Genomic DNA, 72,089 nt, shown 5'->3' on the forward strand with positions numbered 1-72,089 from the left:
TTTAAAGCTACATTATAGTCTTTGAATTTTTAAAGAAAGACGTTTCATTTAGAAGGTTTATGAAGCAGAACATTTTCAGAGTCTAGCATTTTAAACACCATTCTCAGTTACTCACATTCTTTGACTTGTTATATTGTTAGCATTTGCAGACAGGTTTACCTAGGACTGCTCTGCTGATAGGTGGCTGCATATACCTACCAATTTACATTGGCTCACCCATGTGTTTAATTAAAATATAGTAGTGTATTGATGCTCATTCAACACATTATACCAAGAGACTTAAAGGGACACTGAACAAAGATTTTTTTATTTAGTGATTCAGATAGAAAATGCAATTTTAAAACAATTTATAACTTACTCCTATTAATTTTTCTTCGTTCTCTTGCTTTCTTTATTTAAAAAAGAAGGCATGTAAGCTATTTTTTGTGTACAGAACCATGGAAAGCACTTGTTTATTGGTAGTTGAATTTAACCACCAATCAGCAAGAACAACACAGTGTGTTAAACAAAAATGGGCCGGCATCTAAACTTACATTTTTGCATTTCAAATAAAGATACCAATAGAATGAAAAGAGTTTGATAATAGGAGTAAATTAGAAATGTAATTAAAATTGCATGCTCTATCTGAATCACAATAGATTTTTTGGGTGGTCAGTGTCCCTTTAAGCACATTGGAGAATAGAAGAAATGGAAAACCAGGTTTAAAAATGTATGTGAAAATAAAACATTTTATATAAAAAAAGGGTTTCATGTCCTTTTAAGAGTTACAATAGAAATATATGTTCCCAATACTAGATTTGGAGATCAACAATGTGGAAGCTATACGTGACACAATACTGAGCATTTACATTATTAAAAATATCAGGACATAACATCTAGAATAAGTAGATATCTCATATATATTTATCATATGATAAAGGTCAATGCATATTGAATATATTATTCAAACACAAAAGTGCATCTTTAGCAAATATATGTTGAAAATTAAACACAACACATTAATTATTTTGAAAAATGAAAATATTGTTTACAAACATATTAAACAAGATGGAGTATATTCATGGATTTGCACTTGCCTCAAAATGTATTCGGCATGAAAAACATATCGCCTTCATTTGTTTCTTCAACGAGACCGCCATCAAAAGATATTTTTGTTTTCTTTATCAGCTATGGTTCAACAATGTACATGACTGACACAATCCATAATCCATGAAAGTCATGGTTTTAAACATGTGTTCTCTTTTACAAATGTGAGTTATGTGGAAATTCAAATATTGCGGGAGAACGTAATCCAATCAGACGGATTTAACACCTTGCCATGTGATGTCTTAAGCAACATGTTGCATCCGACATCGCGTAAAAATGTCATCCTATCAAAAACGCATTCGAGATCGCATAAAAACGTCATCCTATCAAAGGAGCATCCGAGATCGCGTAAAAACGTCATCCTATCAAAGGCCCATCCGAGATAGCGTAAAAACGTCATCCTATCAAAGGCGCATCCGAGATCGCGTAAAAACGTCATCCTATCAAAGGCACATCCGAGATCACGTAAAAACGCCATCCTATCAAAGAAGTCCGCATTTTACAGCTTTGCATGTCAATAAGAAATGTATTTATATTTTAAAACCTAGTATGTGCTATATTGTTATCTATGAAGCGTGTTTATTTCATGTAATGCACAGCTTCACATAATGTCATTTCTGACCGTATATATATACCGATTGTCTTGGTTCACCTATGTGTTCAGTTAGAAATCAGTAGTGCACTGATACTCATTTTAAAAATTAGACCAAGAGATTGAATTAAATTTGATAATTGAAGTACATTTTTTAAAAAAAATATATATAATGTTAGACATAAAGAATCAAATACATTTATTGGTTCAATGTCCCTTTAAGGCTTAACAACATAACATATTTTATAAAAAATGACAGGAAGAAATAAATATGAAAAATAACATATTAAAAAATTAGATTTTATTATGATGTCTGAAAAGTTAAATAAATAATATGTGACAAAAAAGTAAGAATGATAAATCAAGCCCATTGGAGCCATCTGACAAGGTGACAGTGCATCACAGTCCTTGGAGGGAGTTGACAGGGCCAACACAGCCCCATTGGAACCATCTGACAAGGTGACATAGTGCATCATAGTCCTTGGAGGGAGTTGACAAGGCAAACACAGCCCCATTGGAGCCATCTGACAAGGTGATATAGTGCATCACAGTCCTTGGAGGGAGTTGACAAGGTCAACACAGCCCCATTGGAGCCATCTAACAAGGTGACATAGGGCATCACAGTCCTTGGAGGGAGTTGACAAGGTAAACACAGCCCCACTGAAGCCATCTGACAAGGTGACATAGTGTATCACAGTCCTTGGAGGGAGTTGACCAGGCAAACAAAGGCCAACACAGCCCCATTGGAGCCATCTGACAAGGTAACATAGTGCATCACAGGCCTTGGAGGGAGTTGACAAGGCAAACACAGCCGCATTGGAGCCATCTGACAAGTTGATATAGTGCATCACAGTCCTTGGAGGGAGTTGACAAGGTCAACACAGCCCCATTGGAGCCATCTAACAAGGTGACATAGGGCATCACAGTCCTTGGAGGGAGTTGACAAGGTAAACACAGCCCCACTGAAGCCATCTGACAAGGTGACATAGTGTATCACAGTCCTTGGAGGGAGTTGACCAGGCAAACAAAGGCCAACACAGCCCCATTGGAGCCATCTGACAAGGTAACATAGTGCATCACAGGCCTTGGAGGGAGTTGACAAGGCAAACAAAGGCCAACACAGACCCATTGGAGCCATCTGACAAGGTGACATAGTGCATCACAGTCCTTGGAGTGAGTTGAAAAAGGCAAACACAGCCCCATTGGAGCCATCTGGCAAGGTGACAAAGTGCATCACAGTCCTTGGAGGGAGTTGACAGGGCAAACAAGCTGTTTGCTTTCTATTCTTCAGACTCGGACTCAAAAAAAGATTTCTCTGCCCTAGTCCTACAGGTTAAGCAATGTATCAAAGAGGAAATAAGTGAGCTAAGAAAGAAATATCAGACATAGGGCACAGAGTGGAGGCAACAGAAAATACTCTGGACACCCACTCTGCAGCAATCTCAGATCTACATTCAACCATCCACAAGCAAAACAACACTATACTAGGCTTGGAAGATAAAATAGACGCCGCCGAAAATAGGAGCAGAAGGCACAATATCAGAATTAGAGGCATCCCCGAAACCATCCCACCTTCAGGCTTAGAGCAATACTTACAAGATCTGTTCAACTCCCTGAAACAAATAGAGTCACCTATAAAAATTGAATTAGACAGGGCCCACAGGGCTCTGCGACCAAAGCCTTTAGACACGCAACCACCCAGAGATATAATTGTGCGGGTTACAAATTTCCAAGTAAAAGAAGAACTCATGAAGCTGGCTCGTGACCAACAACCTGTCAAGTATGAAAATGCTGATCTTCAATTCTATACAGATCTATCGCAGAGAACTCTCCTCAAGCGAAAGGAACTTAAGCCCTTCACCATGCTTCTCAGGAAGTCTAACATTCCATATCATTGGGGGTTCCCTTTTCAACTAATTATCCCATGGCAAGGAAAGAGATTCATATGCACCACCCCAGGAGATGTCAACCAGATATGCAAGGCCCTTGATATCACCCCACCGGTGATGGAGGAGTTAAAGGAAACACAGGATCAACACAACTTGGGGCCCAGCAGTAACTCACTTCCTCAGAAGCGAGAATGGCAACAGGTGCAACAAAGAAGGACACGCAGACTAAATGCAGGCAACCAAAACCTCCTACCGGAGAGAGTAGGATCCTGAGCCAAATAGGCTGTATCCTTTTTCTGCTTTTTTTGTATTACCGTACTGTGTACAGGTCACGGTTACCACTCCCTTCCTAAGGGAAAAACATTGAAGAACTATTCTGAGATAGCGGACGATACAGGTTAACTAAGTTAATATTGTAATGCCCACAATAGGATGTTTAAAGTTTAGAGGTTTTCATTCTCTAGTTAGTCCTCAAGAAAGTTGTTATGTTTTTGAATTTTACTGTCATCTTTTCATTTGCAGGGGCCCACCGGCCAGTTCAGTGCTCAGAGTTCAGTGCTCAATACTCAACATGCAGTCTAGTATTTAAATCAATGCAGTATTACTGCCCTACTGTTGAAAGGTCAATGTTGTGATATCTAAGTTCTCAGTCAGTTGGGAGATAAATTCTCCTTTAGTTAAAATGATGTATTCCACCCTTTCACCTAGGAAAGGAGTAAAATGTTATAATGTTTGTTTAATAGTAATTTTTTTCTTTTTTTTCTTTATTATTGAGATTGCAATGGTTCATCTACGTATACAAGTGCACTCGGAGTGTTATGGAGAGCAGAATGCGGAGGTAATATCTAGTCATAGCGCCATAAAGTATAAAAATGGTTATAATGAGTAGAGTACCCTGCCAGGCTCTTACTATCATAACTCAAAATGCGAAAGGGCTGAACTGTCCAAACAAACGTAGGATGGCACTACTAGACCTATCTAAGAAAGGGGGTCAGATCCTCATGCTACAAGAGACACACTTTAAAACCAAACATTTACCTAAGTTTTTCTCATCTAATTACCCGCAACATTTTCACAGTACCCATCCCACTAAGAAAATTAATGAGGTAAGCATATTAATTCATAAGTCAATTGCTTTTAGCAAAATCCATGTAGAACATGATAAAGAGGGTAGGTACTTATGTGTAATGGGCCTCCTCTATGGTAAGCCTATTACCTTGGTAAACTTATACGCCCCTAATAGATTTCAAAGCAAATTTATCCATACAATCACCAATTCCATCCTAACGCAGACCAAAGGGTCACTGTTCATATCAGGAGACCTAAATGTTCCCCTAGACCCTCAGATTGATTGCTCCAACCCTTGTACTAGACACAAAATCCCGCGCATGCAAAACATATGGAAACATTTTAAATTGCTAGGGGTACACGACACCTGGAGATACTTAAACCCCAAGAAAACAGACTTTACTTTTTTCTCGTCTCCGAATAAATGCTATTCTAGGCTGGATTACATTTTCATTGACCATCTCACTCTTTCATACTTGAAAACAGCTGAGATTAGGCACACTTCCTGGTCAGACCACTCACTGGTTTCTTGTATTATAGCCTGGCCCTCAACCCCACTTAGATCTTATCAATGGAGGTTAGACGAGTCACTTATCAAAGGGAAACAGCAGGTAAAATGCTTAGCCAAACACATCAAATCCTACTTCACTATAAATAACACTCCGTATATAAGCTATCCCACGTTATGGGAAGCTCACAAAAGCACAATAAGAGGAGAACTCATCAAATCTAAAGCATATTTAACAAAAAAGAGGAGAGAAGAATTCTCCTCCTTAGCTACAGAAATTGCAGACTTAGACTACCTTCACAAACAATCCCCTGACAATACTGACATTTTGGATAACCTAGCCATTAAGCGCGACCAATTAAATAAACTTCTGCACATTGACTCCCAGAGACAATTATTGTCCTTCCAGCAGACATTCTATAGAGAGGGTAACAAGGCAGGGAAATGGCTTGCAAGAGCCTTAAGACACAGACAACAACGGACCTATATACATTCAATAAAAAGGAAATCAGGGAAACACATTGAAGACACCCATAAAATTGCTGAAGCATTCCAATCTTTCTATCATAAGCTATACAACTGATTCAACCAGCCAATCAGATTTTTCCTACCTTAATTCCGATTGGCTGATAGAATCCTATCAGCCAATCGGAATTCGAGGGACGCCATCTTGGATGACGTCCCGTAATGGAACCTTCATTCATTGTCTAGTCGTCGGGAGAAGAGGATGTTCCGCGCCGGAGGTCTTGAAGATGGAGCCGCTCCTCGTCGGATGGATGAAGATAGAAGATGCCGCTTGGATGAAGATGTTTGCCGGTCCGGATCGCCTCTTCTTGCCGGATAAGATGAAGACTTCGGAGCCTCTTCTGGACCTCTTCTTGCCGGATAGGATGAAGACTTCGGAGCCTCTTCTGGACGGATCGGTGATACCCGGCGTGGTGAAGATAAGGTAGGGAGATCTTCAGGGGCTTAGTGTTAGGTTTTTTAAGGGGGGTTTGGGTTAGATTAGGGGTATGTGGGTGGTGGGTTGTAATGTTGGGGGGGTATTGTATGTTTTTTTACAGGCAAAAGAGCTGAATTCTTTGGGGCATGCCCCACAAAAGGCCCTTTTAAGGGCTGGTAAGGTAAAAGAGCTGTAAACTTTTTATTTTAGATTAGGGTAGGGCATTTTTTTATTTTGGGGGGCTTTTTTTTTAGGGGGCTTAGAGTAGGTGTAATTAGCTTAAAATTCTTGTAATCTTTTTTTATTTTTTGTAATTTAATGTTTGTTTGTTTTTGTAATTTAGTGTTTGTTTTTTTTGTAATTTAGTGGGGTTTTTTTTTTGCAATTTAGTTTAGTTGATTTAATTGTAGATAATTGTAGGTAATTGTAGGTAGTTTAATTAATTTATTGATAGTGTAGTGTTAGGTTTAATTGTAGCTTAGGTTAGGATTTATTTTACAGGTAATTTTGTAATTATTTTAACTAGGTAGCTATTAAATAGTTATTAACTATTTAATAGCTATTGTACCTAGTTAAAATATATACAAAGTTGCCTGTAAAATAAATATAAATCCTAAAATAGCTACAATATAATTATTCGTTATATTGTAGCTATATTAGGGTTTATTTTACAGGTATTTAGCTTTAAATAGGAATAATTTATTTATTAAGATTTATTTCGTTAGATTTAAATTATATTTAACTTAGGGGGGTGTTAGGGTTAGACTTAGCTTTAGGGGTTAATACATTTATTATAGTAGCGGCGAGGTCCGGTCAGCAGATTAGGGGTTAATAAGTGTAGGTAAGGTAGCGGCGACGTTGGGGGGGGGACAGATTAGGGGTTAATAAATATAATATAGGTGTCGGTGGGGGTTAGGGGCAGCAGATTAGGGGTTCATAGGGATAATGTAGGTTGCGGCGGTGTCCGGAGCAGCAGATTAGGGGTTAATTGTATAATGCAGGGGTCAGCGATAGCGGGGGCGGCAGATTAGGGGTTAATAAGTGTAAGGTTAGGGGTGGGTGTTTAGACTCGGGGTACATGTTAGGGTGTTAGGTGCAGACTTAGAAACTGTTTCCCCATAGGAAATAATGGGGCTGCGTTAGGAGCTGAACGCTGCTTTTTTGCAGGTGTTTTCAACTCAAACTGCCCCATTGTTTCCTATGGGGGAATCGTGCTCAAGCACGTTTTTGAAGCTGGCCGCGTCCGTAAGCAACGCTGGTATTGAGAGTTGCAGTGGCGGTAAATTATGCTCTACGCTCCCTTTTTGGAGCCTAACGCAGCCCTTCAGAGAACTCTAAATACCAGCGTTGTTTAAAAGGTGCGGGGGGAAAAAACCATGCTCAGCTAACGCACCCCTTCTAACGCAAAACTCTAAATGTAGGCGAGTGTGTGTTTACAATAGGGATAGGTGTAACATGACAGTTTCATGCAGCATACAAACTATATATCTCTTATTTGTTAAACATTGTTTTGGTGCATATTAAAACTAAAAATACATTAGTATTGAAATTGACTAAACTAATAGAGACCATGGCCTCTATTTAATAAAGTCCGGCGGACCTGATCCGAAAGTGCGGATCAGGTCTGCCAGACCTCGCTGAATGCGGAGAGCAATACGCTCTCCATATTCAGCATTGCACCAGCAGCTCACAAGAGCTGCTGGTGCAACGCCGCCCCCTGCAGACTCGCGGCCAATGGGCCACCAGCAGGGAGGTGTCAACCCAATCGTACTCGATCGGGTGGAATTCCGGCAATGTCTGTCCGCCTGCTCAGAACAGAGACAGGGTTATGGAGCAGCGGTCTTTAGACCGCTGCTTCATCACTGCTGTTTCTGGCGAGTCTGAAGACTCGTCAGAAACACGTGCCCATAAGCTCACTACGGAGCTTGTTAAATGGGCGCCCATATTGTCTTGTCTAAAAATTATTTATATATATATATATACAAACTATTGCACATGTCTAACACACATCTGCAGGAACAAACTAAATTATATATATATATACAAACTATTGCACATGTCTAACACACATCTGCAGGAACAAACTAAATGATATATATATACAAACTATTGCACATGTCTAACACACATCTGCAGGAACAAACTAAATTATTTATATATACAAACTATTGCACATGTCTAACACACATCTGCAGGAACAAACTAAATTATATATATATATACAAACTATTGCACATGTCTAACACACATCTGCAGGAACAAACTAAATTATATATATATATATATATACAAACTATTGCACATGTCTAACACACGTCTGCAGGAACAAACTAAATTATATATATATACAAACTATTGCACATGTCTAACACACATCTGCAGGAACAAACTAAATGATATATATATATACAAACTATTGCACATGTCTAAATTATATATATATACAAACTATTGCACATGTCTAACACACATCTGCAGGAACAAACTAAATTATATATATATACAAACTATTGCACATGTCTAACACACATATGCAGGAACAAACTAAATTATATATATATACAAACTATTGCACATGTCTAACACACATCTGCAGGAACAAACTAAATTATATATATATATATACAAACTATTGCACATGTCTAACACACATCTGCAGGAACAAACTAAATTATATATATATACAAACTATTGCACATGTGTAACGGGGTTTGGCCTAGGCCCACAATTACCCCTGTGGGTCTTTACCCCAGCTACCTCCATGTGCTCTGCAGGCTGATCCTGAGTCTCCGCTACCTGGGAGTTGGGGTACATGACTGTGGCAGAGCCTCCACCTGACTGGGCATCCAGGGCAAGAATGGGTTTCCCAGACAGGAACATAATAAATAACTACAACACACACAGTAATAACAGTAAAACAGTATGAACATGTATTAAAGGATTATGGTAAATAAAAATAAGGCAAGAAATACAGTGGCTAACTAACACACCGACTCTCTCTAACCAGGCCCAGCACCCTCCCAAATCACCTGCGAACCCACCCTCAGGCTTCACCCTAATGGCTGATGGGTACCAGTTGGTGCACATAAATGTTGGGGCCCTTTAAGGTAATCCACATGCATTTAAACAGTTGCAGCTCATAGGAAACTGCAATCCACAGGAAGAGCTGTTTATAAGTTTATGTGATGGACAGAATGCCCTGTCAGTATGACAAGGAGAGAGGATACTTCTTACCACTAAACAGGTTCTGGACAGGCTGAAAGAAAACTCCAAGGTCTGCCAGTCATTTACTTTGTCTGCATTCTTCTCCACAGCTCTCTAACAGGGACAGACTGCAGCTGGCAGCAAACACTAAATCAGCAGAGGAATGCTGTTACTTTACAAGATGAAGTCTGCAGCTCTCTCACAGCCAGGCCTCACACACACCTTCACTGCTCTGACATGTCTGCTTCCTCCTGTGTCTTACACTCTTCTTTCAGTTTCACTTGATCACATGACCAACCAGTCTAATAGTTGCCTAGGCAACATCTCCTGCAGATTGTATACAGGTGCAAAAGTTCACAGGAAAATGTTCAACAGGAAGGGCTACATTCTCCCCCTCGTAAAATCCTTGCCTTCCACTGGCAAGGTTCCACCAAGAGGTAATTGAAAAAAACAAAACATATAAATAATAATAAATGCACTAACAGTCCTATAAACAAATGTTAACTATCTTACAGTTTATTCTAGTACAGAGGGGTTCCAACATTCATAATGTCCGCAACCGCATACAGAAAATCAACCATTTTAGACTGTACCTGGGGCATATGTACATAACTGGGTTCTCCGACTTGATCGTAAGTAAGAACCCTGGGAGGCTGTCGTATTCTAGTACCCAGTCTCTGTTCTCTCTGAGGAAGTCCAGAATGTGCCTGGGAATCTTCAGCTCTGGCCACTTGGGTGGGGAGATCACCAGATGCTTGAGACCCTGGCTCTCCCATGATACAAGAGTCTCTTTTTGGGGTCCCAGGCACAAAGTTGGGGCTGTTGGGATTCAATGTAGAGGAGGCTAAGGGAGGAGAGGAAGGAAAGTGCTGTGTTTCCTCAGCAGGAGGAGACCACCATTGATCCTCAGCACTAAGAGCTTCTGGAGTCTCTACTGCCTCATTTTCAGGACTCTCCGTTGTGCTTTTCTCCCATTCACTACTACTCCCTTCCTCTTCATCGATATAGGCTATTGGTAGTAGATGGTTCCTATGCCAAGCTTTGATCCGGCCTTCTGGGCCTTTTATATTATACACTGGCAGCCCCTTTAGCTTAGACACAACTTCAAATACGGTATCCTTCCATCTGTCTGCTAATTTGTGTTTCCCAGGTACCCCTAGATTCCGGAGGAGAACCTTATCTCCCGCTTGGACTTCCCGATGCTTCACTTTGGTATCGTATCTTCTTTTGTTGCGTTCCTCCATTTTTGCCGCAGCTTGAGTGGCCAACTCGTAGGCACTGTGAAGGTTTTGTCTGAGGGTCCTCAAATACTGGAAGTGAGAGTCTGACTTTGTCCCATCTGGGGACACCCCCAACCGGACATCTATCGGTAGTCTGGCTTCCCTTCCAAACATTAGGAAATAGGGTGAGAATCCTGTAGACTCATGCCTTGTGCAATTATATGCGTGGACCATGGCTTCTACATGCTTACTCCAGGACCGCTTCTCCACTTGTTTCAGAGTCCCGAGCATGTCTAGGAGTGTCCTATTAAAACGCTCAGGCTGGGCATCACCCTCAGGGTGGTAGGGTGTTGTTCTGGACTTGTGAACCTGCAACATATCCAACAGTTCTTTGATCAGCTTACTCTCAAAGTCTCTACCTTGATCAGAATGTATTCGATTGGGCAGACCGTAGTGCATAAAATATTTCTGCCAGAGGACCTTGGCTACGGTCACAGCCTTCTGGTCTTTAGTGGGAAAAGCCTGAGCGTATCTGGTGAAATGGTCTGTTACTACCAGAACATTCCCAATTCCGGTAGTATCATTCTCAATACATAGATAGTCCATGCACACAAGATCCAGGGGTCCTGTACTTCTCAGGTGGCCCATAGGGGCAGCTCTCACAGGCAGAGTCTTTCTCTGAATACATCTTCTGCAGGTCTTCACATAATGTTCAACATGTTCTCTCATGCGAGGCCAATAGAACCGGTCTTGTACCAGGCCATAGGTCTTGTCTACCCCAAGATGCCCATGTTGATCATGGAGGGCTCTTAGGACCATTCCCCGATATCTATGAGGTAACACTAGCTGCTTTCGACCAGGGTGGTCATGGTATTTTATAATTCTATAAAGGATTCCATCTTCTAGATGTAGTTTACTCCATTCTCTCCGGTACAAATCTCTTTGTCCAATGGGAAGGGAGCTCAGTAATTTAGGGTTCTTGGCTCTCATTGCCTTGAGGACTGTCCCTATATACCAGTCCTGTGACTGGGCTTTCTTCTTGTCTTCATTGGTTATGTGAGACCACTGTTGGAGCATTGCAGGAGCACAGAATACCTCTGGTACGGCTTCTGGGGAGTGACATATGGAGTCTATTCCTCTGAGTTCAGAGAACTCATCCTGCCTCTCAGCCACTACATATGTTTGGCACAGGGCTCCTACCCCAGGCACAGGGATTTCTTCCCATTCCTCCTTTTCTTCATGAGGAGGAAGTCCAGGTCTGCGGGACAGAGCATCCGCACTGACATTCTTAGGGCCTGGCTTGTATTTAAGGCTGAAACTATAGTTCGACAATGCTGCCAGCCACCTATGCCCTGTGGCATCCAGCTTTGCTGTTGTTTGAATATAAGTAAGCGGATTGTTATCCGTCCTTACCTCGAATGTTGCTCCATATAAATAGTCATGTAACTTGTCCACAATTGCCCACTTGAGCGCCAAGAATTCTAGCTTATGGACCGGATAGTTTTTCTCTGCACCAGTTAGACTTCTACTTATGTAGGCCACTGGTCTTAACCCTTCCGGGTAGCTCTGATGCAATACGGCCCCTAGGCCTTCCATACTGGCATCAACATGGAGCACATATGGTTTCTCAGGATCTGAATATGCCAATACAGGAGCTTCTGTGAGTCTTTTCTTCAAGATTAAGAAGGCTTCTTCGCATCCTGAGGTCCATTTCTTTCCGAAGGAGTCTTTAGGACTTGGCGCCTTAACACCCTCTATAGCAGAGGTAGTCTTTAACAGGTTGTGTAGCTCTCGAGCAATCTTTGAATAGTCTTTCACAAACCTCCGGTAGTAACCGCAGAATCCAAGAAATGAGCGCAGCTCACTGATGTTATCTGGCCTGGGCCAGTTCATCACCGCTTCAATTTTGGTCGGGTCAGTTGTCACACCTTGTGCGGAAACAATGTGACCTACATATGTAACAGAGTTCTGGGCAAACCGACATTTGTCTATTGATAATTTCAGACCCTCTGCTTGGAGTCGATCCAACACCTTCAGCAATCGCTGTTCGTGCTCTTCTGGTGTCCTTCCAAACACTATGAGGTCATCAAGATAGACTAGGCACTCTTTGGGATTCATATCCCCCACAGTCTTCTCCATCAGCCTTTGAAAGGTGGCGGGAGCTCCAGTGACCCCTTGGGGCATCCTGGTAAACTCGTAGAATCCCAAGGGACAGATGAAAGCTGTCTTTTCCTGATCCTCCTTCTTCATGGGTACCTGATAATACCCAGACCTCAAGTCCAGAACGCTGAACCACTGGCTTCCAGAAAGGGCATCTAGCAGATCTTCTATCCGTGGCAGAGTATATTGATCTGGCACAGTCCTTTTGTTTAAAGTCCGATAGTCTATGCAGAGCCGGACTGTGCCATTCTTTTTCCTAACTACCACTATGGGTGAGGCATATGGACTTCTGGACTCTCTAATAATGCCAGATTCTTCCATCTGTTTGAGTATATCCCGGACATCTTCCACATCTCGAGGGGGTATTCTCCTTGATCTTTCTCTGAAAGGAGCTGGGTCAGAAAGTCTGATAGCATGTGTGGCACTCTTTGCACATCCCACATCCATTTCTTTCCTGGAGAAGACTTTCTCTCGAGTAGCTAATTTGGATCGGAGGCTATCTCTCCACTTTTGTGGTAGAGGAGAATCTTCCAGTTCAAAAACTATAGGTCCTTCATGATCACCTCCCTGTTCTGCCTTTACAGACATTACTGAAGAGACTTGGTCCAACAAGTGAATCACACCAATCTTCTGGTGACGATCAATTCTGATCTCTGTGGGTGTTAAGTTTCTTATCATTATCGGAAAATCTTTACACCAGTGATTCCGCCAGTCTTTCACCTCAGGTATGAGAGTCCACCCCTTTTTTGCATCCTCCTCAGGCAAGGACTCAATGAGGTATTGCCTGGTTCCTCCTGATATTTCATGGTGCATAGATGCTATGGCTCGTAGAGTCTTAGTCTCTCCAGGCCTTACAAATAAATGTTCTTTCCCCGAGTAGTGGCATGATCCTGGTCTAGCTTGTAGGGCTAGTCGATGGCACTCTTTCCCTAGAACAGGGCTGACTTCCATCAGTCTGGTTAGAGATACATCTCCCACTTCAGTTAGGTAGGCCCTGAACATGTCCTGCACCATTCTTGCGTTGGTACCCAAAATTATTGGGGCGCACATTGTTTTCTTCATGGAGCATACAAGAGCTTCCAATTCCATAGGGCAGATCATTCCTGTGTTTAACTGTGGGATGGTTATTGTCACTCTTATACATCCCTCTACAGGCTGGGCCTGAGATCCCACTCCCCACAACTGCAACTCTCCTGCTGGCTCCAGGGGAATATGTTTTAGATGATGGTCATAGAAGTCTCTATTAATGATGGTGACCTGGGATCCAGTATCTAACAAGGCCGAGGCATGAATATCTTCTATTTGTAACTGTATCAGAGATTTGGGCCCGATCTTGGCCCCCACAGATAATATGGGTGTGGTTCTTTTTCCTCTTTTCCTGAAAGGACTGGTAGCTTGAGCCTCCTCCAGCTCAATAGCTAGCACATCCACTTCTGTATCTGATGAATTAGTGGGACACTCCCGCTTGAAATGCCCTGATTTTCCACACTTAAAACAGTTCCCTCGGGGGGACTGTTCCTCTGGGAATAACCTTCCTGTGGTCTCCCTGCGGTGCTGCCTCCTGGTAGGAGAATAATCTGTTCTTCTTGGCGATGACTTAGACAATAATTCTAATTCAGCTACCTTTTTTTTAAGGACGAACAGTTCCAAATCCTCTTTATCTGCAGCTTTAGAAGAATTTCCTTTTTGTGGAGGAGATGGGGACATTTGGTTCTCCAGTATTTTTGCTTTTCGGATCAGTGTGGAATAGGACAAGACTTGATCATCCAACTTAACTCTTAACATGATCATGACTGGATCATTGCTAAGGCCTCCCTTCTGAATTTGTTTGGATAGTCGAGCATCCAACTCAGATGCAGTGACTGCTCCATTATGAAACAGTTTTCCCAGTGACAATTGTAATCGATTGATATAGTCTGAAGCTTTCTCATGTTCCTTCTGTTTAGTGGCTAGGAACTTGATTAATAGATCATCAGAGTCCTCAGATTTTCCATACGCATCCTGCAAAACTTTCAGGTAATCTTGTGCGGTAGCTTGTTCATTCACTCCCCTAAACAGCCTTATCATATTTGTAGCTGGGAAACGAAGACTCTCCATTATCCGTTGTTTTTTTATGTTATCCGTACAAGACCATTCTTCCAATAATTGTACAGCATTATCCTTCCAGGCCTTAAAGGGCTCCTCCCCGGCAGGAACAGGTTGATTCCCAGAAAACACTTTCAGCTTACGGTAACTGTGGGTATGGGTAGCTGTTACTATGGCTTCTGAGAGTTTTTGCAGTATTTCAGATATGTTACTCTCTCCTGAACTTGTGGTTCTCAATAGGGAATCGCCTGGTTTTGGGGATGTTGGAGATGAGGGAACCACTAGATCTGGGGTCTTAGGGGCAGTTGTCCCTTGCACACTGGAAAAGTAGACATTTCGTTTGGGGATGGCCCCAGTCTCTACAGGGGTAACCGGTAATCTCCTGGGGGGTTTCTCTGACAAAGGGGACAGAATCTGGGAATAACTTGATACATTAAAGTCTCTTTGGCCTATAGTGGAGGGTTGCTGCAGTGTAACCCCTTCCTCCTTATCAGGGAGAGCGTACACTAAGCGACATCCTTCAGGAGCTGTTTCAAGAAGGTATAGACATGTAGGCCTATGACGGCCTCTCAAATCTGCATGGGAATATACTAACATGTAAGTTTGACCGTATGAATCATGCAGGATGTCTCTGATGGTAGCCATCTCTATTCCCAGTATAATCTCTACGCACTTGGTGACATGTTTTATCTCACTATAGGGAGGTACCTGGCATATCATCACTGCATGATGCAATGGTACCTTCTGTTGCTGGGCCCAATCTGTTACAAATGGGAGTGTGGGCCGGGGAATTAACGGATCCTTACTGGGTGTACCCCAATTTATCTCAGCAGTGCCTCCAAATGTAACGGGGTTTGGCCTAGGCCCACAATTACCCCTGTGGGTCTTTACCCCAGCTACCTCCATGTGCTCTGCAGGCTGATCCTGAGTCTCCGCTACCTGGGAGTTGGGGTACATGACTGTGGCAGTGCCTCCACCTGACTGGGCATCCAGGGCAAGAATGGGTTTCCCAGACAGGAACATAATAAATAACTACAACACACACAGTAATAACAGTAAAACAGTATGAACATGTATTAAAGGATTATGGTAAATAAAAATAAGGCAAGAAATACAGTGGCTAACTAACACACCGACTCTCTCTAACCAGGCCCAGCACCCTCCCAAACCACCTGCGAACCCACCCTCAGGCTTCACCCTAATGGCTGATGGGTACCAGTTGGTGCACATAAATGTTGGGGCCCTTTAAGGTAATCCACATGCATTTAAACAGTTGCAGCTCATAGGAAACTGCAATCCACAGGAAGAGCTGTTTATAAGTTTATGTGATGGACAGAATGCCCTGTCAGTATGACAAGGAGAGAGGATACTTCTTACCACTGACAGGATTCTGCACAGGCTGAAAGAAAACTCCAAGGTCTGCCAGTCATTTACTTTGTCTGCATTCTTCTCCACAGCTCTCTAACAGGGACAGACTGCAGCTGGCAGCATACACTAAATCAGCAGAGGAATGCTGTTACTTTACAAGATGAAGTCTGCAGCTCTCACACAGCCAGGCCTCACACACACCTTCACTGCTCTGACATGTCTGCTTCCTCCTGTGTCTTACACTCTTCTTTCAGTTTCACTTGATCACATGACCAACCAGTCTAATAGTTGCCTAGGCAACATCTCCTGCAGATTGTATACAGGTGCAAAAGTTCACAGGAAAATGTTCAACAGGAAGGGCTACACATGTCTAACACACATCTGCAGGAACAAACTAAATGATATATATTGACCCCATACTCGGCACTTACGTTCCACTTGAATAAATACATGACACCAGAATGTGGGGTTATAAAGGCCGCAGCTTGTTTTATTGAACACCATAAATAATATATCAATAACATAACAAATAGGAAGTTAATCATATCCATAAAACCCCGGGGTGCTTGCCCGTCCACCACACGTGCCGTTCCTACCACTAAGAAGGGCACGCCCCATTGTATAAAATTCTCCCCTGTCAATCAAACAGGAGGTACCAACAATCTTCTCTTGATCGAGACCACCACAAAATAGGCAAACACCCCCCGCAAGCTGCGACAAACTGCTCCACCCCCGGAAAAACAAAACAGAAAAGGGGAGGGAGGGCGGGAGCTTCTCCTTGCCTGTCCAGAACGCCATCCGATGCTCCCAGCCACCACTGGATCCGCCGTGCCATGGGTCCGCCCTGCAACGGCCCCAGAAAACAGCTCCTGACAAGCGGCCATCCTAGCACAGGTACACCACTACCTGCCGTTCACCCGGTCCTGCAACTCCGCTGTGCGCAGGAAAGCATCAGCTTCTCCTCGCACGGTCTGTTCCTGTCTGCCGCACTTCCGCTATATGTCCCCGCCTACACTCACAAGGCCCAGCCTACTGGCCCATCTGACCCTTTCACTTGGCCTCCATGGGGGTCAAAGAACCCTTTCTTCAATTAATTTCCTTCAGGGTTCCTCTTGACCCCATACTCGGCACTTACGTTCCACTTGAATAAATACATGACACCAGAATGTGGGGTTATAAAGGCCGCAGCTTGTTTTATTGAACACCATAAATAATATATCAATAACATAACAAATAGGAAGTTAATCATATCCATAAAACCCCGGGGTGCTTGCCCGTCCACCACATGTGCCGTTCCTACCACTAAGAAGGGCACGCCCCATTGTATAAAATTCTCCCCTGTCAATCAAACAGGAGGTACCAACAATCTTCTCTTGATCGAGACCACCACAAAATAGGCAAACACCCCCCGCCACAGCACGACACCACGTCGAGCACCGCCACCAACGGCCTTTATAACCCCGCTATGAGGTAAAAGCTGGCCAGGGGACCTCCACCTGGCAAAAAGGGAACCCTTGCAGGCCCCACAAATACCAAATTGGAACTCACTCCAAATACCACGAGCCACCTATTCCACTAATTCCCACAGGGACAAAGATTGTCACGCCCACTCCTGACTCTCTCATATGTGAACCAAACGCCCCAAAAGTGTACATCCAGCACAAACAGCAGTACCCGAACAAATAACCCTTGAGGTGCAAAGACACAAATCACACCACTAGGCTACATTAACGCCAAAACGGACTTCCCGTACCAGAAGCTGAATATGTACCAACCACCATTGAGGTGCCAAGCCACGAAGGTATCCACTAGGCTACAACCGCACCTATTGCTACATTAGCACCCTAAAGCTTGCTTTCCCCGTAATGAGGATCGAACCTTGTTGACGGAGCCACAACTGATGCAACACCATTACCCCAATTCCGAGCTCCCCACACAACTAACTTACCCACTCAAAACCAAACTGGAATGGAAAAAGTATATACTCCCACAGTCACCCCAATCACCAAAGGCCAATCTTTTATATTTTTTTTTTTTTATTTTTTTTTTACCACTAGACTGACACCACGAGACCAATTGCCCAAAACCAGTCAACATGACAGTAGGGCCCCATCCAACGTAACAAACCATGTAACCACACCTCCCAGATGCTACTCCCCCGATCGACCCCACCACCGGACTGAGTCAAATGGTCAAGAGTCACCGCTACCGTATATCGGAATTTGAATTAGTTATTACCCTGGAATTCTCTCCCCACCCGACAGATCTTGGCCTAAAGGCCCGGCCAAGTCCACAGCCCCCAGTAGAAGGATCCATTCCCAATGGATTATAGAAGATACAAAAACATCAAGTGCCAATATTTCAACGGTCTGTCAAAATTGGTGCATGATTTATGAACAGACATAAGGAACAAAGCATGCAAATTCACCCATGTAATAACATAAATCTGACTGAACCCCCCAAGCTCCCAATTCATTATCGAATCCACAGACCCACTCCCCTATTGAAACAAACAAAACTTTGGCTTATAAAAAAAAAAAAAACTCTAGGCTCCTCATCCACTAAAAACAACATTAACAAAATAACACTGCCAAATGAAACTACCGACCCACCATATTAACAGAGCTGCGACCCTTGAAAGGGAGGAACCCAACCCAGCGTTCACCACAAACATTAAACATAAGGACGGCACTGCTCAGATTCAACTCAAGGTCTTTGGTTTACTAGGGAGGCTCACTAGCCAACTAAGCCACAGTACCCTAAATAGTCAGATGACTTAGCAGGATTCACACTCCATATCTACAGCTTGCTAGATAAACGAGCTACCCACTACCCCTTAAGATATAAACTGAAGCCTCGTCAGAAACCACATGAGAGCGTAAGCTTCCCCAAGCCAAATAGACATTAGCCACTACAGATCCCCATCGCACCCTGACCCAGAATCGCCTCTGGGGGACCACCGTCTCCCATAACCCAAATACCCAACAAAACCCACAGTTCCCAGCATGTTCTCCCCCAAGAGTTCTTTATCTCCATACACCTCCAACCACTAAAACCACCTGCTTCAAAAACTTGCCACAACCGACAAACAACCATGCAATGGACCAAACCGCTTTTACCCGCACCACCAATTAATTACTCCAAACTGTTGAAACCTCCTTGATATTGCTGTGAAACCCCACTGGCCCTAATGAATTCAAACTGCTAACTCAACACCAGGCCCCAGGAGGCTTCACCTGACATGCCGCCGGCCTATGTAAGGATTGGGGCAGAGGAAACTGGAAATCAAGGTCCCAACAACACTATTCCAAACCATGCCTGCAACAAAATCATATCCAAATGGAAAGCAGAACAGCATATACAAGTCAGGAATCATCCCAATACTATAAGCAAGGCCAGGCTAAAAATCCATTTGACTACATGGTTTTATCAGGAGAAAAACCCAGAAGATACTCCCGCATCAGCAGGGCTCTGTCTGCCTGCAAGCCCGGAGAGCTAGCCGCTAAGCCACAACAGATCCCACCGAAATTTTAAAGGGGAGCGCGGGCCAGGGGAGGTAGATTGAAAGTTAAAATAATAGGAGCACTTTTTACTGCAAAGCCCTGTCATTAATCCCTATCTTTTTGGGTTTCAGAATTGTAAAGCTTATCGTCAACAAAATTCCCTTTTAAGGCTGAAACTTTCGCCACCTCTACCGGTAACTTCAGTGGTAAATAAAGATTATTTGCCGAAACATGCCACTAAGCCGTTAATTCAACTTAACAACCCGGACCCCGACTAAACCCAGATGAAGAGAGGAGGGGGGGGGGGGGAAGCACCAAACAGCACTGTTCTAATTTTATTTATTTATTTATTTTTTATTTTGCCTTAATGTCCCCATTAGGATATGGACCTACCATAACCTGGTTTATGGCACCTTCAGCAACATTCTTTGCTGGGGAAACCCCCAGGTTACAAATCCACTCCATTGTCTATAGATAGAATGCAAGGAATAAAATATCGCCTTTCGAAGCATAACATTAATAATGGCGACTAAAAGGACAGAACACCAGAATTCTTACTGGGCCAAAAGAAGATATTCCCCCTATAACCCCTTCCCCAGCTTTGCATAACAACAGATATATTAATATACTTTAACTTCTGTGATTATCTTGAATCTAAGCCCCTGCAAACCGCAAAATATAACAGCACCCATGGGTAGATTCAAACTCTTGACCATCTACTTGCAAGTCAGGCATGCTAACCACTAAGCAATGAAAGAACATCCTTTATTTCAGTTCTTTCAACAAACTTGCCGCTGGCCAATCAGGGCCTGCTCCCGGATAACATCACGTGCACGAGCACAGAGTTATCAACTGGTAACACATGAACGAACACTCGCTAGGGTGAAAAACTGTTAAAATGCATTCTAAAAAGAGGAGGCATTTGAGGTCTAAGCAATTAGCATCTGAACCTCCTCGGATAAGCTTTTAACTAAGGGAAAAAGCCAAAATTGGTGATAAAAGTACATTGGAAATTATTTAAAACAACATGCTGTTTCTGAATCATAAATGTCTACTTTGGCCTAGACTGTCACGTAAAAGAGATACGAATAACGAACGCATCCCCCATATTCTCAAAACAAAGAACCACCAGGCCTGAACAACTAAACTGTCACGTCACATGTCCAATGCATATACAAATTATACCAACGAGCGGATATAAACCACCCCCTTGAATGCCAGAACATGGGAAGCATAAAACATACCAGCCACCAAAATACACACCATCTACACATATAAATATACACCTAAAAACCAGAAATATAATAAATGCATATGGCTGTACCCAATACCAGAAAAATGGATAACCCATCCCCGGAATCCCGCCGGGACCACCTCGTGCCAACCCACTATTCCTGCACCAACTACTCCATACGAAGCGTTCTTAGGAAGAAAGAAACCCGCAAGTTGCAAACCCACCGACTCAACAGAAGATGCCTATACACCTAAATCGATACAAAGACCTGAAAACAATTCATGAAACCTCAATATGCCCCCCTTAAAAGCAAACCCAGCAGCACACCTGTATACGATTTCTAAACCTCTTGCTTACACAACCAACGCTAGCCACTACACCACCGGCTGCTCCCACCACCTAAATTCTAGGTAAACTGCCGTAATACATTTTTTTTTTATATAACTCTCCCGAACCATTCCCAAGGTGGTAAGACAATCGTCATACTACTCCTAAGGTTCCTTCTATGGCAGCTGAAAAGGAACTGGTCCCCTGCCGTGTTGCTCCCGTGATAGTCGCCTATAGCTCCCATTTTGCCGTATCTGCTCCTGACATCCCCTACCCTAAATGCCATACCTTGCACACCCCCGTTCCCCCAACCCACCCCCCACCGGTCCCCTTGCCCCCGCCAACCAAAACCCTACTTGAACACCTTCACTCCACTCACTGCTCCCCCCCCACTGAAACACACAGATTATATACTGCCCCCCAGTAAGTCCCTAAAAAGCCACCAAGAATTAAATCTCCCCCAGCCACCACCAAACGGTGGCATGTGCCCTCTTCCCCCCCCCATGAAATGCATGCCAAGCGTCCCCAAAATTGAATCCCCCCCCCCCCAGGAATCGCTAATGTAAACCATCACTCCAACCTCCAGGCTGCTGCCTCACTCAACTATCCCGCCTATGTAACACTTTCTGCCTCTCCATTTTCCCTGGCCTACACATTAATGCGCCTACCAACTCATACCCAGAGATCCTAACAGCCTTCCGACTGTCCCCCAACCCTCTACCTCCCGAAAATATCCTACTCACCACAAAGAAAGTCTCCCCCCCCCCCTGTCCCACCCTGCTGCGTCTCCTCAAGCCAGGCTACCGCCTCCCGCATATGCTCCCTAACTTGTGTAATCCTATATGCGTGCCTAAGTCCTGACCGGAGCCATGTTCCAACACACGTGGCTATCCTGAGGCCCACAAGCATAAACAGGCACAACCTGTCTGATCACTGCTCCAGCACCCTGAGAAAGCCTGACTCCTCAGACAGCTCCTTGACCCTCCTGCAACGAGCTGAGCCCTGCTGCCGTAATACAGCTCCTTCCATTTGCAGCGTCTGCCCTCCGTCCAAGCTCCAGCCCACGTGGAGCCCTCTTAGCACGCAGTCCGCCATTTGTCCCACCAAGGCCATGAAAATCCCAGACAAGCCTGTCCGTCACTGTCCCTTTGCCCTGTAACCCATGGCCCTGTGCATCATGTATTATACCCTGTCCTGTCCCTGTACAAGCCCCTGCTCGCCGTCACCTCCGGAACATCACGCTACCACCTCCTACCACTGCTTGGTGCTATTAGCCCCTCAGCCGCTCATCCCCGACTGAATTCCCACCGCCTGCTGAGCCACACTGCCGTATACTGCTCCTGCCAGCTGACGTAGGCCACGTACATGTACCTGCAGCTATGCTGGCGCCCTGAGGCCCCCTAACCCAATGCTACTTCCCATCAAGCTAACAGCCCACCGTCTGCACTCCGGGACACCTGCCGCACTGAATCTTACCCCTCATCAACCTCCGATCATCCAGGTTTGCTGCCCACCGTAAAACTGCTTCCACCCATCACCATTGAAGGATGGGGAGGATCCACCTCCCCGTGTTCCTGGTCCCGCCATGCAGCCGAGTGAAGGGAAGCACAGCTTCTCCTTGCCTGTCCAGAACGCCATCCGATGCTCCCAGCCACCACTGGATCCGCCGTGCCATGGGTCCGCCCTGCAACGGCCCCAGAAAACAGCTCCTGACAAGCGGCCATCCTAGCACAGGTACACCACTACCTGCCGTTCACCCGGTCCTGCAACTCCGCTGTGCGCAGGAAAGCATCAGCTTCTCCTCGCACGGTCTGTTCCTGTCTGCCGCACTTCCGCTATATGTCCCCGCCTACACTCACAAGGCCCAGCCTACTGGCCCATCTGACCCTTTCACTTGGCCTCCATGGGGGTCAAAGAACCCTTTCTTCAATTAATTTCCTTCAGGGTTCCTCTATACAAACTATTGCACATGTCTAACACACATATGCAGGAACAAACTAAATTATATATTTATACAAACTATTGCACATGTCTAACACACATCTGCAGGAACAAACTAAATTATATATATATACAAACTATTGCACATGTCTAACACACATATGCAGGAACAAACTAAATTATATATTTATACAAACTATTGCACATGTCTAACACACATCTGCAGGAACAAACTAAATTATATATATATACAAACTCTTGCACATGTCTAACACACATCTGCAGGAACAAACTAAATTATATATATATACAAACTATTGCACATGTCTAACACACATCTGCAGGAACAAACTAAATGATATATGTATACAAACTATTGCACATGTCTAACACACATCTACAGGAACAAACTAAATTATATATATATATACAAACTATTGCACATGTCTAACACACATCTGCAGGAACAAACTAAATTATATATATATATTCAAACTATTGCACATGTCTAACACACATCTGTAGGAACAAACTAAATTATATATATATATACAAACTATTGCACATGTCTAACACACATCTGCAGGAACAAACTAAATTATATATATATACAAACTATTGCACATGTCTAACACACATCTGCAGGAACAAACTAAATTATATATATATACAAACTATTGCACATGTCTAACACACATCTGCAGGAACAAACTAAATTATATATATATATACAAACTATTGCACATGTCTAACACACATCTGCAGGAACAAACTAAATTATATATATATATACAAACTATTGCACATGTCTAACACACATCTGCAGGAACAAACTAAATTATATATATATATACAAACTATTGCACATGTCTAACACACATCTGCAGGAACAAACTAAATTATATATATATACAAACTATTGCACATGTCTAACACACATCTGCAGGAACAAACTAAATTATATATATATACAAACTATTGCACATGTCTAACACACATCTGCAGGAACAAACTAAATTATATATATATACAAACTATTGCACATGTCTAACACACATCTGCAGGAACAAACTAAATTATATATATATACAAACTATTGCACATGTCTAACACACATCTGCAGGAACAAACTAAATTATATATATACAAACTATTGCACATGTCTAACACACATCTGCAGGAACAAACTAAATTATATATATACAAACTATTGCACATGTCTAACACACATCTGCAGGAACAAACTAAATTATATATATATACAAACTATTGCACATGTCTAACACACATCTGCAGGAACAAACTAAATTAAATATATATATATATATATATATATATATATATATATATATATATATATATATATATATATATACAAACTATTGCACATGTCTAACACACATCTGCAGGAACAAACTAAATTATATATATATATACAAACTAGTACACATGTCTAACACACATCTGCAGGAACAAACTAAATTATATATATATACAAACTATTGCACATGTCTAACACACATCTGCAGGAACAAACTAAATTATATATATATACAAACTATTGCACATGTCTAACACACATCTGCAGGAACAAACTAAATTATATATATATATACAAACTATTGCACATGTCTAACACACATCTGCAGGAACAAACTAAATTATATATATATACAAACTATTGCACATGTCTAACACACATCTGCAGGAACAAACTAAATTATTTATATATACAAACTATTGCACATGTCTAACACACATCTGCAGGAACAAACTAAATAATATATTTATATATACAAACTATTGCACATGTCTAACACACATCTGCAGGAACAAACTAAATTATATATATATACAAAATATTGCACATGTCTAACACACATCTGCAGGAACAAACTAAATTATATATATATATACAAAATATTGCACATGTCTAACACACATCTGCAGGAACAAACTAAATGATAACAATGCACGTTATTCTCACTTATTATATAATAAAGGGACCGTATTGCAATTCCTTGTACAGATGTATATTGAATTATATTGTATAAGCTATTGTGAATCATTCAACGCTAATGTGTGCAACATCAAACTGTCAGCAGATCACTTTTTTGATCAGTACTGTGTAATTCTAATCTACTATCATACATATGTGAAAATATTAAAGTATGTGGTAGAGAAGTGCTAAATTGTAGAATTAATTAGTGTTCTTATATTAATATTGTTGAAATGGTTATTGCGGCTTGCACTACATTTGAGTGCTTTAAACTAATCAAACAAGATAAATGTGTTTTAAATCACAGAGTAAGTGCACAGTTGCAGCAAATCATTTAGATAAATGTGTTATAAATCACAGAATAAGTGCACAGTTGCAGCAGATCCTTTAGACAAATGTCTTATAGATCAGAGTTATCTGCTGCAACTATGCACTTACTCTGATCTATAACACATTTATTTAAAGGATCTGCTGCAACTATGCACTTACTCTGCGATTTAAAACACATTTATCTTGTTTGATTAGTTTAAAACAATCAAATGTAGTGCAAGCCGCAATAACCATTTCAACAATATTAATATAAGAACACTAATTAATTCTACAATTTAGCACTTCTCTACCACATACTTTAATATTTTCACATATGTATGATAGTAGATTAGAATTGCACAGTACTGAACAAAAAAGTGATCTGCTGACAGTTTGATGTTGCACACATTAGCGTTGAATGATTCACAATAGCTTATACAATATAATTCAATATACATCTGTACAAGGAATTGCAATACGGTCCCTTTATTATATAATAAGTGAGAATAACGTGCACTGTTATCATTTAGTTTGTTCCTGCAGATGTGTGTTAGACATGTGCAATAGTTTGTATATATATATATCATTTAGTTTGTTCCTGCAGATGTGTGTTAGACATGTGCAATAGTTTGTATATATATATAATTTAGTTTGTTCCTGCAGATGTGTGTTAGACATGTGCAATAGTTTAAATAAAAAGAGAGAAGCGGTCAACCTGGGAATGAACAATAGCATAATAGCTTGTTCTATGGCTAGTTACCACCCAAGTCCACCCCCGAAATACCAGGCAACAAGAGAAACAGCAAAACCCCAGATGTACGTTTCGGCCTATTGTGGGCCTCGTCAGTGAGGTGCAGCCATATCCCTCTAGGCACACTGAGCAACGGGTCCACGTCTGGATTCCCGCATCACACTTAGGGAGACTTCCCAAAATGTCATCATTTGCATAAATAAAAAGAGAGAAGCGCTCAACCTGGAAACGAACAATAGCATAATAGCTTGTTCTATGGCAAGTTACCACCCAAGAAGCAGCCTCTTTTTGCAATAGTTTGTATATATATATATATATATATATAGATATTTTTTAGACAAGACAATATGGTCTCTATTAGTTTAATCAATTTCTATACTAATGTATTTTTAGTTTTAATATGCACCATATTTTTTTTAACAAATAAGCGATATATAGTTTGTATGCTGCATGAAACTGTCATGTTACACCTATCCCTATTGTAAACACACACCATTTACTAAGTCATGTGACCAGTAAGGGTGTGTGTGTTTTTCTGGCTCTCTGATTGGTCAGCCATGTGTATATAATGTAGCAAGTAATTACCATTTTTATCAGCCTGAGGAAACAGTAATTTTACTGAGAAACGCGTCACTGTATTTTATCTATGTGTTTAGTAAACACTTGTTTTTAAGTTTTCCTAAGTTACTTGCTATTTTTGATTCCACTTTTTTATTCACAATAACAAACCTTTGTTGTGGCTGTTAACCACACCCTGAACTCTGCAAGCTAGCTGAAAGATACACCATACACCTGGTTTCACTTGATCGTGGAGGAGAGCTTGCCAGATAGCTCAGAGACTCTGGCCTGCCTTGTCTGCACTACATTACAGTGCTAGACCACACGTGAGTGTAATTTATCCACCTATTAGCAAAATAATTTTATTCATACAGTATAATGCTATGTGGGGATTGTCTCTTATATTTATAGAGCACACATCAGAGTGAAACACACTCCTTGCAGTTGTTCCTGTCATATATACCTGGAGAGAGTTCACCGGACAACTCAGAGGATCCGGTCTGCTTAGTTTGCACTACATTATAGTGCTTTAATACATGTGAGTGTATTTGTGTCACACTATATATCTAGCATATACAGTGGGGCAAAAAAGTATTTAGTCAGCCACCAATTGTGCAAGTTCTTCCACTTAAGAAGATGAGAGAGGCCTATAATTTTCATCATAGTTATACCTCAACTATGAGAGACAAAATGTGGAAACAAATCCAGACAATCACATTGTCTGATTTGGAAATAAATTATTTGCAAATTATGGTGGAAAATAAGTATACTCAATACTCAATACTTTGTTATATATCCTTTGTTGGCAATGACAGAGGTCAAATGTTTTCTGTAAGTCTTCACAAGGTTGTCACACACTGTTGCTGGTATGTTGGCCCATTCCTGCATGCAGATCTCCTCTAGAGCAGTGATGTTTTGTGGCTGTCGCTGGGCAACACGGACTTTCAACTCCCTCCAAAGGTTTTCTATGGGGTTGAGATCTGGAGACCGGCTAGGCCACTCCAGGACCTTGAAATGCTTCTTACAAAGCCACTCCTTCGTTGCCCGGGCGGTGTGTTTGGGATCATTGTCATGCTGAAAGACCCAGCCACGTTTCATCTTCAATGCCCTTGCTGATGGAAGGAGGTTTGCACTCAACATCTCACGATACATGGCCCCATTCATTCTTTCATGTACACGGATCAGTTGTCCTGTTCCCTTTGCAGAGAAACAGCCCCAAAGCATGATGTTGCCACCCCATGCTTCACAGTAGGTATGGTGTTCTTTGGTTGCAATTCAGCATTCTCTCTCCTCCAAACACGACGAGTTGTGTTTCTACCAAACAGTTCTACTTTGGTTTCATCTGACCATATGACATTCTCCCAATCCGCTTCTGGATCATCCAAATGCTCTCTAGCATACTTCAGATGGGCCCGGACATGTAATGGCTTAAGCAGGGGGACACGTCTGGCACTGCAGGATCTGAGTCCCTGGCGGCGTAGTGTGTTACTGATGGTAGCCTTTGTTACGTTGGTCCCAGCTCTCTGCTGGTCATTCACTAGGTCCCCCCGTGTGGTTCTGGGATGTTTGCTCACCGTTCTTGTGATCATTTTGACCCCACGGGGTGAGAGCCCCAGATCGAGGGAGATTATCAGTAGTCTTGTATGTCTTCCATTTTCTAATTATTGCTCCCTCAGTTGATTTCTTCACACCAAGCTGCTTGCCTATTGCAGATTCAGTCTTCTCAGCCTGGTGCAGGTCTACAATTTTGTTTCTGGTGTCCTTCCACAGCTCTTTGGTCTTCACCATAGTGGAGTTTGGAGTGTGACTGTTTGAGGTTGTGGACAGGTGTCTTTTATACTGATAACAAGTTCAAACAGGTGCCATTAATACAGGTAATGAGTGAAGGACAGAGGAGCCACTTAAAGAAGAAGATACAGGTCTGTGAGAGCCAGAAATCTTGCTTGTTTGTAGGTGACCAAATACTTATTTTCCACCATTATATGCAAATAAATTCTTTCCAAATCAGACAATGTGATTGTCTGGATTTGTTTCCACATTTTGTCTCTCCTAGTTGAGGTATACCTATGATGAAAATTACAGGCCTCTCTCATCTTCTTAAGTGGGATAACTTGCACAATTGGTGGCTGACTAAATACTTTTTTGCCCCACTGTATCTGCAGAATCACGCTATGTTGGCGCCTTCTCTCTTTTCTATAAATACATAAATAAACCTTAAAAATGCCAATCTCATACATTTTATAGTATACTGTCCCTTTAACTTTTTGAGATGCCGCTTAAATGTATGTGTTTGTTAAGGCTTCCAGGGAGTTACGTTGCTTTTTTAGTCAGTGCAAGGATTACTGCGCCTGCCATGTGTGGCGAGATGAAAATGGAGTAGATTTTCTGAATTCTGCGCGCGTAAGTCGTTACGCTGTATATTGGATACTTAATTGTGCGGCTGTTCTATGTTAGTCTATGGGAGTAAAAAATGCGGCCGACAGGTGAAATATACGCGCCCAGCTTTTGCGGGCGACGTCGCATATGTAATGGTGCCCATTATTTTTATTTATTTCAATATATGGTTGATTATTTTCTTCTAACATGTAGAGTTTATTTTATAAAGTCATCACTGCCGATATCCATATATTTGTACTTAAGCTCTTATGGTATAGTAAATGTTGTGCAGGTGGTATTTTATTATATTATTAGTATTTATAATGATGTATTATTACTTTTCCCTAGGATACCAAGGTGCAAGTATAAAACATTGTCAGGGGAATAGATAAACCCTTTACAAAGCCTCTATTAGAAATAAATGCTCACACGTTTGTGTTTTATAAATAAAATATTAACATTTTATTCATCTATTATAAAGAAAAGTATGAAATGTTTGTGTAACAGCTTAATGTATTAAATGCACCTGATTGGAGTTGTATTTGATGCACTTTTCATGTGAAATAGATAGAGTAGGAACCTCAGGCTGCTTAACACACAGGTGATACAAGTGGCACACATTAACCAAAGTCACTATTTTCATTTTAAGACACTTTACATATACTGTGAGCTCCAATTGTTTTAATATGGCAAATAGGACTTTCAATGGGACATCAACTGTTTCATAGTTAATGGTACGGCACTGAAACAAAGGCTAACTCAATCACTGTATAGCCTTTATCAATACATTAGTATTTACTATAGAATTCTCTTTTTTAATAATAATAAACATTTATTAAATAAGAAATTCAAGGGATTACAACAACTGTACAGCAATATTTAAATATATATTTTTTCTTTAACCACTGTACATATATGTTTGAGCTCCAGCTTAAACAAAGGCTAACTCAACCACAATTGTTCCTTTTTCAACACAATATTATTTACTACAACTTGCACTTTTTTTAAATGATATTTATTAAATAAGAAAATAAAGGGCTATGTATTTTTACATATATACATATATACATATAATAACAAAGCACAGGGCAGTATGTACAGAGGGACATATAGTACATAGAATAACAAAATACAGGGAAGTATGTACAGAGACATATAGTGTACAGATTAACAAAGCACAGGGTAGTATTTACAAAGAGATATATATAGTACATAGAATAACAAAGCACAGGGCAGTATGTACAGCGAGACATATAGAAGATAGAATAACAAAGCACAGGGAAGTATATACAGAGACAAATAGTACATAGAATTACAAAGCAAAGGGCAGTATATACAGAGACATATAGTACATAGAATAACTAAACAAAATGGCAGTATGTACAGAGAGATATATATTACATATAATAACAAAGCACAGGGCACTATGTACAGACATGGATAGAACTTTCAGGAGGCAGGCACGGATAGCTCTTTCAGGAGGCAGGCACAGATGGAATGTGCAGGAGGCAGGCACAGATGGAATGTGCAGGAGGCAGGCACGGATGGAATGTGCAGGAGGCAGGCATGGATGGAACGTGCAGGAGGCAGGCACGGATGGAATGTCCAGGAGGCAGGCACAGATGGAATGTGCAGGAGGCAGGCACGGATGGAACGTGCAGGAGGCAGGCACAGATGGAATGTGCAGGAGGCAGGCATGGATGGAATGTGCAGGAGGCAGGCATGGATGGAACATGCAGGAGGCAGGAACAGATGGAATGTGCAGGAGGCAGGCACAGATGGAACGTGCAGGAGGCAGGCACGGATGGAATGTGCAGGAGGCAGGCACAGATGGAATGTGCAGGAGGCAGGCACAGATGGAATGTGCAGGAGGCAGGCACGGATGGAACGTGCAGGAGGCAGGCACGGATGGAATGTGCAGGAGGCAGGCACAGATGGAATGTGCAGGAGGCAGGCACAGATGGAATGTGCAGGAGGCAGGCACGGATGGAAAGTGCAGGAGGCAGGCACGGATGGAATGTGCAGGAGGCAGGCACGGATGGAATGTGCAGGAGGCAGGCACGGATGGAATGTGCAGGAGGCAGGCACGGATGGAACTTGCTGAAGGCAGGCAAGGATGGAATTTACTGGAGGCAAGCAAGGATGGAACTTGCTGGAGGCAGGCAAGGATGGAACTTGCTGGAGGCAGGTAAGGATGGAACTTGTTGGAGGCAGGCAAGGATGTAACTTGCTGGAGGCAGACAAGGATGGAACTTGCTGGAGGCAAGCAAGGATGGAACTTGCTGGAGGCAGGCAAGGATGGAACTTGCTGGAGGCAGGTAAGGATGGAACTTGCTGGAGGCAGGCAAGGATGGAACTTTCAGGAGGCAAGATAGGTACAAGAAATGGTCAACAACAAGCTGGCAGTAGAGGTAGAAAGGCAGAGTCCAAAAACAGGTACTGAAGAGGATTGTACGGAATCTGACTTAGATGGCTTAATGAGTAGAAGAGTTATAGAGCAGACTCTATATGGCATCGGACATTCCGATGCAAGTTGATGTCCCCTTCATTGTTATACTTGGTACTTTCCAACTTCTGCCTGGTTAAATCTATAATCATCACTTTCTCTGTAATAAAACAAATAGTCTTAAAATAGAAAGAGCTACATTCAGTTAGTAAAACACTGTCTATCACCAGTGATTTGGTTTAAGTGATGGAAAACTTCCGCCATTATATAAACAGATCCTGACAGTTATTGATATTTTAGATGGAGTTTAATTCATAAGTTGTAATGAAGATGGGCTGTAACTTGCTTTTGAATATAGATGTGAAACTCAAATTCCCCACGCTCCACTGCCCACTTCAAAAGTAAATTTTTATGTGAGCTAAAGGTTTGAATTGTTATCCAATCAGCGCTCTACCCATATGGCACTTTTGTTGTAGCTATAGCTCTGATTGGAGAACAATTCAAAACATTAACTCACAGAAACTGACTTTTGAAGTGTGTGGAAAAGTATTATAGCGGAACTTCATTACAACTGATGAATTAAACTCCATCTAAAATATCACTAACATTCCGGATCTGTTTATAAGGGGAAAGTTTACCATCACTATAAATATAAGGGTTTTGCAGTCAGTAGGCATGATCAGTATCTTAATATACATTTCTTAGCCTATAAATAAGTGTTTAAGCCCCACATAGGGGTTAAATAACATAGTACCCGCTCTGGATTGGCAATGCACTACTGGTCTGCAGCTGCACATGGCCCCTGACCCAAGCATGTGCAGCATGTGTGTGTGTAACCTTTTGTATACGATAAGAACATGCTCTAACTCTACCACAGTAACATGTCCCTTTAAGCATTTCAGATACATATTCTGTACACAATAGTGATACAACTGCACTAGACTTAATGTACAGAGATCATTTCTTGGGGTAGATTCAAAGACACCCGCGATGTTGCAGAGGGGTCGTGCTGTATTTATGGAACATTGCTAAACAAATCATTTTGAGTTTATCTTTAGTTCCTGTCATTAATATCTAGAGATGCCCGAGGAGCCCATGCAGTGCATGATAATATCTCACGCATCAAACCACTAACAACACAATAATGATACACGGGACATGTATGAAATGCACTTGCACATCGTATCACTATTTTAAAGCTGCCGAGGTTGTCTTGTTTTGCTTTCTGTTTAACCCCTTTCCAAAGTTAGGAAGTTCCATGCCGTCCTAACTGCACTGGGCTTTAGCACAGTTAGGACGGCAGGGAACGTTTTTGCCATTTGGACCGTAGCCAACAGCACTTCCTGAATTGGATCACGGCCTGGAGGCAGTGCCTAGTGTCATAGACACACCACCCTGAACTGATCCCAATGTTGAAATCTCACGATCACATGTTTTTCCTTTGTAGACAAATTAGGCCTGTCATAAAAGGGTTAAAGTGAAGGTCAATTTTAATGAATTAGTGCCCGGTTTTCCTATTAAAAACAAGGGCGCTTTAATTAATCAAAATTGACATTTCAAGAGTTTTCTTCAAAAACGTACCTTTTATCCTGCTGCTCCATCGATTCCCCCAGCCGTTGGAAGCCTCTGCTTACGTCAGAAATGACTAATCCGGCTTCCTCCAATCACAGCGTTCCCCCCCCAGGGGGATCATGGCCTAAAGGGAACGCCATGATTGGATGAAGCCGGAATCGTCATTTTGGACCCACAAAGAGGTCTTGTGACGGGCGGAGGAAGCTCTACAGTGGCTTTCAGGATTAAAAGGTAAGTTTTTGAAGACATTTTGATGAATTAAAGTGCCCTTGTTTTTAATAGGATTATTAAAAACTGGACACTAATTCGTCAAAATTGACCTTCACTTTAATGATTTTCTAGATTTGTTTTGTGCATATGTTAGTGTATACTGTTTTATAGAGGGAGGTGTTTAGTGTTACTTTGTTTTGTGCATATGTTAGTGTGTACTGTTTTATAGAGGGAGGTGTTTAGTGTTACTTTGTTTTGTGCATATGTTAGTGTGTACTGTTTTATAGATTGAGGTGTTTAGCGTTACTGTGTTTTGTGCATATGTTAATGTGTACTGTTTTATAGAGGGAGGTGTTTAGTGTTACTTTGTTTTGTGCATATGTTAGTGTGTACTGTTTTATAGAGGGAGGTGTTTAGTGTTACTTTGTTTTGTACACATGTTAGTGTATACTGTTTTATAGAGGGAGGTATTTAGTGTTACTGTGTTTTGTACATATGTTAGTGTTTATTGTTTTATAGAGGGTGGTGTTTAGTGTTACTTTGTTTTGTGCATATGTTAGTGTGTACTGTTTTATAGAGGGAGGTGTTTAGTGTTACTGTGTTTTGTGTATATGTTAGTGTGTACTGTTTTATAGAGGGAGGCGTTTAGTGTTACTGTATTTTGTGCATATGTTAGTGCGTACTGTTTTATAGAGGAAGGTGTTTAGTGTTACTGTGTTTTGTGCATATGTTAGTGTATACTGTTTTATAGAGGGAGGTGTTTAGTGTTACTGTGTTTTGTGTATATGTTAGTGTGTACTGTTTTATAGAGGGAGGTGTTTAGTGTTACTTTGTTTTGTGCATATGTTAGTGTGTACTGTTTTATAGAGGGAGGTGTTTAGTGTTACTGTGTTTTGTGCATATGTTAGTGTGTACTGTTTTATAGAGGGAGGTGTTTAGTGTTACTGTGTTTTGTGTATATGTTAGTGTGTACTGTTTTATAGAGGGAGGTGTTTAGTGTTACTGTGTTTTGTGCATATGTTAGTGTGTACTGTTTTATAGAGGGAGGTGTTTAGTGTTACTGTGTTTTGTGCATATGTTAGTGTGTACTGTTTTATAGAGGGAGGTGTTTAGTGTTACTGTGTTTTGTGCATATGTTAGTGTGTACTGTTTTATAGAGGGAGGTGTTTAGTGTTACTGTGTTTTGTGCATATGTTAGTGTGTACTGTTTTATAGAGGGAGGTGTTTAGTGTTACTTTGTTTTGTGCATATGTTAGTGTGTACTGTTTTATAGAGGGAGGTGTTTAGTGTTACTTTGTTTTGTGCATATGTTAGTGTGTACTGTTTTATAGAGGGAGGTGTTTAGTGTTACTGTGTTTTGTGTATATGTTAGTGTGTACTGTTTTATAGAGGGAGGTGTTTAGTGTTACTGTGTTTTGTGCATATGTTAGTGTGTACTGTTTTATAGAGGGAGGTGTTTAGTGTTACTGTGTTTTGTGCATATGTTAGTGTGTACTGTTTTATAGAGGGAGGTGTTTAGTGTTACTGTGTTTTGTGTATATGTTAGTGTGTACTGTTTTATAGAGGGAGGTGTTTAGTGTTACTTTGTTTTGTGCATATGTTAGTGTGTACTGTTTTATAGAGGGAGGTGTTTAGTGTTACTGTGTTTTGTGCATATGTTAGTGTGTACTGTTTTATAGAGGGAGGTGTTTAGTGTTACTGTGTTTTGTGTATATGTTAGTGTGTACTGTTTTATAGAGGGAGGTGTTTAGTGTTACTGTGTTTTGTGCATATGTTAGTGTGTACTGTTTTATAGAGGGAGGTGTTTAGTGTTACTGTGTTTTGTGCCTATGTTAGTGTGTACTGTTTTATAGAGGGAGGTGTTTAGTGTTACTGTGTTTTGTGCATATGTTAGTGTGTACTGTTTTATAGAGGGAGGTGTTTAGTGTTACTGTGTTTTGTGCCTATGTTAGTGTGTACTGTTTTATAGAGGGAGGTGTTTAGTGTTACTGTGTTTTGTGCATATGTTAGTGTGTACTGTTTTATAGAGGGAGGTGTTTAGTGTTACTGTGTTTTGTGTATATGTTAGTGTGTACTGTTTTATAGAGGGAGGTGTTTAGTGTTACTTTGTTTTGTGCATATGTTAGTGTGTACTGTTTTATAGAGGGAGGTGTTTAGTGTTACTGTGTTTTGTGCATATGTTAGTGTGTACTGTTTTATAGAGGGAGGTGTTTAGTGTTACTGTGTTTTGTGTATATGTTAGTGTGTACTGTTTTATAGAGGGAGGTGTTTAGTGTTACTGTGTTTTGTGCATATGTTAGTGTGTACTGTTTTATAGAGGGAGGTGTTTAGTGTTACTGTGTTTTGTGCATATGTTAGTGTGTACTGTTTTATAGAGGGAGGTGTTTAGTGTTACTGTGTTTTGTGCATATGTTAGTGTGTACTGTTTTATAGAGGGAGGTGTTTAGTGTTACTGTGTTTTGTGCATATGTTAGTGTGTACTGTTTTATAGAGGGAGGTGTTTAGTGTTACTTTGTTTTGTGCATATGTTAGTGTATACTGTTTTATAGAGGGAGGTGTTTAGTGTTACTTTGTTTTGTGCCTATGTTAGTGTGTACTGTTTTATAGAGGGAGGTGTTTAGTGTTACTGTGTTTTGTGTATATGTTAGTGTGTACTGTTTTATAGAGGGAGGTGTTTAGTGTTACTGTGTTTTGTGCCTATGTTAGTGTGTACTGTTTTATAGAGGGAGGTGTTTAGTGTTTCTGTGTTTTGTGCATATGTTAGTGTGTACTGTTTTATAGAGGGAGGTGTTTAGTGTTACTGTGTTTTGTGCATATGTTAGTGTGTACTGTTTTATAGAGGGAGGCGTTTAGTGTTACTGTGTTTTGTGCCTATGTTAGTGTGTACTGTTTTATAGAGGGAGTGGTTTAGTGTTACTGTGTTTTGTGTATATGTTAGTGTGTACTGTTTTATAGAGGGAGGTGTTTAGTGTTACTGTGTTTTGTGCACATGTTAGTGTGTACTGTTTTATAGAGGGAGGTGTTTAGTGTTACTTTGTTTTGTGCATATGTTAGTGTGTACTGTTTTATAGAGGGAGGTGTTTAGTGTTACTGTGTTTTGTGCATATGTTAGTGTGTACTGTTTTATAGAGGGAGGTGTTTAGTGTTACTGTGTTTTGTGCATATGTTAGTGTGTACTGTTTTATAGAGAGTGGTGTATAGTGTTACTGTGTTTTGTGCATATGTTAGTGTGTACTGTTTTATAGAGGGAGGTGTTTAGTGTTACTGTGTTTTGTGGATATGTTAGTGTGTACTGTTTTATAGAGGGAAGTGTTTAGTGTTACTCTGTTTTGTGTATATGTTAGTGTGTACTGTTTTATAGAGGGAGGTGTTTAGTGTTACTGTGTTTTGTGTATATGTTAGTGTGTACTGGTTTATAGAGGGAGGTGTTTAGTGTTACTGTGTTTTGTGCCTATGTTAGTGTGTAGTGTTTTATAGAGGGAGGTTTTTACTGTTACTTTGTTTTGTGCATATGTTAGTATGTACTGGTTTATAGAGGGTGGTGTTTAGTGTTACTGTGTTTTGTGTATATGTTAGTGTGTACTGTTTTATAGAGGGAGGTGTTTAGTGTTACTGTGTTTTGTGCCTATGTTAGTGTGTACTGTTTTATAGAGGGAGGTGTTTAGTGTTACTGTGTTTTGTGTATATGTTAGTGTGTACTGTTTTATAGACTGAGGTGTTTAGTGTTATTGTGTTTTGTGCCTATGTTAGTGTGTACTGTTTTATAGAGGGAGGTGTTTAGTGTTACTTTGTTTTGTGCCTATGTTATTGTGTAGTGTTTTATAGAGGGAGGTGTTTACTGTTACTTTGTTTTGTGCATATGTTAGTATGTACTGTTTTACAGAGGGTGGTGTTTAGTGTTACTGTGTTTTGTGTATATGTTATTGTGTACTGTTTTATAGAGGGAGGTGTTTAGTGTTACTGTGTTTTGTGCCTATGTTAGTGTGTACTGTTTTGTAGAGGGAGGTGTTTATTGTTACTGTGTTTTGTGTATATGTTAGTGTGTACTGTTTTATAGAGGGAGGTGTTTAGTGTTATTGTGTTTTGTGCATATGTTAGTGTGTACTGTTTTATAGAGGGAGGTGTTTAGTGTTACTTTGTTTTGTGCATATGTTAGTGTGTACTGTTTTATAGAGGGAGGTGTTTAGTGTTACTGTGTTTTGTGTATATGTTAGTGTGTACTGTTTAATAGAGGGAGGTGTTTAGTGTTACTTTGTTTTGTGCCTATGTTAGTGTGTACTGTTTTATAGAGGGAGGTGTTTAGTGTTACTGTGTTTTGTGCCTATGTTAGTGTGTACTGTTTTATAGAGGGAGGTGTATAGTGTTACTGTGTTTTGTGTATATGTTAGTGTGTACTGTTTTATAGAGGGAGGTGTTTAGTGTTACTGTGTTTTGTGCCTATGTTAGTGTGTACTGTTTTATAGAGGGAGGTGTTTACTGTTACTTTGTTTTGTGCATATGATAGTGTATACTGTTTTATAGAGGGAGGTGTTTAGTGTTACTTTGTTTTGTGCCTATGTTAGTGTGTACTGTTTTATAGAGGGAGGTGTTTAGTGTTACTGTGTTTTGTGCCTATGTTAGTGTGTACTGTTTTATAGAGGGAGTGGTTTAGTGTTACTGTGTTTTGTGTATATGTTAGTGTGTACTGTTTTATAGAGGGAGGTGTTTAGTGTTACTTTGTTTTGTGCATATGTTAGTGTGTAGTGTTTTATAGAGGGAGGTGTTTAGTGTTACTGTGTTTTGTGCATATGTTAGTGTGTACTGTTTTATAGAGGGAGGCGTTTAGTGTTACTGTGTTTTGTGCCTATGTTAGTGTGTACTGTTTTATAGAGGGAGTGGTTTAGTGTTACTGTGTTTTGTGTATATGTTAGTGTGTACTGTTTTATAGAGGGAGGTGTTTAGTGTTACTTTGTTTTGTGCATATGTTAGTGTGTAGTGTTTTATAGAGGGAGGTGTTTAGTGTTACTGTGTTTTGTGCATATGTTAATGTGTACTGTTTTATAGAGGGAGGTGTTTAGTGTTACTTTGTTTTGTGCATATGTTAGTGTGTAGTGTTTTATAGAGGGTGGTGTTTAGTGTTACTGTGTTTTGTGTATATGTTAGTGTGTACTGTTTTATAGAGGGAGGTGTTTAGTGTTACTGTGTTTTGTGCATATGTTAGTGTGTACTGTTTTATAGAGGGAGGTGTTTAGTGTTACTGTGTTTTGTGCATATGTTAATGTGTACTGTTTTATAGAGGGAGGGTGTTTAGTGTTACTTTGTTTTGTGCATATGTTAGTGTGTACTGTTTTATAGAGGGAGGTGTTTAGTGTTACTTTGTTTTGTGCATATGTTAGTGTGTACTGTTTTATAGAGGGAGGGTGTTTAGTGTTACTTTTTGTGTATATGTTAGTGTGTACTGTTCTATAGAGCTTAAGTTTTACCTTTAAACAGGTAACAGTTATTGTTTTTATGTTTTGAGTATTCAGGCTTTATGGCAGTTTTTGTGATGAGGTGGGAGACTGATTTTATAGGGGGGTCTTATATTGATTTAGGGGATTTAGATTTACAGGTTTTCTGGTGAGGCCTTAGCCCTACCCACATGTAAGACCTAGAGCTATAAGACCTATCTCTATCATTATATTTAACCGTAGCCTACTCTAACCCCATCACTTGAAGGTACCTACTACCTATAACTTTGAAGCACATAATTCTAAAATCTGAACATTAAAGGGACATTAAACACTAAATAAATGCTAGATAGAATGATTCATTCAAAGAAAAGATTAGTCAATGACTAACATGTAGATGTATTTTTTAAAGTTTCATTAGTTGTTTAAAAAGTGTCAAAATAAGTGTAAAGTTTTAGTGTCTATACAACACTGGGAGTTGCCATGCTGTAACTTATGTTACCTTCTCTGCTGTGGCCAATTAGGGTCAGTTATAAATAGGTCATTAGAGTGTGCAGCCAATGGTTGTGCTGGATTTAACAGTGTTCTACACTTCCATTTCTAACAGGAACTGAAAAGCTCACATTTTCAGAATGGAATTACAGGCAAAGAGGACAAAATAAATAATGAAAGTATATTGCAGAGCTGTTTTATATATACAATTTATCATTTTATATTACCATCTCAAAGTGTTTAATGTCCCTTTAAAGTAACAGAAACAAGTGTGTGATTGTGCAAAAGAGATTGCAGAAAAGAAATAGAAAACTAGAGAAGATTCTGTATGTGAGTTCTATCTGATTCTATTCAGCTAAACAGAACAATAGATGTTCCTCGGTTGTCTTTCGTGCAATACAGGGCACATTTACTTACCTACGCGTGAATAGACCTTCTGCTCGTGCTCAGCTGACAGCTCAGTAATAGATTCAGGTTCAGTCACAGCATCGGTGGGAAGATCTGTATCGTCATTCTAGATTTATATTAGATTTAAGTTAGTCATTGGTAGAAATGTACTTATTAAAATGATTTATCAATATATAAAATAGATATAACTTGTTAACTCATTGTTTTTTTTAAAGGGACATAGAACACAAAGGGCTAAATCACAAGTGGAACGCTATATATATCGCTTTCATGAAAGCAATATTATTGTTCCACTTTGTAATACCAGGGCACGAGAGCCTGCTTCCATAGGCGCCTATGGGAGCCTCGTTTTAATGCCATCACTGACGGTATCAGAACTTCAGCGCCAGCAAAGGGGGTAAGTTGCGCAGCAATGGCAGCAATCAAATATATATGTACATGCTGATATACATATATATTTATGTGTTAATAAGTGTATTTACACACATTAGCACACAAATATATATGTACATGCTGATATACATATATATTTATGTGTTAATAAGTGTATTTACACACATTAGCACACAAATATATATGTACATGCTGGTATACATATATATTTATGTGTATTTACACACATTAGCACACAAATATATATGTACATGCTGATATACATATATATTTATGTGTATTTACACACATTAGCACACAAATATATATGTACATGCTGATATACATATATATTTATGTGTTAATAAGTGTATTTACACACATAAGCACACAAATATATATGTACATGCTGGTATACATATATATTTATGTGTTAATAAGTGTATTTACACACATTAGCACACAAATATATATGTACATGCTGATATACATATATATTTATGTGTTAATAAGTGTATTTACACACATTAGCACACAAATATATATGTACATGCTGATATACATATATATTTAGGTGTTAATAAGTGTATTTACACACATTAGCACACAAATATATATGTACATGCTGATATACATATATATATTTATGTGTTAATAAGTGTATTTACACACATTAGCACACAAATATATATGTACATGCTGATATACATATATATTTATGTGTTAATAAGTGTATTTACACACATTAGCACACAAATATATATGTACATGCTGATATACATATATATTTATGTGTTAATAAGTGTATTTACACACATTAGCACACAAATATATATGTACATGCTGGTATACATATATATTTATGTGTTAATAAGTGTATTTACACACATAAGCACACAAATATATATGTACATGCTGGTATACATATATATTTATGTGTTAATGAGTGTATTTACACACATTAGCACATAAATATATATGTACATGCTGATATACATATATATTTATGTTTTAATATGTGTATTTACACATATTAGCACACAAATATATATGTACATGCTGGTATACATATATATTTATGTGTTAATAAGTGTATTTACACACATTAGCACACAAATATATATGTACATGCTGATATACATATATATTTATGTGTTAATAAGTGTATTTATACACATTAGCACACAAATATATATGTTCATGCTGATATACATATATATTTATGTGTTAATAAGTGTATTTACACACATTAGCACACAAATATATATGTTCATGCTGATATACATATATATTTATGTGTTAATAAGTGTATTTACACACATTAGCACACAAATATATATGTTCATGCTGATATACATATATATTTATGTGTATTTACACACATTAGCACACAAATATATATGTTCATGCTGATATACATATATATTTATGTGTATTTACACACATTAGTACACAAATATATATGTACATGCTGGTATACATATATATTTATGTGTTAATAAGTGTATTTACACATATTAGCACACAAATATATATGTACATGCTGATATACATATATATATTTATGTGTATTTACACACATTAGCACACAAATATATATGTACATGCTGATATACATATATATTTATGTGTATCTACACACATTAGCACACAAATATATATGTTCATGCTGATATACATATATATTTATGTGTATTTACACACATTAGCACACAAATATATATGTACATGCTGATATACATATATATTTATGTGTTAATAAGTGTATTTACACACATTAGCAAACAAATATATATGTACATGCTGGTATACATATATATTTATGTGTTAATATGTGTACTTACACACATTAGCACATAAATATATATGTACATGCTGGTATACATATATATTTATGTGTTAATATGTGTATTTACACACATTAGCACACAAATATATATGTTCATGCTGATATACATATATATTTATGTATATTTACAAACATTAGCACACAAATATATATGTACATGCTGGTATACATATATATTTATGTGTTAATATGTGTATTTACACACATTAGCACACAAATGTATATATACATGCTGGTATACATATATATTTATGTGTTAATATATGTATTTACACACATTAGCACAAAAATATATATGTTCATGCTGATATACATATATATTTATGTATATTTACACACATTAGCACACAAATATATATGTTCATGCTGAAAAACATATATATTTATGTGTGTTTACACACATTAACACACAAATATATATGTATATAAGCATGTACATATTTACTGGGAACACACAGTTCCCATTGACCGCAATGTAATGGCACTTTTCAGTGCCGTTGTTTTTCAAACACCCCACTCCGACCAACTTTACCTCCAAAATACTGCCGAGTGCAGTAATTTTAATAAAAATAAAGATGCTGTCATGACTCATCAACTATCAAAAGCAAATAAGTAAAATGCCTGGATTGTAAATGAGGATAAAATAATTAATTAGCTGATGAACACTGCACATTTTTATTTACACAATTTTGCTAAAAATTCAAAGCAATTATCACCTAAAAATGTTTTCCTTAAATAAGAAGCAAAGTCACTATAAAGTGTATTTGAGATAAAAAGGTACATTTACATAACAAACACATGACTAGATTACGAGTTTTGCGTTAGGCTTAAAAATCAGCGTTAGCCGGTCCTAACGCTGCTTTTTAATGCCCTCTGGTATTACGAGTCTTACAGGTACAGGTGTACCGTTCACTTTTTTGGCCAGACTTGGCAATACCGCAAATCCACTTACGTAAATTGCGTATCCTCTTTTAAAAGGGAATTGCATAGCGCCTGTATTACGAGTCTGCCAAAAAGTGAGCGGTAGACCCTCTCCTGACAAGACTGGTACCGCATTTTAAAGTTAGTAGTTAAGAGTTTAACACTACAAAGCCGTAGCATAAAACTCTTAATTAAAGTGCTAAAAAGTACACTAACACCCATAAACTACATATTTACCCCTAAACCGAGGCCCTCCCACATCGCAAACACTAAAAGAAAAATTTGAAGCCCTAATCTGCCGAACCGGACATCGCCGCCACTATAATACATATATTAACCCCTAAACCGCTGCATTTCCGCCTCGCAAACACTATTTAAATATTATTAACCCCTAATCTGCCGTCCCTAACATCGCCGCCACCTACCTACATTTATTAACCCCTAATCTGCCGCCCCCAACGTCGCCGCCACTATATTAAAGTTATTAACCCCTAAATCTAAGTCTAACCCTAACCCTAACACCCCCTAACTTAAATATAATTAAAAGAAATCTAACTAAAAATTCCTATCATTAACTAAATCATTCCTATTTAAAACTAAATACTGACCTGTAAAATAAACCCTAAGCTAGCTACAATATAACTAATAATTACATTGTATCTAGCTTCGGATTTATTTTTATTTTACAGGCAAGTTTGTATTATTTTAACTAGGTAGAATAGTTATTAAATAGTTATTAACTATTTACTAACTACCTAGCTAAAATAAATACAAATTTACCTGTGAAATAAAACCTAACCTAAGTTACAATTACACCTAACACTACACTATAATTAAATAACTAAATTAAATACAATTACTTAAATTAAATTAGCTAAAGTACACAAAAAAACAAACACTAAATTACAGAAAATAATAAACAAATTACAGAATTTTAAACTAATTACACCTAATCTAATAGCCCTATTAAAATAAAAAAGCCCCCCCTAAAAAAAAGAAACCCTAGCCTAAACTAAAATACCAAAAGCCCTTAAAAGGGCGTTTTGCGGGGAATTGGTCAGGGTGCCAGGAATCAGACTGAGACGAGAAGTGCAAAAATAATCACACCTTTATTAATATAAAAAAATAATAAAAAGTCCACAAGTCAAATAACAAGCCAGGAGTCAAAACCAGAGCTGGTAGTCAGACAAGCCGAGTCAGGAGCCAAAGCAAGTAGTCAGGCGAGCTGTAATCAGGAACCAGGAAGGACGTCAGACAGCCAGGTAATACACAGGAACTCTCACAAATAGGTCTGAGACAACGCAAAGGCAAAGCATACTGAACAGAGGCCCTTTTAATAATAATAAGTGATGACATCACAATTCTGAGACTGCATCCTGTCTCACATGGATGATGTACACCAGTCTGGCCATAAAAGGAATTGCAGGAAATAAGCAGCATCCCCCACAATGCACCAGAGTTCAGCAAGAGAGGTGAGTAAAATCACTTCCAGCAGCACATGGAAAACAAAACAGGAAAAAAACCTTGACAGCATTGCCCCAAAATAATCAGCTCATTTACCTGTAAAAAAAACCCCCAATAGTAAAACCCACCCCCCACACAAATTAAAGTACACAAAGAAACAAACACTAAATTACAGAAAATAATAAACAAATTACAGAAATTTAAACTAATTGTACCTAATCTAATAGCCCTATTAAAATAAAAATGCCCCCCCCCCAAAAAAAAAACCCTAGCCTAAACTAAACTACCAATAGCCCTTAAAAGGGCCTTTTGCAGGGCATTGCCCCAAAGTAATCAGCTCTTTTACCTGTAAAAAAAAATACAAACACCCCCCCTAACAGTAAAACCCACCACCCACACAACCAACCCCCCAAATAAAACCCTATCTAAAAAAACCCTATCTAAAAATACCTACCTTTTCTACCTTAATTCTGATTGGCTGATAGAATTCTATCAGCCAATCGGAATCTAAGGGACGCCATCTTGGATGACGTCACTTAAAGGTACCTTCATTCTGTGTTAGTCGTCGGATGAAGAGGATGCTCCGCGTCGGATGTCTTGAAGATGGACCCACTCCGCGCCGGATGGATGAAGATAGAGAATGCTGTCTGGATGAAGACTTCTGCCCGTCTGGAGGACCACTTCGCCCGGCTTGGATGAAGACCTCTCCCGGTAAGTCGATCTTCAGGGGGTTAGTGTTAGGTTTTTTTAAGGGTGTATTGGGTGGGTTTTATTTTTAGGTTAGGGACTTTGGGCGGCAAAAGAGCTAACTGCCCTTTTAAGGGCAATGCCTATCCAAATGCCCTTTTCAGGGCAATGGGGAGCTTAGGTTTTTTTAGATAGGGTTTTATTTGGGGGGTTGGTTGTGTGGGTGGTGGGTTTTACTGTTGGGGGGGTTGTTTGTATTTTTTTTTACACGTAAAAGAGCTGATTACTTTGGGGCAATGCCCCGAAAAAGGCCCTTTTAAGGGCTATTGGTAGTTTAGTTTAGGCTAGGGTTTTTTTTTATTTTTTGGGGGGGCTTTTTATTTTAATAGGGCTATTAGATTAGGTGTAATTAGTTTAAGTTTCTGTAATTTGTTTATTATTTTCTGTAATTTAGTGTTTGTTTTTGTGTACTTTAGCTAATTTATTTTAATTTAGGTAATTGTATTTGATTTAGTTAATTTATTTAATTATAGTGTAGTGTAAGTTGTTAGTGTAACTTAGGTTAGGTTTTATTTTACAGGTAAATCTGTATTTATTTTAGCTAGGTAGTTATTAAATAGTTATTAACTGTTTAGTAACTATTGAACCTAGTTAAAATAAATACAAACTTGCCTGTAAAATAAAAATAAACCCTAAGCTAGCTACAATGTAACTATTAGTTATATTGTAGCTAGCTCTGGGTTTATTTTATAGGTAAGTATTTAGTTTTAAATAGGAATAATTTAGTTAATAATTGTAATTTTATTTAGATGTATTTAAATTATATTTAGGTTAGTGGGTGTTAGGGTTAGGTTTAGACTTAGGTTTAGAGGTTAATAACTTTAATATAGTGGCGGCGACATTGGGGGCAGGCAGATTAGGGGTTTATAAGTAAAATGTAGGTGGCGGCGGTGTCTGGAGCAGCAGATTAGGGGTTAATAATATAATGTAGGTGTCGGTGATGTCGGGGGCGGCAGATTAGGGGTTAATAAGTGTAAAATTAGGGGGTTTTAGACTCGGGGTTCATGTTAGGGTGTTAGTTGTAAACATAACTTTTATTTCCCCATAGGAATCAATGGGGCTGCGTTACTGAGCTTTACGCTGCTTATTGGCAGTTAGATTTTTTTTTCAGCCGGCTCTCCCCATTGATTCCTATGGGGAAATCGTGCACGAGCACGTAACACCAGCTCACCGCTACTGTAAGCAGCGCTGGTATTACAGTGAGATGTGGAGCTAAATTTTGCTCAACGCTCATTTTTTGTCTTTTAACGATGGGTTTCTGAAAACTCGTTATACCAGCTCTGCAGGTAAGTGAGCGGTGAGTGAAACCTGCTCATTAGCACCGCACAGCCTCTAATGCAAAACTCGTAATCTAGGCGACAGACTTTATAATGTGTATGTGAGATTAAAGGGACATTTACATACCAAACACAGACTTTATAATGTGTATGTGAGATTAAAGGGACATTTACATACCAAACAACAGACTTTATAATGTGTATGTGAGATTAAAGGGACATTTACATACCAAACACAGACTTTATAATATGTATGTGAGATTAAAGGGACATTTACATACCAAACACAGATTTTATAATGTGTATGTGAGATTGAAGGGACATTTACATACCAAACAACAGACTTTATATAATGTGTATGTGAGATTAAAGGGACATTTACATACCAAACAACAGACTTTACAAATAATGTTTATGTGAGATTAAAGGGACATTTACATACCGAACACAGACTTTATAATGTGTATGTGAGATTAAAGGGACATTTACATACCAAACACAGACTTTATAATGTGTATGTGAGATTAAAGGGACATTTACATACCAAACACAGACTTTATAATGTGTATGTGAGATTAAAGGGACATTTACATACCAAACAACAGACTTTATAAATAATGTGTATGTGAGATTAAAGGGACATTTACATACCGAACACAGATTTTATAATATGTATGTGAGATTAAAGGGACATTTACATACCGAACACAGACTTTATAATGTGTATGTGAGATTAAAGGGACATTTTCACACCAAACACAGGCTTTATAATTTGTATCTGAGATTAAAGGGACATTTACATACCAAACACAGACTTTTTTAATGTATATGTGAGATTAAAGGGACATTTACATACCAAACACAGACTTTATTATAATGTGTATGTGAGATTAAAGGGACATTTACATACCAAACACAGACTTTATAATGTGTATGTGAGATTAAAGGGACATTTACATACCAAACACAGACTTTATAATGTGTATGTGAGATTAAAGGGACATTTACATACCAAACACAGACTTTATAATGTGTATGTGAGATTAAAGGGACATTTACATACCAAACACAGACTTTCTAATGTGTATGTGAGATTAAAGGGACATTTACATACCAAACAAAAGACTTTATAATGTGTATGTGAAATTAAAGGGACATTTACATATCAAACACAGACTTTATAATGTGCATGTGAGATTAAAGGGACATTTACATACCAAACACAGACTTTATAATGTGTATGTGAGATTAAAGGGACATTTACAAACGGCTAGATTACTAGTTTTGTTGGTAAAGCCGTGCGTTGCTAACAAGCCTTTTTTTTTCCGGCGCTGACTTTAAACTACGCTGGTATTACAAGTTTTCTGAATGGTTGCGTTAGACTCAGAAAAGTGAGCGTTGAGCAAATTTAGCTCCACTTCTCACTGTAATACCAGCGCTACTTACGTTAGCGGTAAGCTGGCTAAAACGTGCTTGTGCAAGATTTCCCCATAGGAAACAATGGGGCTGAGCCGGATGAAAAAACCCTAACACCTGCAAAAAATCAGCGTCCAGCTTCTAACGCAGCCCCATTGTTTCCTATGGGAAATACTTTCTAAGTCTACACCTAACACCCTAACATGAACCCGAGTCTAAACACCCCTAACCTTACACTTATTAACCCCTAATCTGCCGCCCTCTACATCCTCACCACCGACATTATATTATTAACCCCTAATCTGCTGCTCCGGACAAGGCCGCCACCTACATTATATATATTAACCCCTAATCTGAGGCCCCCAATGTCGCCGCCACCTACCTACAATTATTAACCCCTAATCTGCCGCCCCCCACGTCGCCGCTACTATATTAAATGTATTAACCCCTAAACCTAAGTCTAACCCTAACCCTAACACCCCCCTAACTTAAATCTATTTTAATAAATATAAATAAAATTACTATAATTAAATAAATTATTCCTATTTAAAACTAAATATTTACCTATAAAATAAACCCTAATATATATACAATATAACTAATAGTTATATTATAGCTATTTTAGGATTTATTTTTATTTTACAGGCAACTTTGTATTTATTTTAACTAGGTACAATTGTTATTAAATAGTTATTAACTATTTAATAACTACCTAGCTAAAATAAATACAAATATACATGTAAACTTAACCCTAACCTAAGTTACAATTACACCTAACACTACTCTATAATAAAATGAATTACCTAAATTAAATTAAACTAATTACAATTAAATAAAATAAACTAAATTACGAAAAAAAAACCCACTAAATTACAGAAAATAAAAAAGAAATTACAATATTTTAAACTAATTACACCTAATCTAATCCCCCTAATAAAATAAAAAAGCCACCCAAAATAATAAAATTCCCTACCCTATACTAAATTACAAATAGCCCTTAAAAGGGCTTTTTGCGGGGCATTGCCCCAAAGTAATCAGCTCTTTTACCCGTCCTTAAAAGGGCTTTTTGCGGGGCATTGCCCCAAAGTAATCAGCTCTTTTACCTGTAAAAAAAAATTACAATACCCCCCCAACATTAAAACCCAGCACCCACATACCCCTACTCTAAAACCCACCCAAACCCCCCTTAAAAAAACCTAACACTAGCCCCCTGAAGATCACCCTACCTTGAGCCGTCTTCACCCAGCCGGGCCGAAGTCTTCATCCAATCCGGGCGATGTGGTCCTCCATCCGGCAAAAGTCTTCATCCGATCGGGCAGAAGAGGTCTTCCATCCGGCAAAAGTCTTCATCCAAGCGGCATCTTCTTTCTTCATCCTTCCGGAGCGGAGCGGCAGCATCTTGAAGACCTTCGACGTGGAACATCCTTCCTGGCCGACAGACTAACGACGAATGACGGTTCCTTTAAATGACGTCATCCAAGATGGCGTCCCTCGAATTCCGATTGGCTGATAGGATTCTATCAGCCAATCGGAATTAAGGTAGGAAAAATCCGATTGGCTGATTCAATCAGCCAGTCGGATTGACCTCGCATTCTATTGGCTGTTCCGATCAGCCAATAGAATGCGAGGTCAATCCGATTGGCTGATTGGCAGATTAGGGGTTAATAAAATTTATTATAGTGTTTTTGCGAGGCTGGAGTGCGGCGGTTTAGGGGTTAATACATTTAGTATATTGGCGGCGATGTCCAGTCAGCAGATTGGGGTTAAAAAAATTTATTATAGTGTTTGCGATGTGGGGGGGGGGCTCTGTTTAGGGGTTACTAAGTAGTTTATGGGTGTTAGTGTACTTTTTAGCACTTTAGTTAAGAGTTTTATGTTCCGGCGTTAGCCCATAAAACTCTTAACTACTGACTTTTAAATGCGGTAGGAGTCTTGACAGGAGAGGGTGTACCGCTCACTTCTTCCAAGACTCGTAATACCGGCGTTAGGAAAATCCCATTAAAAAGATAGGATACGCAATTGACGTAAGGGGATTTGCGGTAGCCAAAAGTTCCGGAAGAAAAGTGAGCGGTACACCTGTACCTGCCAGACTCGTAATAGCAGCGGGCGTTAAAAAGCAGCATTGAGACCTCTCAATGATGCTTTTTAAGGCTAATGCAGAACTCTTAATCTAGGCGATAGCAAGCACAGACACAATAAAGTTTATTTTAGATTAAAGGGACATTTAACACTTTGAGATTGTAATATAAAATGTTTAATTATATCTAGTAAAATAAAACCTATAAATAGTTACATAAAACTTTGCAATAAACTTCCATTATTTATTTTGCCTCTTTCCATTTAATTTAACTACATTGTGGGCTTTTCAATTGCTATTAAAAGTGGAAGTGCAGACACCAGACTTAACACTGCTATACGGCACACATTCATTGGTTGTACACTCTAGTGAAACATTTATAACTGTCCCTGATTGGCCAGCAGAGGACAACTATGTTAAAACATGGCCGCACCCTACACCTTCTACTCAAATCCCCACAGAACATACTCCCGCATTGATTATATTTTTGTTGACCAACTCCTATACGAATTGGTCAGTGATGTTGATATAACATCAACCACCTGGTCTGACCACGCCATGGTCTCTTTAAATTTAAGATGGTCAGAATCTCCTCTATCACCTTTTGTCTGGAGACTCGATGAGTCCCTACTTAAAAACAATGCCCTAACCAAACAGCTTGCAGAAACAATTGAGGAATATTTCAGACTTAACAATACAGAAAATATTTCTCCCCACACCCTATGGGAGGCCCATAAAACTGTGATGAGAGGCGAACTTATCAAGCATAAGGCCAGACAAAGAAAACAATATAGAATTAGCCAGGATAACATCCTACAGTCCATACGCACATTGGAGAGGCAGAACCAGGAAGCCCCTTGGGATACCTCTCTTTCCACTCAACTCAGACAGTATTGGAATGAACTGAATCAACTGCTTTACGCAGAAGCTCAGACCAGAGCATTATTTCTTAAGAAACTTCACTTAGCCAGATCAAACAAAATAGGCCCGTCACTCGCTAGAACCCTCAAGGAACGTAAACTTAATTCATATGTCCATAAAATACTAGATGAGTCAGGGAATCAAGCGGTAAGTAACCTGTCGATTGTTGATAAATTCCAGAAGTACTATAGCAACCTTTACAACCTACCCCCACCACATTTAGCAAATGCCCCTCTAGCTACTGAACAATATATCGCTGCTGCCAAACTCCCAAGCATGCCTAAAGAAATTGCCGAGACAGTAGATAATCCCATTTCACCCCAGGAGGTATTGGCAGCCATAAAATCATTGCCCTCCCACAAAAGCCCAGGTCCAGATGGCTTTTCCAATATGTACTACAAGCAATTTAGAAATTTATTAACTCCTCATTTGACATCCTTATTCCAATCCATCGACGAAGGTACACAATGGTCCAAGAGCTTTCTTGAGGCACATATCTCAGTGATACCCAAACCCGGTAAAGACCCCACATTAGTGAGTAATTATAGACCAATATCCCTGTTGAATTCAGATCTGGAAATATACGCCAAAATCAATCAAATTCTCCCACAAATTATCCATGCCGACCAATCAGGCTTTATACCAAAAAGGGAGGCCCGAGACAATACCATCAGAGTCTTGCAGCTGATTGAACAGTCCAACCGGTCTGGCATTCCCTCTATATTAATCTCTACAGATGCTGAAAAAGCGTTCGACCGGCTGGACTGGAACTTTCTGAAACACAGCCTGACGGCTTTCGGTTTTGGCCCTATTATGAAACAAAGAATCTTTAGTTTATACACTCTCCCCACAGCAAAGGTTCGGGCGAATGGAACCTTATCAGATAGCTTCAACATACAAAATGGTACGAGACAGGGATGCCCCCTGTCTCCTCTCCTATTTGCTATCTCTATAGAAGTACTAGCGTCCCACGTTAGGAACAACCCCATGATAACTGGTTTACAATTAGGCACCAACACGTACAAACTCACTCTCTATGCCGATGACGTCCTCACCCTGCTCACTCACCTATCTGAATCCCTGCCCCATTTACTCGAGGAGTTTGAAATGTTCGGGAAACACTCTAATTTTTCAATAAACACTCAGAAATCGGAAATCCTCAATATTAATATGCGGAGAGGAGATTTTGAAGCCCTTCAGTCCCACTGCCAATACAGGCTCTTACATGACAAAATTAAATACCTAGGAATATATATAACACCATCTGTAGATAAAATATTTAAATACAACTACTTGCCCCTCTTAAAAAAGATTAGAAAGGACTTTGATACCTGGCAAAAAAAAAACTATATCCTGGTGGGGCAGGATTCAATCGGTCAAGATGACCACCCTTTCCCAGATCCTATATACCCTCCAAGCTGCCCTGATACATTTACCTGAATCATATTTGACTCAACTTCAATCGTTAATAAACACATTTATTTGGGGGAGCATCAAACCCTGTATCAGCAAAAGAGTCCTTATTAAGCCACTAGGGGAGGGGGGCATGGGGGTCCCCTTTATCTCTCAATATTACAAAGCAGTGACACTGCAAAGGGTGTGGGAGTGGCATGACCGCTCCTCAACAAAGACTTGGGCTTATATCGACTCACACTTATTAGACACTGCTTTCATAGGCCCACTTTGCAGGATCAAACACAATTTTAGACCCACACACGCTAGGACTTCACTGATGCACTCACATATCTTTGGGACGTGGGACTCAATTAGGACCAAAAATAAGGGAATATCTACATTTGTCTCACCAATGACCCCAGTGCCAATAAACGTGGAATTTAGTGGTGGGATAATCCACTCTGAGCCAGGTCACATAGATATAAACCAGACGATCCCATTTAAATGCCTGACTGACAGGGGAACCCTGAAACTTAGATCACAACTAAAAGACACTAAAGCGGGGGGTTTCTCTCATTGGTTAAAACATGCACAATTGTCTTACCTGCTGAGTTCCTCACCCCATAAGCGGGATCTTCTGAGAGAACTGTCACGTTTTGAGCGCTTTTGCTATGATGGGACAGTACTCAGGGGATCACTATCGATTGTCAAACAATTACTAGATGCCACCCTCAAATTGCCCCCTTCATCATATGACTCCCTTTGGCAGGAGGACCTGGGTCTCCCTGTATCTAAAGAGCAATGGGACAACATATTTTACCACTCCTCCAAATCATCATCCTCCCCCAGGATTTTGGAAATGAATCACAAAATCTTGTACCGCTGGTACCTTACCCCAGATAGGCTTAAACGAACTTACCCCAATACTAATGCGACCTGTTGGAGGGGTTGTGGGTCTCCTGGCACGATGGCTCACATCTGGTGGCACTGCCCTAAGTTGCTTTCCTTTTGGAGAGACATAACGAAGTACTTGAAACATGCCCTAGGAGACCAGTTCTGCCTGTCACCTTTGACCGGATAAAGGGTGTAAAATTAGATAGAAACTCCTCCAATATTGTTTAAACAGCGCCAGACTGCTAATAGCCCGCAAGTGGAAATCCTTAGATGCGCCTACCGTGCAGGACTGGCTACACAACACATCTGAACTTCTCTCAGTAGAGGAATATTCCTATTACAAAAATGGCTGCCTGCCGCTATATCATAACATCCAGTTTTATTGGGATTCTCTCCTCCACTCACAAATTGTCTTAGATAATTAAGCCAAGATTGACGAATGTTCTTAGCCTAGCCGGACCTCCACCCCCCCCCTCCCCTCTCTCACCCCTCTCCCACCCTCTCCTCCCCCCCCCTACTACCCCTCCCTTTTCTTCTCTAACTTTTTGCAATAGCTGCAATGGACGTTAGATAATTTTATTTTAGTTTGTTTTTTCTTTTTTGATTATGTTGTTATAATCTTCTCTTAACTTGTAGTTTCAAAGGTATGATGTGAATACCTATTTAGATTGAATGCATGCCTTATGATAGTCGAATAAACATAGGGCCTAACCGCCTGTAAAACAACAGACTTTCCTTTCTTTATTCTTCACAAATTCATTTATTGATATGCGGCATGACATTCTGTACTGTGTTTATTTTATTTGAATAAAGCTTTTTTTGAAATTAAAAAAAAAACAAACAAAAAAAAAAAAAACATGGCCGCACCCATTGCTTTATAGGCGCCTAACATTTAAAAATGTTTTTTGTTCAATATTTAACTAATATAATTACAAAAAATACACCTGCATAATATTCTCAGACTAATCTCTGCTTTGAATACATTTGTATATCTATGATTTATTTAATGTCCTTTTAAATCAGTAAACTTTGAGTTAAATATCTACACTTTATAGCCTGTAAAGGTCTCACCTGTTTGTCGTGAGTTGTGTTTTCAGACCCATTGCTACTGTATGCGATGGAAACATTCTCTAGCTTGGTTGTGGGATCCTTAATTAAACCTGCTGTATGAGCAAAGGGCACTTTGTCTAGCATGGTTTCTTGTTCATTCAGACCACTTGTCTTACAAGGGGCATCTGCTTTCATGGTGATGTCACTTTGTTCTGCAGTATTAAGCGCACTCACTTGAGATCTCTTAAAGTGTGTTTGAATTTCATGAAGATATTGAATTACCATGAATTTGTTTGGCAGAACAAAGGCATCTAAATCTGGTGGTTCCAGTAACTGTGGTATACCTAGTCTGGCAAAGCCATCATATGCCTTAAAAAGAGAAATAAAAGAGCCATAAATATTCACGTTTTAACTTTATATAGTAAATTGTAAGAAGCATAACCTCCCTTCCATGCTCTATGAATTGCTGTATAAAAACCTTATTTTGGAAGGGTGTTTGACTTTTTTTGTTCATTTAAATAACTAAATGCCTAGCCAATCAATAAAAAAGAACTAAGTTATACACACAACATTTACACATCATCAGTACAGTTTGGCAAACAAGGGTCGGTCACAGTCCAGAGCTAATTAAATTATTTATCTGAAAAAGCCTTATTGGGGAATGTACATTGGATTGGACTTTGGGACATTTTTGTCACATAGCGGACAGTATTTTGTTGTACTGTTTGAATTCTGCATATGTTACACACCAATGCTCAGCCATAAGCGCCAACTCCATAATGGTAGATAGGAAGCCCATTTAGCCTGAGCACATTGTACTTCTTACAATAAGTGAGATACTTCATCAGCGTTGGTATAAAGATTAAGCCAGCCTGGATTATAGTCAAAGTTATATCAAGGAAGTGATAAAAGCAAAATGTATGCTTACCTGATAAATGTATTTATTTCTTGACACAGTGAGTCCACAGATCATCTATAATTACTGTTGGGAATATCACTCCTGGCGAGCAGGAGGAGGCAAAGAGCACCCCAGCAAAGCTGTTAAATATCACTCCCTTACCCACAATCCCCAGTCATTCGACCAAAGGGAAAGGAGAGAAAGGAGTAACATAAGGTGCAGAGGTGCCTGAGGTTTATATAAAAAAAGAACTGTCTGAAAATACAGGGTGGGCCGTGGAGTCACCATGTCAAGAAAGAAAGAAATTTATCAGGTAAGCATAAATTTGTTTTCTTTCTAATGACACGGTGAGCCCACCGATCATCTATAATTACTGTTGGCAATCAAGACCCAAGCTAGGACACAGATGATAAGGGAGGGACAAGACAGGTAACCTAAACAGAAGGCACGACTGCTTGAAGAACCTTTCTCCCAAAAGAAGCCCCAGCCGAGGCAAAAATATTGAATTTATAGAATTTGGAAAAAGTGTGCAAAGATGACCAAGTTGCAGCCTTGGCAATCTGCTCCACAGAAGCTTCATTTTTGAAAGCCTAGGAAGAAGAAACAGCCCTCATGGAATGAGCTGTGATTTTCTCAGGAGGTTGCTGTCCAGCAGTCTCATATGCCAAGTGAATAACACTTCTCAGCCAAAGGGAAAGAGAAGTAGCCGTAGCTTTCTGACCCTTGCGTTTCCCCCCCAAAAAATGCAGAAGACTGACGAAAGTACTTAGTTGCTTGCAAATAAAATTTTAGTGCACGCACAACATCCAGATTATGTAACAAACATTCTTTGTGAGAAGAAGGATTAGGACACAAAGACGGTACAACAATTTCCTGATTTATATTCTTGACCAAAACAACCTTGGGCAGGAAACCAAACTTAGTATGCAGAACCACCTTATCAGAATGGAATATAAGAAAAGGGGAATCAAACTGTAAAGCATGGAGTTCAGAAACCCTCCGAGCAGAAGAAATAGCAACAAGAAACAAAACTTTCCAAGTCAACAACTTAATATCTAAAGAATGCATAGGCTCAAATGGAGCATGCTGTAAAATTTTAAGAACAAGGTTAAGACTCCATGGAGGAGTAACAGGTTTAAAGACAGGTTGAATACTGACTAAGGCCTGACAAAAAGATTGCACATCTGGCACATCCACCAAGCATTTATGTAACAATATAGACAAAGCCGAAATCTGACCCTTTAGAGTACTAGCAGACAAACCCTTCTCCAGACCATCCTGGAGAAAGGACAAAATCCTAGGAATCCTTACTCTACTCCAAGAGTAACCTTTGGATTCACACCAATTCAAGTATTTACACCAGATCTTATGGTAGATACTGCGAGTAACAGGCCTACGAGCCTGAATCAAGGTCCCAATGACCGACTCCACTCTTCGATAAAACTGAATGTTCAATCTCCAAGCAGACAACTTCAGAGAAATGAGATTTGGATGAAGGAAGGGACCCTGAAGTAGAAGGTCCTTCCTCAGAGGGAATTTCTAAGGTGGAAAGGATGACATTTCCACTAGGTCAGCAAACCAAATCCTGCGAGGCCACGCTAGGGCTATGAAAATCACAGACGCTCTTTCCTGCTTGATTCGAGCAATGACTCTTGGAAGGAGAGTGAACGGAGGAAACTGGTATGCTAGACTGAAATTCCAAGAAACTGCCAGAGCATCAATCAGAAATGCCTGCGGATCCCTTGATCTCAAGCCGTATTTTGGAAGTTTGGCATTCTGACTAGAAGTCATGAGATCTAAATCTGGCTGTCCCCACTTGAGGGTCAAGCTGGAAAACACATACGGATGAAGTTCCCACTCCCCGGGATGAAAAGTCTGTCTGCTCAGAAAATCTGCTTCCCAATTGTCCACACCTGGGATGTGGATTGCAGAAAGAGAGCAGTTGTGGGTCTCCACCCACTGAATAATTCGGGCCCCCTCTATCATGGCCAAGGAACTCCGAGTTCCCCCCTGGTGGTTGATTTAGGCCATTGAGGTTATGTTGTCAAACTGGAATCTGATAAACCGGGCTAAGGCTAACTGAGGCCAGACTAGAAGAGCATTGAAAATTGCTCTCAGCTCCAAGATATTTATGGGCAGGGCTGACTCCTCCCAAGTCCATAAGCCCTGAGCCTTAAACGAGCCCCATACTGCTCCCCAACCTAGAAGGCTGGCATCTGTGGTCACAATCACCCAGGAGGGTCTGCAGAAGCAAGTACCCTGGGAGAGATGGTCCTGAGAAAGCCACCAAGGAAGAGAGTCTATTGATTCCTGATCTAGGGCTATACGAGGAGACAGATCCGTATAGTCCTCATTCCATTGTCTGAGCATGCATAACTGCAAAGGTCTGAGATGAAACCGAGCAAATGGGATGATGTCCATGGAAGCCACCATCAGACCTATTACCTCCATACATTGAGCCACTGACAGCCGTGGAAAGGACTGAAGGGCAAGACAATAGTCGAAAATCTTTTTCTTTCTGATCTCCGTCAGAAAAATCTTCATTAACAGGGAGTCTATTATAGTTCCCACAAATACGACCCTTGTAGCGTGAACCAGAAAACTTTTTTCCTGATTCAATTTCCATTCGTGGGATCAAAGAAAAGACAAGATCTTCATATTAGATTCTGCTTGTTGAAAAGATGGTGCCTGAACCAGAATATCATCCAGATAAAGAGCCACTGCAATCCCCCAAAATCGAAGCACAGCTAAAAGAGCTCCCAGGACCTTTGAAAAAATTCTGGGGGCTGTGGCAAGACCAAATGGAAGAGCTACAAACTGGCAGTGATTGTCTCAGAAACTTGTTATGATCCCTGTGAATAGGAACATGAAGGTATGCATCCTTTAGGTATATGGTTGTCATGAACTGACCTTCCTGTACCAAGAGAAGAATGGAACGTATAGTCTCCATTTTGAAGGATGGCAATTTGAGAAACCTGTTTAAACATTTTAGATCTAGGATTGGTTGAAAATTTCCGTCCTTTTTGGGTACTACAAACAGATTCAAGTAGAATCCTAGACCCCTTTCCTGAAAGGGAACTGCAACTATCACCCCCAGGGCGGCAATGTCCTGGACACAATGTAAGAACGCCTCTCTTTTTATCTGTTCTTCAGATAATCTGGAGAGAAGAAACCTTCCTCTGGGAGGAAAATATTTTAAGTCTATTTTGTATCCATGGAAGACCATGTCTACCACCCATGGATCCAGAACATCTCTTATCCAAGCTTGAGAGAAAAAAGAAAGTCTGCCTCCTACAAGATCCGCTCCCGGATCGGGGGCCATCCCTTCATGCTGACTCGGAATCAGCTGAAGGTTTTTTAGATTGTTTTCCTTTATTCCAGGACTGGTTGGGCTTCCAGGAAGGCTTGGCCTCATCTTGCTTGGAGAAAGGGGAGGAAGACTTTCCTTTACAGTTACGAAAGGAACGAAAATTACTCTGACGTTCTTTCTGCTTATTCTTTTTATCTTGAGGAAGAAAAGAACCCTTCCCTCCAGTAATATCTGAAATAATTTCCGCCAAACCAGGTCCAAACAAGGTCTTACCCTTGTAAGGAATGGACATGAGCTTAGATTTAGATGACACATCTGCAGACCAGGACTTCAACCACAAGGCCCTGCGGGCTAGGACTGCAAAGCCAGAAATTTTGGCTCCCAGTTTACTAACCTGTAAGGAAGCATCTGTAATGAAGGAATTGGGTAACTTAAGAGCCTTCATCCTGTCCTAGATCTTCTCAAGAGGAGTATCCGTCTGAAGAGATTCAGACAATGCATCAAACCAGTAAGCTGCAGCGCTTGTAACAGTGGCAATACATACAGCAGGGTGCCATTGTAGACCCTGGTGGACATACATCTTTTTTAAAAAAGCCTCTAGTTTTTTATCCATTAGATCCTTAAAAGAACAACTATCCTCTATGGTAATAGTAGTCCTCTTAGCTAAAGTAGAGATTGTTCCCTCTACCTTAGGAACCGTCTGCCACGACTCCTTAATAGAATCTGCTATAGGAAATATTTTCTTACAAATAGGAGAAGGAGAAAAGGGAATACCAGGTCTTTCCCATTCTCTAGCAATAATCTCTGTAGCACGGTTAGAAACCGGAAAAACCTCCACCGGAGAGGGAACATCAAAGTACTTGTTCAATTTACTAGACTTTTTAGGGTTGACCACGATAGTTGTGTCGGAGTCGTCCAAAGTAGCCAAAACTTCCTTAAGTAATAAGCAAAGGTGTTCTAGCTTAAATCTGAAGGATACCACTTCAGCATCAGAAGAAGGAATTGCACTATCTGAGTCTGAGATTTCCCCCTCAGACGCTACAGACATGTCTTCTTCCTCAGGCTTATAGGAAGGGACAGTCTGAATAGCCAGAACTTGATCAGAAACCTTAGTAACTGTTTCTTTAAATTTCCTTTTACATCTTCCCTGCAACACAGGAAAAGCTGACAAGGCTTCAGATACCGCAAGGGATACTTGGGAAGCAATGTCTTGTAGAGAAAATCCTACCGGATTGCCAGAGGAAACACAGGTCATAGTATGTGGAGACTGAAAAAGTTGGGACCCTTTAAGGAGAAAGCTGTGGCATATCTGCTACAGGAGACACCTGAATAGCATTTGCCTGGGATAATGGTGGCTCATGGTCAAATATTTTATCTCTAACTATAACCTAAAGTTCTCTCAATGCATGAGGAACAAAAAGGAACTGTATTTTTCACCTGAGCATCAAAACATAACTGACAAGCAGATACTTCGCCTGGGATACTGGTTTGAAAAGCATCTTGATCCATAATGTGTAATAAATAAGGATAAAGTGTAAAAATGTTCTTTATTTGAAAAAAAAGTGTACTGTGTCTTTAAATGTAAATGAACGATTACGAAACAAACTAAATAAACCTCAGGCTACCTATACACCTTAGTAGCTTTACTGAGGTGCCTACCTGTCCTGTTTTTTCAAAAACAGAGCTGTCCTTGCAGTTACAGAGCCCTAACTGCCGTATAAAACGGCTAACAACAGTAAAAGTTTTTACCAAGTAAAATAAATCACTAAGCCCCAATAAATCCCACTCCTCACAGTCTCAATGCCCAAAACTGCCTTAAATAAAACACCAAACATGAAGGTTTAATTAAGTCCCAATAAATGTAATACAACTCTAAACTGTAACAAGTGCCAGTATTCGCATTGTAAAAAAAATTAAAATGGCACTTATCTGAAAGTGTTGTCTGGCAGCAGGACAGCTCACCTGGTTTGAGAGGGTGTAGCACCTCACATGGACCTGTGAAGAAAGAAAGAAAACTGAGTAAACCTACTCAGGCTTTCTGGATAGGGCAGCAAATTCTTGAGAAAACGCAGTGAGGATTGGACCCCACAAGTTCTCAAGTGCTCAAAAGCCACCACTGCCCTACTGAAGAGACTGACGTGGACTAAGGCTAGACCCCAGAAAAGATCAGAATAAGCTTACTTTGCTTTAAAAATAATAAAATCTTGATTGAAGAAAACTTTTCATCAGACACCTAAACTTCACCTCCTCCTTGCACTACAGGCAAAGAGAATGACTGGGGATTGTGGGTAAGGGAGTGATATTTAACAACTTTGCTGTGGTGCTCTTTGTCTCCTCCTGCTGGCCAGGAGTGATATTCCCAACTGTAATTATAGATGATTTGTGGACTCACCTTGTCATTAGAAAGAAATATAATATTTATTTTTTTGTTTTTTTATGTAGAAAGGAGATCAAGGTAAACGTGCTCAGGGCCCATGAAAACCATAATGCAGATATGTGTCATTTCTAGAAACATAATAATGGTTTAACATGGACTATTTATATTCCTTTATTATTTATATTCAAAGTCTGGCTAATCCACATCTCTGATGCTTTTTCTAAGCCTTACTGTTAAAATGGAACTTGCTTTTGGGTTCTCATTGCAATAAGCTGAGGAGAAAACGAGTGGAACCAATATGCTTTATATGCTGTTTCCTCCATGGCTCAAGCAATACAGCCTCTGACTGACTATTTTGAGTTTAGCCTTCTCTACTTAAAAAAAGGGCAAGGGCTACCCACATATTTAGTGTATATATGTGTGTATATATATATATATATATATATATATATATATATATATATATATATATATATATATATATCCTATAATATAAAAGGCCACTTATGTTTGTCCGAAGCTGTAATGCGCTGTAGAGTCTGTGCAAGGACAAAAATTTCCTGGCCATTACAATCAGACAGCAGAGAGGATAGACAGAAGCAGCCATAGCAGGGGTCATGGCTGGTGGGAGCACTGTGATGGGGGCGTGACCAGGTGGGAGCGGCCGTAACAAGGGAGCATGGCCGGAAGCGCCGTAATGGTGGGGGGCATGGTCGGGCAGGAGCGGGCCGGGTAGTCGTGGCTGTGAGAGAGCGCAAAAGAGGGGGTAGAGAGAGAAAAAGAGAGGGGGTAGAGAGAACAAAGGAGTGGAGGAGAGAAAAAGAGGGAAGAGACAGAGCAAAAGCGAAGGGGGAGTCAGAGCAAAAGAGAGGGAAGAGAGAGCAAAATAGGTGGGATAGAGAGCAAAAGAGGTGGGATAGAGATCAAAAGAGAGAGGGGAGATAGAGCAAAATAGAGGGAGAGAGAGAGAGCGAGCAAAAGAGAGGGGGAGAGAGAGCAAAAGAGAGGGGGGAGAGAGCAAAAACGGGAGAGAGATAGCAAAAGAGAGGGCCAGAGAGAGCAAAAGAGAGGGAGAGAGAGAGCAATAGAGAGGGGGAGAGAGAGCAAAAGAGAGGGGGGAGAGAGAGAGCAAAAGAGAGGGGGAGAGAGAGCAAAATAGAGGGGGAGAGAGGGAGCAAAAGAGAGGGGGGAGAGAGATCAACATAGTGGGGGGGAGAGAGAGGAAAACAAAGGGGAGAGAGAGCGAGCAAAAGAGAGGGGGAGAGAGCAAAAGAGAGGGGGGAGAGAGAGAGAGCCAATGAGAGGGGTAGAGAGAGCAAAAGGGAGTGGGAGAGAGAGAGAGCAAAAGAGAGGGAGAGAGAGAGAGCAAAAGAGAGGGAGAGAGAGAGAGAGAGAGAGAGAGAGAGAAAGAGAAGGGGAGAGAGAGAAAGAAGAAAGATAGGGAGGGGGGAGAGAGAGAGAAAAAGAGAGGGGGGAGAGAGAGAGTAAAAGAGAGGGGGGGAGAGAGAGTAAAAGAGAGAGAGAGAGAGAGAGAGAGAGAGCAAAAGAGAGTGGGGAGAGAGAGAGAGCAAAAGAGAGGGGGGAGAGAGAGTAAAATAGAGGCGGGGGGGGGGAGAGAGAGAGCAAAAGACAGGGGGGAGAGAGAGAGAGCAAGAGGTGGGGCCTCTCTACTGCAAAAAATGGCCCAAGTATACTAATGGACTAGAAGTGATACATTAAACACAATGACTTCCATGTCACTTGGAGAGGGGTAATGTAAACTGTAAATGCCATGAGACTTCCATAAACAGTTTGTACCAAAATACAGAGAGCTAAATAGCTTCCAAAAAGCCTTGTTACAACCTACAGAAAGCAATTTACATTCACAAAATGACTGAAATGATAGAAACTTCACCACAGTTTTACTACTCACCATCTTGTTATTCTTTTTAAAGTCCCGTGGTTTGAGTGAGCTAAAGTCTCTGGGGAGACAAAATACAATGATTATAAAAGATCTTCTAATAAAGGTCAAATATAAATTAATACATTAATGGAAAACTTTTTCTAAAACAGAAGTCAAATTTACCATGAGGTTGCCCATTACCATTAACAGTGAAAGAGTTGCAGGCTTAGATGGTTTATCGCAAATTAACAAATAAATATAAAACATATAGAGGCCTATCTATCAAACCGTCAACTTTCTTGCATTCGACGGCACCAATGCGCTGGCCTAACATCGCTGCCGCGGACCTGAATACGATCTCCATATTTATGAAAAAAGCCACGCACCAAGTACGGGGTGATGAGCAGCGGACTGTTGTTAACTAGCAGTCATCGATCTCGCTGCTATTTGGCTTTTTACCAACTTTATTTATACCCTGTCACTAAACACAGCCACTATACTAAAATGTTTAACCCCTATCACGCCGCTCCCGGACCCAACCGCATTAAATAAAAGTATTAACCCCTAAACCCCTGGCCTCCCACATCACTACCACTTACTAAACCTATTAACCTCTAAACCGCCAGCCCCCCACATCGCCATAAACTAAATTAAGCTATTAACCCCTTAACCTAACAACTCGCTAAATTTTCATTAAAATTACAACATCCCTATCTTATAATAAATTTAAACTTACCTGTAGAATTAAATTAAACTATATTAAACTATTAATTAACCTACCCTAACTATTATACTAAGATTAAATTAAACTATATTAAACTATTAATTAACCTACCCTAACTATTTTACTAAAATTTAAATTAAACTATATTAAACTATTAATTAACCTACCCTAACTATTATACAAAAATTACATTAAACTATATTAAACTAATAATTAACCTACCCTAACTATTATACTAAAATTACATTAAACTACCAATTAAATTAGCTATATTACATATTTAAAAACCTAACCCTACTCAAATTATTTAAATCTACAATTAAAAATTACTAAATTACAAAAAAAAGCTGTTACAAAAAATAAAAAACACTGCTACAAAATGTAAAAAAACACAGTATAAAAAATAAAAAATAATTACACCTAATCTAATAGCCCTATAAAAATAACCCACCCCTCAAATAAAAAAAAACCTAGCCTATAATAAACTACCAATGGCCCTTAAAAGGGCTTGTGGTGGGGCATTGCCCAAAAGAAATCAGCTATTTTACCTGTAAAAAAAATACAAATACCCCCCCAACAGTAAAACCCACCACCCACGCAACCAACACTCCCAAATAAAAACCCTATCTAAAAAACCTAAGCTCCCCATTGCCCTGAAAAGGGCATTTAGCTCTGTTACTGCCCAGACCCTACTCTGAAAATAAAACCCACCCAAAAAAGCCTTAAATAAACTTAACACTAACCCCCGATGATCCACTTACAGTTTTTGAAGTTCCCCTTCCAGCCGGAAAGAAGTCTTCAATGTGGTGTGGAGTGGGTCCATCCTGAAGACATCCGATGAGAATCTCCTCTTCAATATGGTCTCTGCCATAAACTGGATCTTGAATACAAGTGACATCATCCAAGATGGCGTCCCTTGCATTCCTATTGGTTGAAAGGTTCCAATCAGCCAATACGATTAGAGCCGCTAACATCCTATTGGCTGTTCCAATCAGCCAATAGGATTTGAGCAGCTTTCATCCTATTGGCTGTTCCAATCAGCCAACAGGATGAGAGCTCAATCCTATTGGCTGATTGGAACAGCCAATAGGATTTTAGCGGCTTTTATTTGGGGTGGTTGGTTGTGTGGGTTTTACTGTTGGGAGGTGTTTGTATTTATTTTTTACAGGTAAAAGAGCTGATTTCTTTGGGGCAATGCCCTGCAAAAGGCCCTATTAAGGGCAATTGGTAGTTTATTGTAGGCTAGGTTTTTTTTTTTATCTTGATAGGGCTATTAGATTAGGTGTAATACTTTTTTATTTTTGATATTGTTTTTTTTTATATTTTGTAACTTAGGCCTAGATTTGGAGTTCGGCGGTAGCCGTCAAAACCAGCGTTAGAGGCTCCTAACGCTGGTTTTGGCCGCCCGCTGGTATTTGGAGTCAGTGATTAAAGGGTCTAACGCTCACTTTTCAGCCGCGACTTTTCCATACCGCAGATCCCCCTACGCCATTTGCGTAGCCTATCTTTTCAATGGGATCTTTCTAACGCTGGTATTTAGAGTCGTTTCTGAAGTGAGCGTTAGAGCTCTAACGACAAGATTCCAGCCGCCTGAAAATAGCAGGAGTTAAGAGCTTTCTGGCTAACGCCGGTTCATAAAGCTCTTAACTACTGTACCCTAAAGTACACTAACACCCATAAACTACCTATGTACCCCTAAACCGAGGCCCCCCCATATCGCCGACACTCGATTAAAATTTTTAACCCCTAATCTGCCGACCGCCACCTACGTTATATTTATGTACCCCTAATCTGCTGCCCCTAACCCCGCCGACCCCTGTATTATATTTATTAACCCCTAACCTGCCCCCCACAACATCGCCGCCAGCTACTTAAAATAATTAACCCCTAATCTTCCGACCGCAAAGCGCCGCCACCTACGTTATCCCTATGTACCCCTAATCTGCTACCCCTAACACCGCCGACCCCTATATTATATTTATTAACCCCTAATCTGCCCCCCACAACGTCGCCGACACCTGCCTACACTTATTAACTCCTAATCTGCCGAGCGGACCTGAGCGCTACTATAATAAAGTTATTAACCCCTAATCCGCCTCACTAACCCTATCATAAATAGTATTAACCCCTAATCTGCCCTCCCTAACATCGCCGACACCTACCTTCAATTATTAACCCCTAATCTGCCGACCGGAGCTCACCGCTATTCTAATAAATGGATTAACCCCTAAAGCTAAGTCTAACCCTAACACTAACACCCCCCTAAGTTAAATATAATTTACATCTAACGAAATAAATTAACTCTTATTAAATAAATGATTCCTATTTAAAGCTAAATACTTACCTGTAAAATAAACCCTAATATAGCTACAGTATAAATTATAATTATATTATAGCTATTTTAGGATTAATATTTATTTTACAGGCAACTTTGTAATTATTTTAACCAGGTACAATAGCTATTAAATAGTTAAGAACTATTTAATAGTTACCTAGTTAAAATAATAACAAATTTACCTGTAAAATAAATCCTAACCTAAGATATAATTAAACCTAACACTACCCTATCAATAAAATAATTAAATAAACTACCTACAATTACCTACAATTAACCTAACACTACACTATCAATAAATTAATTAAACACAATTCCTACAAATAAATACAATTAAATAAACTAGCTAAAGTACAAAAAATAAAAAAGAACTAAGTTACAGAAAATAAAAAAATATTTACAAACATAAGAAAAATATTACAACAATTTTAAACTAATTACACCTACTCTGTTCCGATCAGCCAATAGAATGCGAGCTCAATCTGATTGGCTGATTGGATCGGCCAATCGGATTGAACTAGATTCTGATTGGCTGATTCCATCAGCCAATCAGAAAATTCCTACCTTAATTCCGATTGGCTGATAGAATCCTATCAGCCAATCGGAATTCGAGGGACGCCATCTTGGATGACGTCCCTTAAAGGAACAGTTATTCGTCGTTCAGTCGTCGGTCCGGATGGATGTTCCGCGCTGGAGGTCTTCAGGATCCTGCCGCTTCGCTCCGGATGGAAGAAGATCGAAGATGCCGCTTGGAGAAGATGTTTGCCGGTCCGGATGTCCTCTTCTTGCCGGATAGGAGGAAGACTTTGGAGCCTCTTCTGGACCTCTTCAGCACCGGATTATGGATCGCCAACCCCCGCTTGGGTTGGATGAAGATCTTGGAGCCAGGACGGATCGGTGATACCTGGATGGTGAAGACAAGGTAGGAAGATCTTCAGGGGATTAGTGTTAGGTTTATTTAAGGGGGGTTTGGGTTAGATTAGGGGTATGTGGGTGGTGGGTTGTAATGTTGGGGGGGGGGTATTGTATGTTTTTTTTTACAGGCAAAAGAGCTGAAATTCTTGGGGCATGCCCCGCAAAGGGCCCTGTTCAGGGCTGGTAAGGTAAAAGAGCTTGTAACTTTTTTAATTTAGAATAGGGTAGGGATTTTTTTATTTTGGGGGGCTTTGTTATTTTATTAGGGGGCTTAGAGTAGGTGTAATTAGTTTAAAATTGTTGTAATATTTTTCTTATGTTTGTAAATATTTTTTTATTTTCTGTAACTTAGTTCTTTTTTATTTTTTGTACTTTAGCTAGTTTATTTAATTGTATTTATTTGTAGGAATTGTGTTTAATTAATTTATTGATAGTGTAGTGTTAGGTTAATTGTAGGTAATTGTAGGTAGTTTATTTAATTATTTTATTGATAGGGTAGTGTTAGGTTTAATTATATCTTAGGTTAGGATTTATTTTACAGGTAAATTTGTTATTATTTTAACTAGGTAACTATTAAATAGTTCTTAACTATTTAATAGCTATTGTACCTGGTTAAAATAATTACAAAGTTGCCTGTAAAATAAATATTAATCCTAAAATAGCTATAATATAATTATAATTTATATTGTAGCTATATTAGGATTTATTTTACAGGTAAGTATTTAGCTTTAAATAGGAATCATTTATTTAATAAGAGTTAATTTATTTCGTTAGATGTAAATTATCTTTAATTTAGGGGGGTGTTAGTGTTAGGGTTAGACTTAGCTTTAGGGGTTAATCCATTTATTAGAATAGCGGTGAGCTCCGATCGGCAGATTAGGGGTTAATAATTGAAGTTAGGTGTCGGCGATGTTAGGGAGGGCAGATTAGGGGTTAATACTATTTATGATAGGGTTAGTGAGGCGGATTAGGGGTTAATAACTTTATTATAGTAGCGCTCAGGTCCGCTCGGCAGATTAGGGGTTAATAAGTGTAGGCAGGTGTCGGCGACGTTGTGGGGGGCAGATTAGGGGTTAATAAATATAACATAGGGGTCGGCGGTGTTAGGGGCAGCAGATTAGGGGTACATAGGGATAACGTAGGTTGCGGCGGTTTACGGAGCGGCAGATTAGGGGTTAAAAAAAATATGCAGGGGTCAGCGATAGCGGGGGCGGCAGAATAGGGGTTAATGAGTGTAAGGTTAGGGGTGTTTAGACTCGGGGTACATGTTAGGGTGTTAGGTGCAGACGTAGGAAGTGTTTCCCCATAGGAAACAATGGGGCTGCGTTAGGAGCTGAACGCTGCTTTTTTGCAGGTGTTAGGTTTTTTTTCAGCTCAAACAGCCCCATTGTTTCCTATGGGAGAATCGTGCACGAGCACGTTTTTGAGGCCGGCCGCGTCCGTAAGCAACTCTGGTATCGAGAGTTGCATTTGCGTTAAAAATGCTCTACGCTCCTTTTTTGGAGCCTAACGCAGCATTTGATTAAACTCTCGATACCAGAGTTAATTTTATGGTGCGGCCAGAAAAAAGCCCGCGGAGCGTTAACAGCCCTTTTGCCGCCGAACTCCAAATCTAGGCCATAGTGTTTTGTTTTTTTTTGTAACTTAGTGATTTTTTTTTTGTAAATTAGCGTTTATTTTTTTGTAATTTAGTAATTTTTAATTGTAGATTTAAATAATTTGAGTAGGGTTAGGTTTTTAAATATGTAATATAGTTAATTTAATTGGTAGTTTAATGTAATTTTAGTATAATAGTTAGGGTAGGTTAATTAATAGTTTAATATAATTTTAGTACAATAAATAGTTAGGGTAGGTTAATTAATAGTTTAATATAGTTTAATTTAATTCTGCAGGTAAGTTTAAATTTATTATAAGATAGGGATGTTGTAATTTTAATGTAAAGTTAGTGGGTTGTTAGGTTAAATGGTTAATAGCTTAATTTAGTTTATGGCGATGCGGGGGGCTGGCGGTTTAGGGGTTAATAGGTTTAGTAAGTGGTAGTGATGTGGGAGGCCAGGGGTTTAAGGGTTAATACATTTATTTAGGTTGCGGTGGGGTCCGGGAGCGGCGAGATAGGGGTTAATATTTTTTATTTAGTTGCGGTGGGGTCCGGGAGCAGCGGGATAGGGGTTAATAACATTATGTAGGTGGCAGCGATGTTGGGCGGCAGATTAGGGGTGTTTAGAATCGGGGCTTATGTTAGGGTGTTAGGTGTAAACTTTACTGGTTTTCTACCTTAGAAATCAATGGGATATCTGGCAGCATCGAACATAAGCTTTTGCTGCTTTCAGACTCCCATTGATTCCTTTGGCACCAGGGTGGCAGATTGAAAACCAGGTATGCTGGGCCGGAATAGCCGCGAGCATACCGGTTAACTATTTGATAACTTTGAAAAAGTGTCAAATAGTGCCAAATGTATTTTTGGAACATCTGTAATGCCGTATGCATCGATCTGTGTCGGATTGAGACCGGCGGATCGTATGTTACGTCACAAATTTCAACTTTTGCTGGTTTGTAGGCTTTGATAACTAGGTGAAATCAAGCTCACCACAATTACGCTGCGGAATTCCAGCGTATTTGCGGTTGACGGCTTGAAAAATATCCCCCTGAGAGATCCAATATGCATTTTTAATATTTATTCTACTGTTCACTGTTTCTATAGATTAATTCATATTCAATTTAGGGCTAGATTATAAATTGAGCGCAAAATATCGATTCTGCGAAAGCAATATTTGCACTTCACGTAAATGTGCGCTGGTATTACAAGTAAGGTGCAATGGAAACGCGACCTTGCGTTCGGATTGCTCATGAGAGCGCGCTTCCATAGATTCCAATGGGAGCCTCGTTCTTATGCCTAAAGACAAGACTGAGAACCTAGCGCAGCGAAGGGGGTAAGTCGCACAGCAATGAGCAGCTTATGTATATGATTATATGCATATATATTTATGTGTTAGTATGTGTATATACACATAAATATATATGTATATAAGCATTTACATATATATTTATAGAGAACACACAGTTCCCATAGACCGCTATGTAAAGGCCCTTTTCAGTGCCGTTTTCTTTTTTCTAACACCCACACCTGCCAACTTTAACCCCTCATAACTGCGAACTCACGGTAGCAATAACCAACCAATTATAATGGCTGGTTATTTATTGAACGCTCGTAAACCGGCGCAATAAATTAGTGCTCCGCTTGTAATCTAGCCTTTAATGTTTATTCCTGTAGATGTACATTAAAGTCTATGAGAATCAACCTTTAAATGTAAATATTGAAATGTTCATATTTTACATTTGGGTATTAAAAGAACAGTAAACATTATGAGGCCGATTTATTAAGTTCCGTATGGAGCTTGATGCCCCTTGTTTCTAAAGACCGCTGCTCCATAACTGGTCTGCCTGCCCTGAGGTTGCGTACAGGAATCAAGCCGAATACGATCAGTTTGATTGACACCCCCTGTTTGGCCGTGAATCTGCGGGTGCAATGATAAAGGATGACAGCGTATGCTGGCGGCAGATGTGCAGCAGACATGATACACTACATCGTATCATGTCTGCTTGCACTTTATATACCCCTATTTGTTTTCCACCAATGCTTTTGTGACTTTCATCCTGCTACAGTCTATTGGGTGGGTGGTAAAGCATTTGACTATCTGTACCCTCTGTCTGCTTTTAAAGGGACAGTCTACACCAGAATTTTTATTGTTTAAAAAGATAGATAATCCCTTTATTACCCATTCCCCAGTTTTGCATAACCAACACAGTTATATTAATATATGTTTTACCTCTGTTACTACCTTGCATCTAAGCCTCTGCAGACTGCCCCCTTATCTCAGTGCTTTTGACAGACATGCAGTTTAGCCAATCAGTGCAGACTCCTAAATAACTCCACGGGAGTGAGCATAATGTTATCTATAAGACACACGTGAACTAACACTGTCTAACTGGGAAAAACTTTCAAAATGCTCTGAGCTAAGATGCGGTTTTCAGCGGTTTAGAAATCAGTTTGAGCCTAGCTAGGTTTAGCTTTTCAAAAATACCACCAAGGGAACAAAGCAAATTTGATGATAAAAGTAAATTGGAAAGTTTTTTGAAAATTGCATGCCCTATCTATTTTCCCTTGGTTAAAGACCCCCGACTGCATTAATGACCGTGTAAATGGCTTTGAAAGGTAAAAACAAATAAATCCATACTTACATTACATCATTTTTAAAGTGGTGCAGTAATGCACAAAACGCCAGTCCATTTGTCCATGAGGTGGTAAAATTGGTGACTTGAACACCTGGGTAACCCTGGGTTATTTCTTTGCACCACGCAAGTAGTGACTGAGTCGCCCTAGGGCTAAGAGGGGCAGCTGATTTTGGTCGTATCTAGAAAAACAAAACAAATCAATGGTTCGTAATCTCAGACAACTATCAAATTAAAGAAAGTTTTACTTTATCAGTAGGTTTTTTACATATAGATTTTTTGTATAATTAAAAAAAAATGACAGTGTAAAGAAAAAGAAGGAAACAAAACATAAATACCGATATCAGTAGAATTAATGAAATTCAAATGGACATATTTATTAAAGGTCTTAAAAACTAGAGGGAGAAAATAGGAAAACAAAGAATTAAAGGGACAGTACACTGTAAACTTCTTTTCCCCTTGTTTTTCCAGTGACTTGTTATACAGCTGCAGAGTATAGAATTGTGTATATGAAATTATATTTTCAGGTTTATTTGTGTATATGAAATTGCTGGTTTTGTGCTTTAAAACCACAACCTATTGAAATGGGTTGAGCTTGCAGGTAAAATGAGATCCCATTATGTTATCACTTTGTGTACTTTCTTATCTTGTGTCTGTTTGTAAACCAAAGACCAATACTTAGAGAGAACAAGGACAAATGTCATTTTATTAGATATCTCTTCTGCACCCCACTGGGAGAGCTATTTCTTCTGCTACCTGTATTTACATAGTCTGGACTTCAGTAAAGAATCTTTCAGTAAAGGTGGGGAAACCACAGGCAAAATCAGCTATTTCAAATGCCACAATAAGGGTAAAGGAGCCTACTTGTAAACAATTTAATACACTCCAGTGGGTAAAATGGATCTTAACTTGAAACAAATAAAAGGAATTTTTTTTAGTAAACTGTCCCTTTAATGGGTGGGAAGAAATAAGCTGTGGATACAAGTAGAGTCCTCAATATAACAACTTTATCTGTAATTGCAGTACAATAATGAAAACTCTATAGTGATTTACTAAAAGGGGTAGATTTATTTAATGTCGGGCGGACATGAAACGCTGTAGAGGATCATGTTGAACCCGAAATCGCTAAATGCTAACAGCATACGCTGTCAGCATTTAAAATTGCACAAGCATTTCTTGTGAAATGCTTGTGCAATGCCGCCCCCTGCACATTTGCGGCCAATAGGCTGCTAGCAGAGGTTGTCAATCATCCCAATCATTTCAGATTAGTATGATTGCCGACCTTAAAGGTGGCGGACAATTTAAGGAGCAGGGGTCTTACGACCGCTGCTTCTTAACTTCAGTTTCTGGCAAGCTG

The 72,089-nt window shown here is 39.8% G+C and overlaps 1 long non-coding RNA gene across 1 annotated transcript; it reads right to left on the reverse strand.

The window, feature by feature from the left end:
- Positions 1 to 31,644: 31,644 nt before the first annotated feature.
- LOC128648321 (uncharacterized) lies at positions 31,645 to 54,119 on the reverse strand. Its single transcript, XR_008400577.1, has 3 exons — positions 54,083 to 54,119; positions 39,688 to 39,784; positions 31,645 to 31,727 (listed from the first exon to the last, which is right to left on the reverse strand). It is a non-coding gene; the product is annotated as an uncharacterized LOC128648321 (long non-coding RNA).
- Between the last annotated feature and the right edge of the window lie 17,970 nt (positions 54,120 to 72,089).

This window comes from Bombina bombina, chromosome 2, assembly GCF_027579735.1.
Source record: "Bombina bombina isolate aBomBom1 chromosome 2, aBomBom1.pri, whole genome shotgun sequence".
Lineage (NCBI taxonomy): Eukaryota > Metazoa > Chordata > Amphibia > Anura > Bombinatoridae > Bombina > Bombina bombina.